General features: G+C 38.0%; 1 pseudogene; it reads left to right on the forward strand.

The window, feature by feature from the left end:
- The first annotated feature begins 7,620 nt into the window (after nt 1–7,620).
- LOC123249829 lies at nt 7,621–33,090 on the forward strand (annotated as a pseudogene).
- Nucleotides 33,091–72,089: the final 38,999 nt, after the last annotated feature.

Consider the following 72,089-nt stretch of genomic DNA (forward strand, 5'->3'; position numbering starts at 1 on the left):
CATTGATTTTTATCTCTGCCTGGAATGTTCTCCCTCTTTACCTCTAACTTACAGTCTTTTTGGCTTCTTTTAAGACTTGACTTGAAGTCTGCCTTCTATAGTAGACCTTTTGTGGTGCTCCCACCTGCTAGTGCTTTCTCTTCTGAGATCACCTCCCACCTATTCTGTATGTATCTTGCATGTACTTCTTTATGTATGTGTGGTTTCTCCACTAGAATGGAAGTGTCACTGGGGCAGGGACTAGATAGCCCATTCCTTTATTCCCATCACAGTGTTTGGCATACAGTACACTCTAAACGAAATGCTTATTGACTAAGATATAGCAAGAGATACACAAAACTCCTTTCTTTTGTAGGAGACGGGAACCTGAGGGATGGTGGGACTCTGGTGCAGTTGTTCAAGAAGGAGAAGTTCATGCCAACTGCCTACTGGCTGACGTGTGCTTAGACAGCTTTGGGGAGGAAACACCTAGATATCCTGTTCTTCTTGGTTGGTCAGTTTCCTTTGGTGGAGAGCATCTATTGGTAAGCGATTGGCTCTTTACTCATCTCCTGGCAAAGGGCAAACAAGAACTGAACTTCCAGTTTCTTGCCTACCTCACTGTTTTAGGGATGCAACAAGTCATTTAATTCTGTTTGCCTCAGTTTCTTACCTATAAAATGAACTGGAGAAGTTAATGGTAAACCACTCCAGGATCTTTGCCAAGAAAACCCTAAATAAGGTTACAGAGTTGATCACAACTCAAAACAACTCAATAACTACAAAACTCCTATACTTTGGAGGCTCTTATAAAAATTAGGGCAATAGTACTTGGTAGTGAAATGGGGAGGAAGGAAGTCAAAGGAGATAGAAACGGTGTCACAACTGTGCCATAGCTTTCAGATAGGGCTGAGGCTACTTCTTGGCAACAAAGCCCTTCTCCACCTATTTTATCCTCCTGTCCAAAAGTTATCCTTTTAGGGTTTCTTTTCCTTTTCTTGGTTACCCTTGATATTAATTTTAGACAGATTTCACTTGAATAAAAATGTCAAGTGGAGGACAGCTGGTGGTACCATAATTTGTCCCCAGTCCTATGTCTTCTAGTCATTAGTAGTGTCAACTTGGATGACCCTTCTACCTTTATTATGGGCCAAGTCTAAAATTCACCATCCTACTACTAACATAGCCTTGATTTCCTTTGGGAGTCTAATTAGATTAACAGGCTATAATATGATTAGACATGTGACAAATTTAGCAAGTAAGGATTCAGAAAACCAGTTCTGAATTTTAAAGGTTTTTAAAGTATCCTTTCCGAGATCTAGGTGTATTTTTATTTTGATTATCTCATATTTGGAAAGATAATTTCTTTTTTAGTCACAGCCACATAGGGACATATTTCACCACTTAGCCTTATTATCATAATTTTCCTCAGTTTTGATTGGTTATTTTGGTGTGATGCTTTGGGATCATCCCAACAGTCAATAGGATTCAGACAAAATGTATATTAGAGACATGATAGGTTTTGTTGTTTGAGCTGGGGTCATTGGTAAGCCTTTAGCTCACAGGATCATAGATTTCTGGAAGGAGCTCCAAAGGAAGATCTCTGGAAGAAATTTGGATTCCAAGATTTCTTCTGTTTTGTTTTATTTTTTTAGATGAATTTATTTGTTTGTTGGTTCCATTAAAATTCCAAGGTATCTCCCTTTCTCTCTCCCCTCTCCAGAGTAGAGGAGGCATCACTTGACCAAAAAAAACCCCCCAAACTGTATATACAAACTATGTCTTTCATGTTTCTATTTATCAGTTCTTTCTCTGGAGGTGACTATTCACAAGTTATTCTTCAAACATTATTGATGTAGCTGTATAGAATAACATCCTCTTGGTTCTATTCATTTCACTTTTCATAATTTTGTGTATATCTTTCATATATATTTTTAAATTAACTTGCTCATCATTTCTTATAGTACAGTAGTATTCCATCACAGTCATATGTCACAACTTGTTTAGCCATTCCCCTGTTGATGGACTTCTTCTCAACTTCCAATTCTTTGTCACTCCAAAGAGAGCTGCCATAATTACTTTAGAACATATAGGTTCTTTTCTTTTGTACCTGATCTCCTTGGGAAACAGACCCCAGAGTGGTATTGCTGCTCTAAAGGTATATGCAGTTTTATGATTCTGGGCATAACTCCAGATTGCTCTCCAAAATGGTTGGATTAGTTCATAGTTCCACTAAGAGGGCTCAGAGATTTTAAATGACTTGCCCCAAATCAAATAGGAAGTGAGTGTCAGAACCATAATCTGAATCCAGGTTTTCTGTCTCCAAACCCTGATCACTTTTTCACTGTTCCCTATTGTTCAGGAAGAAAAATCAACTCATGGTTCTCAGCCGAGTACCGAAATAGACACTCGTCTTTGCTCCCATAATAAGTCAGTGTGTAGGGCAAGTAGAAAATGGTATGGACCTTGTCCTTTCTTACTGTTAAAAAAAAAAACAAAAAACAAACAAGCTTGTGGTGAAGTTTGTTCTCATTTCCATGACTCCCTGCATGCTCATTTCTGCTTATTTCCTTTCCTTACTTCATGGTCTATTTGTTTTACACCTTTTAAAGGGAAGGCTGTAAAATACATTTAGCCACTTCCAAGGTCTCCTGTTCTCCAAATAAGTTCACTGTAAAGGACTCTGACTATGTGCTTGGACTGCCATAGGAGATCTGCCTCTCTCTGAATATGCATGCATCTGGGTCAGTCTATGTGCTTTAAATGCTGAGCATTGGGAGAGTGAGGGCGCTGTCTCCTGAGCCTTCATTAGTCTCTCTCTTTCTCTCTCCCTCTTCTTTTCTCTTCCTCCCTCTCCCTTTCCCTCTCTCCCCCCACCCCCAATCGGAACCACCCAAAGCTAACTTGGGAATTGTTTGTTTTTGTTTTTTTCCTCATCTCTTGGAGCAGCTCCCACTCCTCTCTGATTCATGCCAGCTCCCTTCAAAGCTAAATATTACACAGGATCTGTCTCTTGACAATTGACCCCAACTAGGGACATGCCTGGGTACTCACCCTGGAGGCAAGAAATGGAGCCAGGGAAAGGTATGGTGGAGACAGAATGGAGCCAGGGCATGTCACTGGGGAAACCCAAGAGATGAGTTTGCCTTTTCTTTGGCTAAACAGCCCATCCCTTCTGGGAGGCACCTCTTGTTGGAATCCTTTTTGCCAGAGGGTGGGAGAGGAGCTAATTGTTTTAGTCTTCTTTTCCGGTGGACTCAGGGAGGAGCATGCATAATGTCTTTATTCTTCCAGCAAAATGGTAACTTTCCAGTTAAAACTGTTGGCTGAACTTTTTTAGGCATCATCTGGTCCAGTCTTGCAAATTGGAAGGACCTGTGTACCACCCTTGTCCTTCCTCCAAGTAGCATATATAGCAATGGGGGTAGCAAGGTGGCGCAGTGAATACTGTGCTGGGTCAGAAGTTAGGAAGATCCAAGTTCAAATACAACCTTACACAGTGATCAGCTTTGTGTTCCTGGCCAAGTCACTTGACCTCTGTCCCCACTAAAGAATGAATGGAATCTAAACAACTTATCATTTTTCAGTATAAAATATTAACCATTTGGGACACACCAACTAGAGTTTTGGTGTAGTCATAGATCATCAAATTTTAGATTTGTAAAGAATAATAGAGATTATCCAGTCTAATCTCTTCATTTTATTAATAAGGAAACTCAGGCTCCAAGAAAGAAGAGACTTGCTGAAAGTCACATAGGTCATAATGGGCTGAGCCGGGACTTGGGTCCAGGTTTTTTGTCTCTGTCTAGTGAGAAAGCACCTGAAAAAGCATGAAAGAACCTTAAAAAGCATGGAGTTAAATGTTTTTATTTTAGATTAAAATTAATAAAGTCTAAACAAGAGAAGGAAATGGTTTAAAATCAAATAGGAAATGTGCAGCTGAGCTAGAATTCCAGCCTAGGTTTGTTTGCTTTTTACCTTTACTCAAATATTCTTCCCATTCTACCCCAAAGTTTTTGAATCTCCAACTTTGCCCCCTAATTCTCTAGAATCTTTCTGGAGATATTGGGGTGGGGGGGTGGGGTTGAGGGAGAGAAATATTCTATTCTCAAAGATCAAAGCTCTAGACAGAGAAGAGATTTTAGAGGCCATCTGATCCACCTACCTCATTTTGCAGAAGACCTTCAATGATTCACCCAGGGTCACACAGTGATAGGCACAATTTGAACCTAGGTCCTCTGATTCCAAAACCAACATACTTTCCACTATACTATGATTCCTTTCACAGATATCCAGGGCCAAGAGAGTTATCTACAATTGACTTTTAGTCATGTATACCTTGCTGCTTTTCCTAGGAAATGATCTGAAATCTCATGTCAAAACTTCTGAAATATATGAAAAAAAAAAAAGAAAAAAAAAAAGGAACAGCAAACAGGACCAAAGAAGAGCTTATGAGAGACTAGAAGGGATAAAGTCCATCTAGCAGCCAATGGAATAAGAAATCCACAGAGAACCTATAATTATCTTAACTTTCCATAATACTGAGGCAAATCACAGAAATGAACCATCTCTGAAAAAGTACCGTCAATATTCCACACAAGATGATGGAAAAAGTCATTTTCTCTTTAAGCATATTTGCTAACAGTTGTGCATGACAGTATTAGGCTGTCAGCTCTTCCCAACCAAGGCATGAGTCTTCCCAGGGTAAAAAGAATGGAAGCATTCTGCCTCCCCAAAGACACATGCTAATTTAGCATGGGCATCCCATACTTCTCAGGAGGCCTGGAGACAAAATTAAAAGTTGGCAGCTTCTTATGGACCATGACAAAACTGTGAGAAATCAAAGAATTTGGGTTCATAATGTCTTCTCAGGCCCCATAGTTTCACTTTCTCCAGTCCTATCTGCCTAATTTTTAGTTTTATTCAAATTATTTCAGCTGAAAACAAGAGGTTTTATAGGAAACTTGGTCAAAATCCTATAATCTTGGGCAGCCCCCATATCCCCCAACCAAAAATCTGATCCTGGCACCTAGAGGGCAGGAAGAAGATTGAGTTTTCCCCCTTCAACCCAGCTTGAGCCAAGACATAGTTCAAGGATTACAGAAAAACTGGCCAGCCAAAAAAGAATCTCTAGGTTGAAAAAGAGATTTATTACTAAATTCTTCCTGGATCTCAGTCACACCATAGAGTTTGGAGTGACACCATGGACCTTGGTAACATTCATTTAGTACTGGTGTAAATGTTATTACCATTATGGATCCCATTTTGGAGACAGGACCAGCAGCACGGTTACAACCAGTTGCAGATTGTCTGGCAAGGTTATTACCAAGAAAAAAAAAGAAAGAAAATATTTTCTGAGATAGCAGGGAAATTATTTTTCCCCTTCTAGTGCATTTTATTTCATTTCATTTCATTTCATTTTATTGCCAATCTAACACCATATTTGACATTAAAAAAAAAAAACAGAATGTCTTTGTAGAGTTTAGAAGCCATTGATTGGCTTTTGAGCAATGGCTCCCCCTCGTGGTATACCTGAGTCACTTTAGTCCAATGCTTCAGGTGAGTGTTTCCTCAGTTGTGGAACTTCCGTTATTCTTCCCAGCCACTTACTAGTCTCTCATCCTCTATGAGTAGACTGGGATGGGAATGCTGTGCAAAAGTTGCAGTAATACTGTCAAAACACTAGAGGCAGCATCAGATCAATCTCCTTGGCCAATGAATCCCCTAGTGGACAAAAGTGGTTACTGCCACTGAATGATGGTCTTGGACTCCTCCCATCTAAAATCTCATCACCAGTATAGTTGACTTTATTTATTTTTTTTTAACTCTTACCATCTGTCTTAGAATCAATACTGTGTATTGGTTCCAAGGTAGGAGAGCAGTAATGGATAAATCAATGGAGTGACTTGCCCAGGGTCTCCACAGCTAGGAAGAATTTGAACCCAGGTCCTCCTGCCTCTGGTTCTAGAGTTCTAGAATTCTAGAGTGCCTCTAGAGGCAGCCACCCAGGTGCCTCCTACCAATATAGCTTTGCATCATCGGGGATCCCCCAAGATATGGACAGGGTCTAGCAGGACAGGCAGGCACCAATGGGTCATGATCTGCATCACTGATGAGAGTGAGGATGATAAGTTATATTTATATAATACTTTATATGCCCAAGATGATCAAGGGAATAATGTATCTGAACCTGGAAAGAGAAATCCTCCACTTGTGGATGATTCAAACAACTGTGTGTCACTGGGAACGTATAGAAAGGTTGTTACGGTCCATTTCTTTCTGTCAGTCACCTGCTGGTGGCAAACACAAGAGAGAGTGCAAATATTTAGCAAGGCTGAAATAACATTTGCTCTTCCCTGCTTTTAGGCTGATATAATTTATTTACTTCATGATAAATTGCAGAGATACTCTGGGGTAGTGGAAAGAGCTGCAAAAATAAAGAGTTAGAAGATGCAGACTTAAGTCTTTACTCTTCCACACACTAGCTTCAGGATACCTAGTCTCTGGACCTCAGTTACATCTTCTCTAACATGGGAATAATATATATCTACTACTTAACTTTTCAGGCTTATAGTGAGGTGAGGCCCTCAGTAAACAATGAAATACTAATTTTTTTGTGTGAGCTTATTATTTTTGCTTGTTCAGACTTGTGATTTCAACAGCACTATCTAAACTAAGCCAAACTAACCTTGTTTTCTTCTTAAAAACCCTTACTTTCCATCTTAGAATCAATACCATGTCTTGGTTCTAAGGCAGAAGAGTGGTAAAGGCTAGGCAATGGAGGGTTAGGTGACTTGCCACAGCTAGGAAGTGTCTGAGGCCAGATTTGAGCCCAGGACCTCCTGTCCCAAGGCTTGGTTCTCAATCCACCCAGCTGATGCCCCCCCTCCCCCCAACCCAAGTAGCCTTTCCAAACTGTACAGAGATCAGGAGGAAAGTCACCAAATTTCTACCAATTCAACAAGAATTTAGTAATGTTGCTGATTGGCATTGTGTTAGCCACTTTGGACAATCCTTGAAGGATCTTGCACACTATTGGGGAGTTCCCATCCTCCAGCTCTAGAACCTCTGGGGTTCTAGAGGACTGTGTCAGTTGCTTAAAGAGACCTGAGATTTTTACCTCCCTCCCTGCCTAGGTTCATTCAGTAAGTGGTGCTGTGACCTAGCCAAATACCTGTAGGCACCATCGTGTTATAGGGGGTAATTACACAGATTTCAGGAGGCATCTATTCCCTGCCCCAGTTTAAGCACTGCTTAGTGTGAGGGGGACCCAGCCGTACAAGGACATGGTGGGACTTTGGGGCCGCATCCCAGCAGAGGAAGAAGCAGCTTCCTAGACTACCTAGAACCAACTTCTCTCTTTCGAAGGGTGGTAGAGGGCAAGGTGGCCTGGCTCAGCCAGTTCATGGAAAGAGCTTTAAAGTGGAGCAGAGAGGCTGGCTTGTTGTAATTGGATTTAAGCACTGATGAATATCCTATAAAAGTGACGCATTCTCCTAATAATTAGGGTTGTCATCCCCAGGTTTTATTCAAAGCTGCAGTCATGCTTGAACTCGTCGCTTTGCTCTAAAGCTTAGTTAGTTCATTTCAAAAGAGAAAATGATTGTGGGAACAGGACCAGGAATACAGAGGAATCTCGGAATGTTCCTGAAGAGGGTCCTGGTTTGCCTCAATGATGTAATTGTCATCTTGTGGACAGTCCAGTTCCTGCTGTTTAGACAATCGGACGATTTGGTCCTTGTCAGAAAAAGGGAGAGGATCCCAGGCGGTGGTGGGGCTGCCATCGGCAGGCAAGGATTCTTCTTTGTCTTCTGGCATACGTTTTGTGGAGTCAATGAGTTTCTGTCCCAAAGGGTTCTGTTAGTGACCTTTAATGGAGCTTTATCTTGGAATATGGGGTCTGTGACAACAGAACTCTGGATGGAGATCCGGATGTGAGTCCTAGAAGACCCCTCCAGCCTTGGGGGACTAACTTGGAAGCAAAGTGACCCAGAATTTCTGGGTCTCTTCTCAATGCTCAAAAGGGCCTCAGAGGAGAGTTATAACCTCTCTGGGGCATGGAGAGTGAGGAGGAAGCTTCGTGTTTGAATTGCAAATAACCTCTTTGCTGTTTCCCTTAAATTATGAAAATAAACAGGCAGAACCCAGGGGAAAATGAAACTGAAGATGAAAGGAAACCTCCCAATGGAAAAATGAGTTGGAGAGTGGGCGAGACTTCACAATGCTTTCCCCCATCCCTCTTTTATTTTCTGGAACTTCTCCTCCTTTCCCCCTTCTCTCCCTGGGACCAGGATGATTGATGGCAGGCCAGGCCATAGCCCAAGGCCACCAGGTGCCATGACTGTTCCTGTAGCTTTTCAACTCAAAGCATTTAACACCCATCGCCAATCTTAGACTTGCTTCAGGGATGGTTTCACTTTTGTCTCTGTTTCCCTAGCATCTCTCAGTCTGGCACATAACTGGTGCTTAATAGGTGTTCGTTGATTGATTGATTCCGGCCCTGAACCAATCCAGCTTTCACAGGCAGAGGAGTTAGGAGGCTTTGGTGAACCATGGCTCAGAGTTACCTCTGACCATCCTCATGTTCTAACCCTGTGCCCTGGTTGTAGTGATTGGGCTTTTTGTCTTGTCCATTGTGACTAAGTCCCCTGCTTGGGTTCTGGTCCTAAATTACACAGCTCACCCTGCTTCTCCTCTGTGCCTAAAATGTTGTACTGGTTTCTGCTTACTGCCTACTGTCAATGGCTCCATACTTTGCTGCTCCAGTTTCCCTGGGATTAAAGCCCTGCCTCTTGCACATTAGATTTCCTAGGAACTGAGGCTCTGGCTCTGAGCTGTGACATCTCTGGCTTAATCCCTGCTACTCACTGAAAGATCTCCCTATTGCCTATGGACCACCCTCATGCTATCTTCTCTATTACATGCATCCTTGCATCCTTTCATTTCTGACTTTTGGCCACCACCATGTTCCCTAGCCTCCTGCCTATTGCATGCAGCTCTACCTATTGGCTACCATATTATCTTGTCTATTGAATGCATAGCTGCCTCCTCATTATCTCTGCCTGTTGGCCACCACCATGTTACCTTGCCTATTGCATGCATGCCTTCATCCATGCATCTCTGCCTATTGGCCACCACAATATTATCACATTATTCTAGTGAATTTTCCAGATTTCCTCATCGCATCTGCAGTTGAGATATTTCTTATTCACTTATTCCACCCCAACAGAGCTTTTTCTGGGTCCTGGCTCTCCATGAATGATTCTGCCATTCCTTCCACTAAGCTTGGTTTTGACTTCTCGGGGAACTGGGGACAAGATGATTAACAAAGAATGAGGAGGACCATTAAGACAGAACCACATCTGCAGTTCTCTTCATCCCCATAGACATCCTTCCTCAGCGACTAGGAGAAGCGGCCCTGCCTCAGTGTTTGCCTGTCCCCCAGCCTCTATCTCCCATGATTTTTATTCTTCTGGGGCTAGAACTCTACTCAACTCTCAAGGAATGATGGCAAATTTCAGGTGATGTGTAGACCTAAGTATCCACACTATCTCTAAATTGAATCCCAATTCTCCTTGACCCAGTGTTCTACAGAGCCCCTCCCTGGTCTCTGTGGCCTATCCATGGCATGGAACATCAACCCTCCCTGTCTCTCGAGACAGTCTCTGTCCTGTTTACCAAATGAGGGCTTGAGATTCCAATTTCACAATCAACAAAAGCACCTAAAAATAGCAAAATGGTTTGTCCTGAAATCGTTCTTCTTAAAACAATAAGATCCACAAACAACCCTTTCTGCTAAATGCAAGTTCTGCACCCATGCCTGAAAGGGTCCCCTGGGCTGCTTCTCAGAGCAGGGAATGAGGGCATAGCCCCCAGAGATTAGCAATAGAATATGACAAGCTCATTGTGAATTTGAAGATGAAGTGCCCTCTCCCAAGATGACCAGGTGGCTTTCTTCAATCAACTCTCTCACGGATAAGACAAGGCAAAGGATGAAATGGGTTGGGCAAAACCACCAAGGCTATTTTCCATGAAGGCCAGAATACTTGTTGCCAAGCCCTTTTTCCTTTAATTTTTAAATCCCTGGGCAATTCCATGGAAATGTAATCCGGATGTTTCTGACTCATGTACACACAATTCATCTCATTATTGTTTTAGTAAAAGGCATTTGATGTCCATGGTAAGCCATTTTTCTTTGCACGAACAAGTATTCACAGGTACCAGGTTGGGCTAACCAAGTCTTGATGAGGGGTCTACTATAGATTGTCCAGCTTCATTCTCTCATCCTTAGTTCCCAGATGTAAGTGCTTTCTCCTCTTGGATGACCTTCTTTAATTTTTTTTTACCCTTACCTTCCATTTTAGAATCAATGCTATGTATTGGTTCTAAGCAGGAGAGCAGCAAGGGCTAGGCAGTGGAGGAGTTCAGTGACTTGCCCAGGGTCACACAGCTAGGAAGTATTTTAATCTAGAACCTGCTGTTTCTAGACCTGGATCTCAATCTACAGATCTACCTAGCTGCCCTATACCTAGTTATTTTCACATTATCTCACTCATTCAAACTTAAATTCCATGAGGGCATGAGATGCAGAAAGTTATTTCAAAGATCAGCTTTATAATACTCACTGGAGTTCCTTTATTTTGATGGAAAATAGTTATTTAGATCATTTGACATTTGTGACCAGTCAGCACTAGAAATCAAATGAAGAGGATTTGAGCCCAAAGAGATACTGCCCAAGTTCTTTTTAGAAGGTGGGATATGCTTTTCATCCCCAGCTTGTCTGGACTGTCAGGAGCCTGGAACCTATTTTTCAGATTGTTAAAGTAGAGAATGGTTTCCCTTGTCAAGTACAAGAGGTGACAGATGCAAGAACATGGTTAAATCTATCAATCCGACATCTTGAGTAGAAAGCCCTGTTTCCAAACTTTGCTGTTCTTTACAAAATCGTCATGAAAGCTAAAGCTAGAGAACTTTGTCTCTATTCTCCTTCTCCATGTACATTGGGTGGTTTGGGGCATTCATCTTACAAGAGACAGATTCCTTCAGACATATTCCAAATGGTGAGGATTTGGAGCCACGGTTTAGAAAATCGACCCTTGTCAACTGATGAAAGCCCCAGCCTGTCTGGACCATGTCAGTATCAAATCATGATTCTCTATTTCTCACAGGACCTCATTTCTAGAATATGAGATAGAGCTGCATGGTTAAGGCCAAATAGGATTCAGTATGCATCCAGGGAAAATATCTCAATAATTCTATTTCAGCCTTTGATAGAGCAAAAGAAAACTAAAGAATACAACTAGAATATGCTAAGTTAATTGTTTGTCTTTTTAAAATAGTTGTCTTTTCTATTTAAGGATTCCAATCAATGTCCTAATGCAAATATTAATAATATGGAAATAGGTCTTGATCAATGACATATGTGAAACCTAGTGGAATTGCTCATTGGCTATGGTGGGGGTAGGGAGGAGACGGAGGGAAAGAACATAATTCATGTAACATGGAAAAATATTCTAAATTAATTAAGTAAATGAAAATTTTCAAATAAAAAAAAATAAAAAGAATTCTTACCAGTGCAACGAGTGATCCAAATTCCAGAGGACTGATGATGATGAAGTATGCTCCTTGCCTAATGACAAAGGGATAATGGACTCACGGTGCAGAATGAAATATATAGCTTTTTACATGGCCAATGCAGGAATTTTTATTTGCTTGACTATGCATAATTTTTACAAAATTCCCATATTCATTTTTATACTAAGGAGTAGGGAAATGGAAGGAAGAGACACTGATTTTTGTAGAGTGAAAAATAATTAAGTTAAATGATGAAAAGAAATCTTTGGAGAAAATAGTTGTCTTTTTTCTGTTGTGCTTATCCATATTAAAAAAAAAAATTTAAACCCTTAACTTTTATCTTAGAACCAATACTGTGTATTGACTCCAAGGCAGAAAAACAATAAGAGCTAGGTAATGAGTGACTTGCCCAGGGTCACACAGCAAGGAAATGTCTGAGGCCAGATTTCAATTCTGGAATTCCCATCTCCAGGCCAGACTCTCAAACCACTGAGCCACATAACTGCATCCCCCCTCCATCTTCAAATTTGTTTAACCAGTGATGATACTGATGCTGACGCAGGTCCAATGTCTAATAGAAAATTCCTAGGTAGTTGCTTATAATAGAACAACTGTATGATGGGCATTTTGATGACTGTATAAGTCAGGGACAGGAGCATGCATTGTTCTGCTAGCAACACTAGCTAGCTTTTTATATTTTATTTATATTTATAATTTACATTTTAGTATAGCTTTTTAATAAGGCGGTTAGCTCTCATTCCCTCCCTTTCCTTGAGCAATCACTTTTGTGAGACTTAATCAGGCCCTTCTAATGTGCCTACATAAGGCTGGAACGTGCAGAAAAAATGGCAGCAAACTCTCTCTGCAGATGACGCCCCCTTTGAACTGCATTCATTTTCCTGTTTGTGACAAAGAGCAGATTTCCAAGGGCTTCAACAACATGGTATCTGGCTGTGCCCAAACGTCCTGATAACAAGCTGTTGTTTTGTCCTTGGCTGTTTTATCAGAAACTGACAAGCTCTCCATTTGTCTAATTTGGTGTCATTTGGATTTTTCAGATGTAGGGAAAATGTAGCTCCTTGGGCATCTCCCCTATCAATACCTCTTTTGAAGTAAAAGAGAACAGAGAGAATGATGCTAAGATGAGGAAATGTAGTTGAAAAAAAAAACAAATAAACAAAAAAACCTAAGAGCTATTGCAAATTGCACAGTACATTGGCTAGCCTTCCTAGGAGGAGGATGCTTTTGGAAAAGATGTGGTGGGAGCCAGGTAGCTTGCTCTACCAGAAGCAGAATCCCTTTTGATTCTACAGTTTCAGAATGAATAATACCATTTTTAAAGCTCAGACAGTCCTTTTCGCATAGTGGGTACTCTCTAAATCATTGTCAACAAGATGAATAAGTGGGTGATAATGAGTTAAGAAGACTATTATTCATTTGTCAAACTAGATTCATGATTGAGTTTCATATCTTCTTCAGGGCATGACTTACTCACTGTGGATGAAATGCGCAATTTTTTTTTAAGGACACTAATTACAGCTGAGGGTAGCCAAAGATGATCAGTGCCTAGAGAATGAATGAGTCTATGGGAATAAGTCATTTATTTAAATATTCATTGGTAAAAATTGGGAAGAAGAGGTTCCAGAGGCTCATTACTGAAATGGCTTGACTCATTTGGAGGTGTTAAAAAGTGATAATGCAAGAAGAGATTATTGTGCAGAATATACTCTACCAGTCACCACTCTCTGAATGTGTTATTATTATTATTATTATTATTATTATTATTATTGGCAGTGATTACAAAGTAGAAAACAAATTGTCCTAGACATATAAACAAAAGAATAAAAAGATATGCTCTGAAAGAAGACAGAACCCAACCAGGAAATCATAGACATTATTTTGATTTTGTACAATATTAAAATGTAGCAAATGTACATTCATCCCCCCCATCATAATACTAAGATTTACATTGTTGTTTTAGGCTTTGTCGATTGACTTTGTTGCACACTGATAGTCAGTAATGGAAAATTTGACCCACAGCTGCCCCACATCTAAACCCCCCTCCCTCTCCACCCATGACATCCCTCACTTGGTTTATACAAAGGTACACAGTGTGGGTTGATTTGTGGAAAGGAAATTTTCCCACAATGCCAATTAAGTTTAATTTGGATGACCCAACAGTTTTTTTTTCTTCCACCTTGGGCTTATAGTAGCTTGAGCCCAGAGTCCACTTCAGTCCCTACACTTGATGAGTCTCTCTTCCTAAACTGTAGTCTACCTAGATCTGTCTATGACATCCATTGGTGCTGAAATCACTGAAAAATCCCTTAACCACTTGTATATTTAGCATTTCCCTTTTCTGAGTCAACAATTTCAATCTTCTCCAGGAGAATGATTCTCATTATTTCCCTCCTAGGAGTAAAGGAGCCTAGACAGAAATAGATCCAGCCATAGGCTATAATAATCAAAAGAGGGGGGAGAAAATCCAGCTTCCATATTCAAATTAGCTGGCTCTGGATAATGGTGGCTCATACTATGACATTGTTGACTTCTGTGTTTGTAGCTGAGGCTCCAAGGCATACTCAGGCGGTATTGTTGTTATTCAGTTATTTTCTAGTCCTCTCTGATTTTTTTTGTGGGACTCCATTTGGGATTTCCTTGGCAGAGATGCTGGAGTAATTTGCTATTTTCTTCTCTAGCTCATTTTACAGATGAGGAAACTGAGGACAACAGAATGAAGTAATAGCTAGTAGGAATATAAGATCAGATTTGAACTCATGATGATGAATCTTTCTGATGCCCAACCCAGCATTCTGTTCCCTGATCCACCTAGAATGATGCTCATTATTTCCCTCCTAGAAGGAAAGGAGCCTGGACAGAAATAGATCTAGCCATAGGCTATAATAATCCAAAAAAAGAAAGCTGGCTTTCCTATTCACATCAGCCGGCTTTGCTTAATGGTGGCTCACTCTGTGACATTGTTGACTACTGTGTATGTAGTCGAGTCTCCAAATCATTCTAAATTACATAAACTCAGAAGGTAAACTACACTATTTCTGTTTTTTCTTTTCAAAAACAAAGCCAACCACCATGTAAATTTTGGGAAAGGGAGAGTCATAGAGAAGTCTTTCTTAGGAAATCCTGACTATATTCTGTCTGGCAAAATATACAGGGCATCCCAGAAGTCTCAGCGTAGTTTTTTAAGCTTCCTAAAAACTTCACAAAGGCTTTTGAGACACTCTGTATATGATACATATACATATATGAATTAACATATGTATACATATATACTCACTTACTATTGTAATATATAAATTATACTTACATATATGGAATAAAATGGCATGAATTATGTATATTTACATATCTTATTATCATCTTATTTCATTTTTAAATAAATATGAAATATTTTATTATGAAAAGAAGGTAAAATTATATTCATATATGGAATTAACATGTGCCTGTATAGAATTAATGTATATGTATGTATGGGTATATAATTAATGTGCATACATGCGCACAACATATATTTGTGCATATATCTACATTACATCTATATAATTTGTGCCATCTTATCTCATTGTTGTAGAGAACTTTTAGTGATGAAATTCTTTCTTCTAAACCAGATTAGGAACTACTTAGCAATTTATAGTCTTAGAGTGTCGCCTGAGAAATTGAGAGATTAAGCGGAATCATAGAATCCTAGGCATCAAGCTGGAAGAAATCTCAAAGGGTATTTATTCCAGCCCTCTCATTTTATAGCTGGAGGCCATGGAAGTTAAATAACTTGCCCAAGATCACACGGGAAGTAAATATCAAAGTACAAAAAAAAAAAAATACTGTGCTCCACTAAGACTTTTGGGACACCCTGCATATTTTGCCAGACAGAATATAGTCAGGATTTCCTAAGAAAGACTTCTCTATGACTCTCCCTTTCCCAAAATTTACATGGTGGTTGATTTTGTTTTTGAAAAGAAAAACAGAAATAGTGTAGTTTACTTTCTGAGTTTATGTAATTTGGAATGCTTTGGAGACTCAGCTACAAAAGTGTCAAAAGTGGGATTTGAACCCCGGTCTTCTCTGACACCTAGGCTAACTCAATCCTTTTTACCAAATATCTACTTTTCTCACTCATATGTAAATGAATATCTCCCTACGTGTATATGCATATATTTGGCAAAGAGACTGTATAGGGTTTTGAAAGTATAATCTAGAAGACTTGGGTTTAAATCCTACCTGTGACATTTGTTAACTGTGTGATTCTGGGAAAGTAACTTAATCTTTTTGTGCCTCAGACTCCTCATCTGTAAAATGAGGTTAAATTTAATGCCTTCTCATGACTTTCTTCCAATTCTAAATATACAACCCCTCAAGAGCCAACATCGGTCCTTGGAAGAACTGAATCATAAAGTGATTTGGTATTGAAAGAACTTTAGATGTCATATAGGTTAACCCCTTCATTTTACATATTAGGTCACTGAAGCTTAAAAAGACTTATCCAACATCACATAAGCGTCCTTATGAGCAGAAATGGAATTTGAACTTAGATCACCAGATTATTTAGACTTGGGAAGAACCTTTAAGGTCATCTTGTCCAACCCCCTCATCTTACAGGTGAGGAAACTGAGACTGAGAGAGATTTAAGTGACTTATCCATGGTTACACAGGTCATAAGTCACCAAATTAGGACTTAAACCTGGGTCTTCCAGACTTAATTCCAGGATTAATTTCTGCTGAACCATATTCATATCCTACCCCTGACACACAACCCACTATGGGATCATTGAGGAGTTACTAAACTTCTTAGCATCCCAAGCTACTCTCAATAATTGTGAGTGAAGGACAGATGCCATTGTCAATCTGCATGAGTGGAGGGAGTTTCTTCAACAGAAATTCCCCATACTGATGTCGTCACAAGTCTGGACTATTCCTTCCCACCTTTTCTAAAAAAAAATCTCTGGGCATGTGAATCCAAGATGAGTTTTATCCAAGCTGGTTTCAAGTGAAAAAATATCTCAGGACACTGCAATTTGTGGCTTCTCCTGGATCAGTGTTATTGCAAGATCGCACATCTGCTTTGTTAATGTGAAGAGACACCTCTGTAAATTTTACCCTGATCTCTCATGAACAAAGGAGTATGTGAACATGCAGAAAAAAACAAAGGGAGAGATAAGAGGCAGCAGGAAGATAATCTGGTATCTGGTTTAGTCAAAATGTGCTGGCAAATCTTCCCTCAGGGCCAGTTAAGGAACTGTTCCCAGGTTACCTACTAGAGGCAAACTCCTGGGACCCAGCCTCAGTATTTTCTCTATCCGATCCAAGGAAGGATGCCTGACATTGATATGTATGGCAGGTGGTGTTCTACTTTGGTGTTGGTGTGTTTAGGCCCATTTGAGATCCCGTAGTTGCATATCACTGCTAGTTACTAGTACTACAGGAAGAGAAGAAGACTCTTGTTGAAAGTGTTTATTCCTTGTTTGTGATTTATTGCTAACTAATAGAATCTTATCTGCCAGGAAGAAGGGGATCTAATAATAGGGGGAAAATGGACAACTAAAGTTATAAGAAAAATAATTATGAATAGCTTACATTTATATAGCATTTAAGATTCACCAAACATTTTATGGGTATTCATTCTCTCATTCGATATTCACTACAAACCTATGAGGTGGATGCTATTATTATTCTCATTTTATATGTAACTTCTCTAAGAAGCTTCCATGGATTAGTGAGATAGTTGCTTGACAGGAGGGTATAGGAGATCTTGCCTAGGGGAATTGAGAGTGGGATTTACTGACTACCAAAATATCATGCTTTTACCCTTCTTCCCCAAATGAACTATCTCATTAGTCTTCAGAAGCTTGAGGAAAGTGCTACATTAAGATGGACAATCTAGGCTCAGAGACATTAGGTGATTTATCCAGGATCACAGGCTAGTATGTGAAAGGATTCATGCCTGGGTCTTCCATTCTATCTACTCTGCCATCTCTATACTCTCAACTGACATGGCCATCCTCCTCTTGGAATTGGGACAGATCCTGTGTTAAAAAAAATGTTTCTGGGGCAGCTGGGTAGCTCAGTGGATTGAGAGCCAGGCCTAGAGACGGGAGGTCCTAGGTTCAAATCTGGCCTCAGACACTTCCCAGCTGTGTGACCCTGGGCAAGTCACTTGACCCCCATTGCCTACCCTTACCACTCTTCTGCCTTGGAGCCAATACACAGTATTGACTCCAAGACGGAAGGTAAGGGTTTTAAAAAAAAAAAAAAAAAAAAAATGTTTCTTTGGAGTCATATCAAAGAGATTGGAAATTGTCAGCATCCTAAGATTTTCATGTTGAAAAAATTTCATTTTGTCTTGAAGCGAATATAATTGAGGGTCAAGTCAAATCAACAAACATCCTACATAATGTGTCAGGCACTATGCTAAAAACTAGGGCTACAAATAGGAAAAAAAAAGACAGTCTCCGTGCTTTGGGAGTTTATAATCTAACAGCAAAAGATAACACACAAAAGGAACTGAAAAGGTATGAGGGGAGAGAAAGAGCTTAGTTCAGGGAGTCTTTTGACCCCAAATATCTCCCATAACAAAAATTTGTTTTTGGTTTTCTTAACCATTTCTGTTTTCATCAGATTAAAACATATGATAGAGTCAGATTATCAAAAATGTGCTTCTCACCAAAATTATCACTCAGTCACTGTTCATATAGATTTCATAAATGGAACCTACAGCCTCTTCCATTTATATTATATTGTAGCTATATTACAGAACTGTGCTCTCCAACTCAGTAACTACACTCTTTAAGTAATCTCTGGTGGGGTTGCCTTGCATAGGAAATTCCTAAAAAACATTCCTTTGGCTGAACCCAAATGGAAATTACATAATGATCCCAGTGAGATTGCATCACAGCTATGCTCTTTTGGAGCAGCTTCTAATACAATATCTCTACTTTCTATAAATTATCAGTAAACAGGGTCAACAGAATGTAAGAAATGCCTATTTTGAAATATTTTCAGACTAGTCCTGACATATTAGGTAATAGAAGTTTTTATAGCAATGCTCTGTTGGACATCCAAGAATACAGACTGTAGGTTCTGCAAAAGAAAAGTCCCTTCCGAGGTTCAAAATCCATTAGAATGAAGTCCAAGAACTGTCAGGGCCCCCAAAAAAATTTCACCTGGAACCAGGTGGTCTTGATTGTGTAGGCAACAGAGAAGCCCAGAAAGTGTATCATGTTCAAAAAGTCAATGGTAAGATGCTTCGGGATACTGCCATAACTGCAGCACCCAAATTGTCAGACGCTATTATTTCTGACAATGGGTCTGCATTTACCTCCCTGGTTTAAGGTGTTTGTGGACAGGAATCTAATCTGAGCTATTATACCTCATCACCCCCAAGCAAATAGGTAGGATGAAAGGCTGGAACAGTCTATTAAGAATGTCCTGAGGCGAATTGTTGGAGAAGATTGGCCCAGGAAACTTGCCAGCTCTTGCTGGCTAGCACTCCATATGTTACTTCATGTTCAATAATAGAAGAGTCAGTTCTGCTGGGTTACGGATGGGGTAATGCCTCAACACTCACCTTGACCGCTTCCACTCTGACTCATCAGAGAAGTTACAAGACACATAGGAACATAGCCTTGATTCTCCTCTGGCTGTATCCACTCTTTACTCATTTTTTATCACTGTGAGTCTGATTTTGCTAGGCACAATGGAGCTAGACCCAAATGGCTCCCATTTGCCATCATTGAGGAGATGTGGTCTGTGTCATGCAAGACCCAGAGCACAGAGGGGTCTGTGTGGCCTCATCATGTCAGTCAAGTGAGGCATCCTTCCAAAGGTAACCTGGCAACAAGAGAGCCTTTTGAGATATCTCCCTTGATGCCATCTGGAATTAATTTTTCAGCCACGTCTCCTGAGGACCCACCAAAGCCAAAGAGCCAAGGAAACAATAAATTTCCCCTGGCCACTGCAACTGCTGAAGTGGAGTCGTCCAATATTTCTAAACTCATTAGGATAACAAAACTTCACAAAAACATAGCTTCCTGTTAGTTAAAGGACTGAGCATTATGGATTCGAGGGGAGGAATCTTCTCAGGAGTCTTCCTTAATTTGGAAGTCTGGTCAGGTGAGCCCATCTTCATTTTTCATCAATAAATTTTGCATAAAAATGTTTGGTTGAAAGACTTCATTCTTTTCTTTTCCTACTCTCCAACAGAACACTTTAAGTTAGAATCCCACAGAACCTCTGGCTCCCCCACCTTTCTGTATGTGGTCATGGGTGTGAACAACTGGGTTGGAAGCTAACTTAAAGAGGTTTTTACCATGAGAAGCTAGTGACTCTCTGCTTTTCGTTGGCTGGGCTATTCCTTGGGAGCCAGCCTTTCCAGTTGGACCATTTAGCACTAGTGTTTCTGGTGCTTTGGATTGCAAAGGATAAAAAAGAAGCTGAACTAGGGGAGGAAGGGAGAAAGCTAACCAAACTTTCATGAAGCTCAAAAAATAAGAAATAAAAAAAGCAAGAAACCAACGATCTGGTTTTAGAGTGGGTGAAGGCTCAGAGAAAAGGGGAAGAGGTTGTGGGATTATTTAATGTAAACCAGTTTGTCCACCCTAAATTGCATGCTTAGGTAAACATTGAGTACTGGTGGGTGTCTAGAAGGCCTAGCAATTGTGTGGTAAGTAGCAACATTTTTTAAAGACCTCAGTGAAGCGAGATTAGAATCTAACCCTGAATATTAAAAAAAAAAAAAAAAAAAGACCAAAAAATCTTAGACAATGAATCATTATTTATAATGAAGGGTTTGGGGAAAAATGAAGAGAAAAGACTCAGAGGAATTTGTGGCATTGGTAGCCAATCAGAGATGGAACTGTGGAGAAAACATCCGGGATTGAGTATGGTCTTCAGAACATATTAAGTATGAGCAAACCTAAAGGAAAATGGTTAATCCCTAGAGCTTCCTGATAAATACACAAGGAAAGAGCAAGGTCTTCTCATTCCCTTGCCATTGTACATATGCATGTATGTGTGTGTGTGTGTGTGTGTGTGTGTGTGTGTGTGTGTATAGTGGTTTTGGGGATATTCTATTTTTCTCACTCCCCACAAACTACCAGTGCTATATCCTACATTGGAATTTGCCAATTTTGTAACCTATAGCATGTAGACAAATTGGGAGTTAAATGAAAAGAAAGAACTCTCAAAAACTTTATTAGGAAAACAACTGATACTAAAGCAAAAACATTGTTGTTTTTTTTTTAAAACACAACTCTTTGAAAGACAAGAACTTTAATTAAACAAGCAAGGACCAGTAGTGATTCCAAAGGACTGGTGATGGAGAGCACTTCCTACCACCTGAAAGAGAGGGAAAAGAATCCAGTTTCAGAATTAGATATATAGTTTTGGATAGAGCCAATGTGGGAATTTGTTTTTCTTGAATAGGCATATTTATTACAAAGGTTTCATTTTAATTTGGGAGTGTGAGAGAAGGGGATGTGAGAGGAAGAGAAATGCTTGTTAATTGGAAAAAAAATAGTTAAAAAGAAAAATAAAACCACCTTGTGTCTTGGGTAACCTGTGGCCTCAAGTCATACAAATTGGAGATTTCAGCCATACACGATGGTTTCTGTCCTCACCATGTATTAGACTGTTGGGCCATAGTCTTAAAATATGCCTTGATCATCTGAACCCCTCATAATCCATGAGTCTGAAATCTAGACAAAACGGCCTCTAAATGGTCTTTTCTGCCAAAAAAAATCAGTCCTTCCTACAATTCTGACTCCTTGCCACAAAGATATCATAACAAGCACTGTCACATGGAACCAAACATGGAGAAGGGACATGTAGAGGCTCAGTCTCCCCTAGTGTTTAGGACCTAGAGGACATGACACAGAGATGATGGACCCATATTGGAGAAATTTGTCCTTGGGAAATCCAGATTATGTCTACATATTCTTTTGTTGTCTAAAGGGCTCAACCTGATTTTTCCTCTCATTCTATGGATCATTCAAACTCCCTAGTCATAGAAGGTCACTAGCCTAGTTAAATCTGCCCATATTTGGGACAGCCTTTCTTCTCCCTGGTAATACCTACCCTTGGGATATTGGTAGTGGTATCCCAACACAGACCTCCTTCAGGGGTCATTAGCCTTCCCCAAATGAGTGCTGAATCAGCCAGGCTCTCCAGTTTTATCATTAACCCTGTTCATTCTATTATTATTCTGATAACAGGGATAAGATCAGAGAGCTAAAGCTGTCACTCCCATCTCACTTAATTCCAAGGGTTCTCCCTGGCCTCCTAGATCAAATAGAAACTCCTCTGTTTAGTTTTTAAAGCCTTTCCCAATGCTGTTCCAACTTATCTTTCCAAATCCACAGGACTTTCCTTCCTCACTGCCAAACATCTCTTGTACACAGTGATGCAAGGAAACCATCTTTGTCTTTGTTCTTCATGCACAGTGCCCCATCTTCCTTTTCTGAGGCTTTGCACTGGCTGATTCCATGCCTGGGATGCATTTCCTTCCTTCTCACCTGAACTTCATAAAATCCTTCTTTTCTTTCAAAATGCAGATCACCTCTCTGTTCTTCTCAAACGCTGGTGCTCTCCCTCTCAAATTACCTTTTCCTTAATTGTTTTGTATTGGCCCCATGGGGCAGCTAGATGGCCCAATGGATAGAGCCCAGACCTGCATGAGTTCAAATCTGGCGACAGACACTGACTAATTGTGTGACCCTGGGCAAGTAATTTCCCCCATTTGCCTTAGTTTTGTCATCTGTAAAATGAACTGGAGAAGGAAATGGCAAACCACTCCAGTATCTCTGCCAAGAAAATCCCAAATGGGGTCATGTAGAATCAGACATGACTGAAAAAAAGGACTGATTGGTTTGTATTTGTTCCCTTATTCTGCATATATTTATATGTGTACTTCCTGTCTCCTCCATTAGAAGGAAAACTCCTTGCATGTGGGGATTGTATTCAATGTATTTATATCCCTGATACTGGAGTAGGTGGATCTAGGAGGTGCTTAATCAATACCTGTTGGTTGATTGATTGATAATATGGTTCTTGGATGTAGATGGATTCTATGAACTTCGTTGGTTTGAGTTTCCAATGCATCCTCTATACCAGTGGTATCAAACTCAAATAAAAACAGAGACTACTACTTAACTGCACAGGGCCTCTGCCTGTTTGCATATTGACAACTTAAAAATATTTTAATCGTATTTTATTTATTATAAATTATATTTATATAAAATAGAATTTATTGTATTCTTATTTATTTTGTTAAGTATTTTTGATTACATGTTAATCTGGTTCTAGCCTCACTCAGGAGTGTTGGAGAATATATTTAGACAAGAGACCACTCAACATCTACCCTCAACCCAGAATTATATCTGTTATGTTATCCAGGAAATAATGGAATCTGTTCCTTAATCTCGTGATCAGAATATAATTTCTGATTTGTATATAATTTCATCCTACATATATACATCCTGTATATATATACATATATATATATATATTTATAATTTCATCCAATGAACTTTAAGATTTAAAAAGTAAATATTAGAGCATAATAAGAAAATCTACTATAGAAGGGAGCAAAATTGAAAGAAATACAAACAGCTGGGTATATTATAGTATCTTTCTCACTAAACTTTGAGTAGCATTAGTTATCACTTAATATATTAACCCTGACTTGATTTCACAGGTTGAATGCTGTAACAAATTAATCATGAACCTCTTCTTAAATGTCAGATGTTTTTGGTGGCACATGCCTCATTCGCAGCTCCCAGCTTTGGAATTCTAAGACTAAAAGCATTTGGGACCAGTGGCTTTCCATCAACCTCCCACTTTATACTTGCAGTTTAACAGAGAGAAGGTGTTAAGCACACTCTTTCATTTCTAATTAGTTCTGGAAGGTTTTAACTGCCAATTCAGTCACTCCAAAGGGAAATTTGACTCTCCACTAGTCATTTCTTTTTCACAGCTCTGTGTGTTAAAATTCCATTTTAAGCTATTTCCACAGCTCTTCTTCTGAAGGAAAAAGGAAAGCTGAAAAATGAGCAAATATAGGACTAAATTAATTACTATTTGTAGTAATTTACATTTATATAATGCTTTGCCATTTGCCATTAAAAGGGAAACTTTTTAAAAAATCAACATTGCAATATAGTTGGTGCATAAATTGATATGGGCGTTTTATAGATATGGAAATTGAGGCTCAGAATGCCAAATAACTGGTAAGTATCAGAATCAGCACTTTAATTCAGGTCTATCAGTGCTCCCTCCACTATTTCAGTGATGTCAAACTCAAATAGAAACAGGGTCACTGATCCATAGGTCGAAATACCTCCAGGCTACATATTGACTCAGTTTCTAGGTGTAACATTATCTATATCATTGTAGTTTTATTTATTTTATTAAATATTTCCCAATTATATTTTAATCTAGTTCTGGTGGCAGAGAGGAGTATCGTGACAAAATATGGTAGCCTTCAGGCTGCATATTTTATACCTCTTTCCAATACAAAAAAAGTTTCATTGGTAGCTATGCTCTGAAATCACTTTTTTGCAACTAAAAACCCTACTTTCCTTATCTCATTTTCAGTTTAGATGAAAAAAATGAAGTAAGTACTAAATTAAAGTAAAAACTCTATTTTTATAATAAATGTAATGAAATAATAACATTAATAAAATAAAATTAACAAAAATCATGGAAAAAGTGAATAAAGAAATCTTTCTGGAAGAAAGAATTTATTCTTCTATAAGACTTGGCCCTAGTCTCTGTCACAATTGGCTTCTTTATTAAGTCATCATTATTTTTCTTTGAATATTTCAATATATATATATGTTTAAATAGAGGAGTGGAAATTTAAAACAGTTAGATAGTAGTTTCCCCACTAATTCAGATTCTACTATTTGGGAATTTTTTTCTAATCATAGAATAAAAGGACCTTGAAGATCGATACTAATTTGCTTTAGTCTTTATGACTCCCAGCTCCTAGTACCATGCCTGGAGCATACAGGAATTTGATGTGTGCCTGTTGTTTGAATCCAGATTTGTCACTGAATTAGAGGCAGCCTATTATAAAGGACAGAACTGTGGACTGAGGATCAGATGGCTCTGAGTTTGAATCCTGCAGAAGGTACTTACTGGTTGTATGACCCAAGGCAAATCATTTAACCTTCTTGGCATCAGTTTTCCCATCTGTAAAGTAAGGATAGTAATAGCACTGACCTCACAGTGTATCAAATGAGATTATATTGTGCTGGGCACATAGTAGGCATTGATTGATTGATTAGTTGATTGCTATATCCATAGCATTTTGCAAATCTTAAAGTGCTATACAAATAGTAGCTATTATTGTTATTGTTACAAATAATATTTCCCCAGCTAGGTGTAAATAATTTAACTTGTCTGGAAAATGCATCACAGGTTGCATCTCAAGTTTCAACATTGAGGCTAAAACCAAAGGTCAAATTGAAAAGGAATATATTAGATAAATTTAACTAATATTTACTATATTGTAGTTTTATACTTTATACAAAGTTTACAACTTTATACAAAGTTAGGAGATATCTGACTGATGAGTCATGGAAGTTAACTTGTATAAGTTAAGTCCATATAAGTCAAACTTGTATAAGTGGGCCCAGATGGTCATTGGAATTAAGAAAATGATCATTCATTTAGCTTACAATCTGGTAATCATCTCAGTTCCTCAGAGGTATTTTGAACTTAGAGCTATTCCTTATGTATAACTAACACATAGAATTCATCAAAGCAATCTGGGTAGTAAATAATTGGATCAGAAATTCAATAAGATATCAGTCTGCTGAAATTACCAGAAGTGTTAGTAATGCTACTCATTCTCCAAGGAATGATGGTGGCTGATATTGGATTCCAAGGAGATAGAAGAAAAAAACTAAGGCAGAGTAGATGGAATTTCCCCCTGGATATTGCTATCCAAGGTGCACAGTTCCTTCCCTTAATGACCTGTGGTCATACCCAATGGTTTTTTGCAGTCTATACTCTTCCATAGAAATGAGGTTTAAAGGTCCAGACTCTGTCCCCCAAGGTTCTTGAAATACCATCTTTGTGAACAGCTCCATGGCTAATGCCATCTATGGAAGCTCCTCCTTTCTGGAGCAGCCGATGCCCTTTCTTTAGAAAATCCAGGACTGTGAATTCTCCCTGACCTCCATGCTGCCACCAACCCCGCACGTGGCTAAGGGGTAAAGATAGGGGCTCAGTTGTTTTTGCTCCATTTGAAAAAAATTCCTCTGCCTAGAGGAGAACTAGAAATTAGATGACCATGCCAGAAAATGAGAAGAAAATCAAACTTTTTCTAAAGGGTAAAGCCATTCCTAATCACTGATTTGTTCTTTGATTTTAAAGAAACCAGTCAGGGCAGAGAGAAAAAAGTCATATCTAAGTAAGGACCTCCAAGGAAGCTGGAGATACTGAGATCTCTAGTGATGGTGAAAGCTTACTCCTAGGTCAGTGCATACATGTCTGAAACCCAGGGAAGGAATCAAAGGAACCAAACAGGGTGATTTTTTCTCATCTATGAATCAGGAAGGCACCAATGACTTGCAGAAAGGATGGAGGTGGAGAAGGAGGGTAGGTATGGGCAAGGATGGTGGCTGTGAGCTTCTCAGAGAATAACCAGAAGTCCATTGATTGGAAGACTTAAAAAAAATAGTGTTTTCTTATAATAGAAGTCCTCTTATTGGAGTTCAGATAAGGAAGTAGATATAAAGGCTATAAAGGCAGAGAGAGGTTTATAATTGTGTTGGCCATATGACATCTTGGAGCCTGAGAGCTCAGTCTTGTCCCAAATCCAGTGAAGTTTTGGACTGATACCTCTGAGGATCAGGGAAAGAGACACTGAGGCCAGGCCAGCTCTCATGTACCAAGACCTTGGCCACAACTGACTCTCTAAGGGGTTAAGAAGACTTTACATTCTAAGACTTTCTCTTTTCGGTTTGTTATTTTAAATCCTAGTGTTTCCCTGTAGTCACAGTACAAGGAAGTGACAAGGAGAGAACAGAGAGAGAAAGAAAGCAGATCCAGGGAGGAGGGTTCTGCTTCTTTCAGAAACTTCAAGGTAGGGAAGAACTTTGTAAACTTCCATTTCCCCTTCTGCTGGAGAATTTGATGAGAGAGCTCTGAGCTAAAACATAACGAAACAAAAATGTCTGTCATTGCCACAAGCTGGAATGAAGACTGGGAGAATGGAGAGGTTTCTGGGACTTATAAGTTGTGTATGTAGGCGCATACATATACATGTAGTAGTCATGGGATGTGTGTGTATGTGATGGGGAACAGGAGATATAGGGGAGATTTCTAGAGGTTTAATAGCCTGCATCAGGCCTCACCACCTGACAGTCCCAAGTTTTAGTAGGTAACAGAATCAAAAGATTTTGGAAATGGAAGGAACCTGAGCCATCATCTAATACACCATCTCCCTCTCTAGATTTAGAGATGAGGAAACATGGGTCCAGACAAGGGAAGCAGCTTGTTCAATGTCTTACAGGCCTTAAATGGCAGAGAATCAAAGTGACACCTAGTGGGATATTGGATCAATATGGTGGAAGTATGTGGGGGAAAACCCAACAAACTGAACTAGGATCCAGAATACTAGGATTTGGATTCTGTCATCTGTGGGACCCTGGAAATTCATTTAACCTCTCAAGACCTCATTTTCTTTATCTATGTTAAAGGGTTGGAATAAAGGACCTATTAAGCCATTTCTAGCATGAGATTCCCATGAGAGTCTCCTTACTCCAGTCCAACCAGCACAGTGGAAAGCACACTGGGTCTAGAGTTAGGAAGACCTGAATTCAAATGTAAACTCAGATACTTGCTAGCTAGTCACTCAACCTTTGTACTCCTTAGTTCCTCTAACTATAAAAGAGGGATAATAAAGCACCTAACTAGCACTTATAGCATGTGTAGGAGCACTAGCATCTGCAGTTATGGGACAACAAGGATGCTGGTCACAATTCCAGGGCAGAGAAGAGACCTTGTGGTCACTAACAAGAGAAGAGAGGTCTTGGTCTCAGTTCCAAGGTGGAAAGGAAGACTAGTGCTTATTTAGTGCAGATCAAATTACTAAAAAATTATTTTATAGAGCTAGAAAAAACAACAACATTCCTCTGGAAGAACAGAAGATCAAGAATATCAAGGGAATCAAAGAAAACAAAAACATAAGGGAAGGTGGCCTAGCAATCCTGTATCTCCAAAGAAGTAATCATAAAAATAATCTGGTACTAGCTAAAAAATGGAGTGGTGAATCAGTGGAATAGATTAGAAAATGGCCATAATAACCCAAAGATCTAAGTTTTAGGGGCAAGAACTCACTATCTGATAAAAATTTCTAGGAAAACTGAAAAAGCAATTTGGCAGAAACTAGTTATAAATCAATATCCCATATTGTATACCAAAATAAGGTCAAAATAAGTACATGATTTAGATATACATGGTGATATAAGCATATTAGGGGAGCATGGAACATTTTGCCTGTTGGATCTATGGATAAGGGAAGAATTTAAGACCAAACAAGAGATAGAGAGGATCACAGGATGTAAAATGGATGATTTTGATTATATTAAATTAAAAACATTTTGGACAAAATCAATATAGCTAATATTAGACAAAAACAGCAGGGAATTTGGGAAAAATTAAAATTTTCTCTGATAAAGGTCTCATTTCTTAAGTGTATAAAGAACTTATTTAAATTTATAAAAATACAAGGCATTCCCCAGTTAATAAAGAGTCAAAGGATATGAACAGGCGAAGAAATTAAGGTTCTCAAGTCATATGAAAGATTGTTTCAAATCATTATTAATAAGAGAAATGTAAATTACAAAAACTCTCAAGTAGTACCTCACACCTATTAGATTGGCTAATATTACAGGAAAAGACAAATGTTGGAGGAGATGTGGAAAAATAGGGATACTAATGGGGTTGTGTGGAATTGTGAAATGTTCCAACAGTTCTGGAGAGGAATTTGGAGCTATATCCAAAAGTCTCTAAAACTAAATACCCTTTGACCCATCAATACTACTAAGTCTGCATCCCAAAGATCAAAGAAAAAGGAAAAGAATTTTATGAACAAAAATATTTATAGCAGCTCTGTGGTGGCAAAGAATTGGAAATTGAGGGGACATCCATCAGTTGGGGAATGGCTGAACAAATTGTGATATATAATTGTAAGAGTTTAAGAAAAGGTGAGCAAGATGGTTTCAGAAAACACTAAGAAGATTAATATGAACTGATAAAAGTAAAGTGAGCATTACCAGCTAGTTATATACAGTAACAACAATATTGTATGATGATTAACCGTGGATGTCTAAGCTGTTCTGAGCAATACAATGATCCAAGATGAACCTGAAGGACTTATGACGAAAAATGATACCCACCTCTGGAGAAAGAACCAATGGAGTCTGAATATAGATTGAAGTCTAATTTCTTCATTCTTTTTCTTGCTTTCTTACATCGTGGCTAATACAGAAATATGTTTTGCATGAGTTCACATATATGATTGATATCACATTTTTGCCTTTACAATGGGTGGGGAAAGGGTGAGAGGGAGAGAATTTGAAAGACAAAATTAAAGTTAAAAATAAATAAATAATGTTCTCAAAACCCCAAAACATTTTTGGAACCAAAGGCCAACTCAGGCTCCTGTTCTTGTGCTAGGTATAGCTGCTCAGACATTGAAATGTTAAATCTCCAAGAGAGAAAAAGAAGATAGAATTCCCTTTATCTTTCCAGCTCACTCACTTCCTAATTGTGAGGACCATGCATCAATACAGGAAGCTCAGATCTGGATTGTAGAGAGAGTTCCTTCCAGCTATAATCAAGAAGAAAAGAGTCTTTTCTTAAAAGTGGCAAAGGACTTGAGAGCCTCACTAAAACCCCATTTCCTTATTGGAAAACTCACAAAACCCCTAATTTAATGACAACCCTCCTTTGTCTATCACTGCATGAGGCACTTTGCTTAGAGAAACCTTGTAAGAGTAGATTGAGCAGAACCAGTAATATCATACCCTTTTTACAGATGCAGAAACTGAGTCCTCATTTAGACACTTGCTATGTCTTATAGCTTTTTATATTTTTAATCCTTGCCTTAGAATTGATTCTAAGTAATGGTTCCAGGTCAGAAGAGAGAAAGAAGGGCTAGGCAGTTGGGATTAAAGGATTAACCTAGGGTCATATAGCTAGGAAGTTTTGAACCCAGGATCTCCCATCTTTAGACTTGGCTCTCTATCCACTGAGCTACCTAGCTGCCCCTGACCTATAGCTCTTAAGTGTAAGAGTCAGGACTTGAATGAATCTACTGACTGCATGTTTGTGATATTTTCCAGTTTTCTTGTGAGTGCCCTTGAGGTAGAATCCTGGAATTGAGAATATAGTGAGCCAGAGGAGAAAAAAAGAGGTCACCTGGGCCCCCCATGGTGTCCTGAGGAAACACTTCTCTTAAGAAAACACCACTAGTAGTCTTACTGCCAATATCCTTATTTTCTCTCCAAGCATGGCCTTTGCTTCCCCAGTCTTTGCTGTCTCCATCCACACTGTCTTTGTTGTATCACTTAGGGGAAGCTTTCCAAACCAGGAAGTTCAGGGAAAGAAGGTAAAGAAGATTAATGCTTTCAGCACATTTCTCAGAAATATCTCCTGGGAGCAGGCAGGGAAAACTGTCTCTGCCACCTTAGCACTGACAAACAGAAGGGCTTAGTTGGGGATTCAAAATAGATTTGGAAATTTGGGTTTCATCACATCTAGCCTTTGAAAAGAGGCTTTTCTTTCCCTTCGAATGGAATAAAACAATCTAGAAAATTCTTATGGGAAAAAAAATCCCTATTCTCAGTCCAGCTAGGAGAAAAATTAGAGGTAATCCAATCCAGAGGGCAGAGCCCTGAATAGGGGAGTCAGAAGCCCTAGATCTGCCACTAACTACATGAATTAACTCCTTTGGGTGGGAAGAAAAACATACCTATCTCCTCCCCACATCCTGGGAATGGCATAAAAGTTAACCAGTTGTTTGGGAGGATGATTTATAAATACTCTAAAATGACAAAGGATGGAATATTTGGAGTATGTTGGTGTTAGAATAGGGAAAAAAAATGGAAAGAAGGGGGCCTTACAGCTTTCTATATCACACAACCCTAGGGCAGCTGGTCCTCCCTTTGAGTCAAAATGAGGAAGAACTGGCAAAATTTTGCAACAGCTAGGTGGCTCAGTGGATAGAGAGCAAGGCTTAGGGAGGGGAGATCCTGAGTCTAAATCTGGCCTCAGACACTTCCCCTCACTGCCTATCCCTTACAATTCTTCTGTCTTAGAGCTAATATTCAGTATTGATTCTAAATCAGAAGGAAAGAACCGATACACAATATTGATTCTAAGAAAGAAGGAAGGAACTGATACAGGATATTGATTCTAAGACAGAAGATCAGGATTTTTAAAAAATGAGGAAGAATATTCAAAAGAGGGTAGAGAATTATAGGATTATAATTTTTTTTGAGCTGGCAGTAACCTTAGAGGTCAATGGTATCACATCATTTCCCATTAGGCATTTTTCTTTCCTCTTGGAAACCCTTCCCCAAAGCAGGAATATCCTGATACCTTCCCTTCCTCCCTAGTCCTAGGCTAATTCTGTAGAAAAGGGTTGACTAGGAGAAAAAAATATTTAAAAAGTCAATCCATCAATAAGCATTTATTAAAAGCTTACTATGCTGAGGCAGCTAGATGACTCAGTGGATTAAGAGCCAAGCCTGGAGTCAGGAAGACCTGGGCTCAAAACTGGCCCCAGACACTTCCTAGCTATGTGACTCTGGGCAAGTCATTTAATCCCAATTGCCTAGTTCTTACTGCTCTTCTGCCTTAGAACAGATATTTATTGGCAATTCTAAGACAGAAGCTAAGGGTTTAAAAAATAAAATAAAAGCTTACTATGTTCTAGGAATTGTACTAAATATTGAGAACACACATAAAAAAAGAAAGGTAAAAGCAATCTGTGCCCTTATCTGTTTTCAGAAATGAGATTAATAAGCTCTGAGTCATTTTGATTAGAAGCTTCTCTAAAAGATTGTACATTTCTTTACAGGACATTTGTTTTAGCCTCAATGGCCACCCCATTCATTGATCATTGATTAATAAGTAACTGTTGAAACAATGAAATCTAATATTATCTTTTCAATAGTCCAAAAATTTGAACCTCATTTATGCCATATTGTTGTGGAGTAGAGAAACTTGGAAAACCAAGGAGATATTGGATAGATTTTATATGAGGATAGCTTAGAGGGACTGTAGAGATACTGTAAAAACCGAGCTTAAATGGATTGTTTGGGGAGGTTTTGGCTATTCTTGCAAATTAGAATTTCTTACTTGTGGGTTAGACGGAAATCTACCCCCATCTCCTTTTTTTTTGGTGGTTGTTGTAAGCCTTGCTGGAAATTATTTTACTTTCCATAAGTACTCTTCCCTGCCTTAGTAAGCATGATATACTGAAGAAAATGCATTAGTCTTTGTTCCATAATTCAAAATCTTGCAAGGTTTCAAGGTCATAAGCATGAATAGTGTATCATCTAGGACTGTTGCTATAGGAAGTATAGGATTTGGATAGAATCTGTACTAATGCCAGAATAGACCCTTGAATGAGCTTGTTTTGGTTTTTCATCCCTCCTTAATGAAAAAGGAATGCAGTAAACACAAAAGCCCTCTCCCAGTTAATTGAAGGTTCTAGTTATTTTAATTCTGGTAAAATCTAGCTTTTCCTATACATAGAGGAAATGAAAGCATGATAGGAATTTGAAGGGCCTCTGAGCTGGCATTTGAGTGGGTTAAGGCACAGTTTTGGTACATAGGGAATGTTATGATTAGAAGGGATGGGAAAGTATCGAATTAACCTTGTTTTAGAAACTCTAATAATGACAGGCACTCCAGGCTTCTGCCCTTGGACTTATTAAAACTGCTCTGGTTGGACCCTTCCCTTCAAATATATCTCCTAAAACATCAGCTCTTGCCCTGACTTGCTTCAGGGTCAGTCCTGCTGGCCCATAGGTGATGCCAGCTGCCCCTACCACACCTGGATCTCCACCTCCCAGCCAGAGCCACTTGTCTCCCCAAGCTTTTACTCAGATTTCCAAATTCCAAATCTGGAAACAGCCCAGTCAAGCACAATCATTTCCCCTGCTCCTCCTTTGTCCATGGATATGTTTATTCAAGATACTCCTGGCACTAGCCCTACTTCAAATAACCTTTTCTCCCAGAACAAGCCCAAGATCCATCAGGGAAAGGAAGATCAGACCCTGGTCCAAAGACCAAAGATGAGGATAAGGTTCTCTGAGGCTCAATTGAATTTACTGAAAAGTAGATTCTTAAAGCAAAAAATACCTTAGCCCATAGCAAATATTGAGGTCTTGAAAGTTACCTACAAATAGGACAAGATCTGATTTCAGAACCAGAGAATGAAATAAAAGATGGTAGAAAGATACCATATGGTCAAAAAAATGGCAACAGTTTGGTTCAAGATGAACCAACTGTTGAGGAGGACAAAAGTACCACTACTCTCCATTTCACATTATACAGATGAGGGAACTGAGACAAACAATGGTTAAGTGACTTGTCCAGGGTCACACAGCTGAGTAAGCATCTGAGGACAGACTTAAACTTAGGTTTCACTAACTACTGACCCAGTACTCTATTAACTGTACCACCTAGCTTCCTAGGTATTTTGTAGACTATTAGCCACTGGATAAGGATGAGTCAATTCTTATTATTCTCTTTGAATTCCTTGATGCTTAATGAGGAAGCTAGGTGGCACAGTAAATAGAGTGTTAGACTTGCAGTTAAGACAGACCAGGGTTCAAATCCTGCCTCAGATCTTTGTCAGCTATGTGACTTAAATCATTTAACATCTCCAAGCCTCAGTTTCCTCAATATAAATTGAGCATATTAATAATCATTAGATTATGGGTTATTGTGAATATCAAATGAGATCATATTACAGAATCCTTTGCAAACCCTAAAGTGTTTTATGTAAATGTTAGCTTCATTATTTATTTATTTATTATTAGCCTTGTTTCTAAGCCTGCCCTCCACTAGCAAAATGGAAAAGAAAACTGAGAATTGTTTGGTTATTAATTCCTCACTCATACAAAATTAGATTTTTATCCTAACACAATGATAAAAGCCACAATGACCCAAACTTTGTTTTCCTTAATTATTAGCACTATGTCTATTTGATCATGGAGAACAGTTGGCTAAAATCTTTTAGAGATTATACTCCATTGTCAAACAATACATCTTTTCTATGATATCTCTTCATTGCTAACAGATCAAATGCTCTCTTTAATGAAGCTACCTTCCCTTTCCTTGCCCTTCCTACCTTCTCCACATTCCTCCCACTTTATCTCTACTCTATCTTAGATTTACCTACCCTGCTTGTAGTTGATTCACCTGCCTGGGGCATGACACTAGTAGCTGCTGGTAGCTGCCAAGGCTCCTGTTTGGACCCTGGCCAGACCTAGGGGGAATCTCTGATGGAGTATATTTACATTGGTACAACAGGCAATGAGCCCAGCTTCAGAGGACCATGTCTATCTAGCTTTGGAAGGACTTCAGGAACATGACCAGGGCAAGTGGGAGGCAGCCAGAGAAGACAGAGGGAGAGGGAGATGCACATTTTCTGGCTGAGTTGAGTTGATTTTATATAGATAGATAGATAGATAGATAGATAGATAGATAGATAGATAGATAGATAGATAGATATAGATGCTCTCTCTAGTCTAAATCACTTCCAATATGAAAGTTGGGGAAATGCTCCTGCCAGAGAACTAAGTCTACTCTTCTCCTCTGATCAAATCAGGTATTTGAGTTTATTTGTTATCATGTGTAGACTTTTCAGCCAAGCTCTCTGAGGAATTGGTCCTTAGCAGGTCATTGAGGCTCCTATAGCTGTCTCAGCAATAGAATGTTTTCTTTGCTTTTGACATCCTAAGGTTATTCACCTATCTGCCTAGGACCTACTCTCCCAGTTTCTGTGAATCATTTGGGAATTGATGGTCTGCTCTCACATATTTCCCCTTCACCCCCACTCTTCCAATCTTGTAATGACCTTTCAACTTCTTCAGATTAACTATTTGCTGACTGTTTATATGGACTTTGGATATCTTGCCTTTTCTTGCCTTGTGCTATTTGCAATTTCTGTTTGCTTAGCTCACCTCCTGCTGTTCTAATCTTGCAAGGTCACCTATGCTGTTTCCCAGGTTCCCAAGTAACATGTGGCCATTCACAATATTATACAGTGCTGGAAATATGGGGCAATGGAATATATATCTATGAGTAGAGTATGGGGGGCAGAAGAGAGATAACCTGATTGTTACACAGCCAGAACCACCACATTGCTGTTTTACCAGCCCCTGAGGTCATGAGAAAAATGACCCCTTTCCTATCAGATCCATCAGTTTTCAAAACAGAGTAAGTCCATGTGGATGATGACTTGACTACCACAGAAGTGAAAGGCACAACTAATCAGATCAGTGAAAAGAGTGTTGGACTTAGAAAGAAGATGACTTGAGTTCAAACTCCATTTCAGCCACTCATTCTGTGTGTATAAGAGACAGACAGACAGAAAGAATAAGTAATCTACTATGTTCCTGGTACTGTGGTAAGCACTTTACAAATATCTCATTTGGTCCTGGGTAAATTACTTTATCTTACTGTGCCCCAGTTTTCTTATCTTTGAAATTAGGATTATAACAGTTCTCACCTCATTGATGAGGTTCAAATGAGATGATATTTATAAGACACTTTATAAACTTTCACATTCTATTTTGGTTAGTCATTACCATTATCATCATTGGAAGATCTCTCTCCTGCCTTCGGTACTGCACTCAAAAGACATTCTTACCCAGATGCTACACCAAGAAAAAGCAGCTGGTCTAGATTCGGGATTTCCTTGTTGTTGTTGTTGTTGTTGTTGTTTTTGTGAGATTAAGGGATGCTTGAATTAATATTGACTTTCTTAGTCTCTCTGGTTACTCTTTGAAAATTTCACCCTATGGCAAGAATTTGAATTGAGGGAATGCCCATCAATTGAGAAATAGCTAAATGAATTGTGGCATATGATTGTGATGCAATACTATTACATCATAAGAAAATTTAGACACTAATTTAGAAAAAAAACTTCAAAAGAACTATATGAGATAATGAATAAAGAAATGAGTGGAAACAGAAGAACATTCTATACAGTCAAAGAACTAATAATAGAAGAATAAACTGAGAATGTTACCTCCAGACAGTGAACAGAAAGATAAAACATGAAAGACTTAATTTATGTGAACATGTTGGCCTTCCTGATGACATCCTGTGTGATGTGGAGGTGGAAAAGGGTTGGGACCCTTGTGGAGAGGATCTGTTATGTAAATATGAAGAAAAGCAAGTTAAACATATAGGATATTTGTGATGTCATCTGTATAATATGTTCTTTACATATATATGGAAATGTTTGTTTTGTTTACATTTGTAAACATTTGGATTTATAATGAAAAAAAGAAATTGAGAAGCCTCTAAAATTAATATGGGTCAAAGAACAAACCAAAGAAACAATTACTGATTTCATCAAAGAAAATGACAATGAGGAAACAACATATCAAAATTTAAGGGATGCAGCCAAAGCAGTACTCAGGAGGAAGTTTATGTCCTTGAGTGCATATATATATACAAATCAGAGAGGGAAGAGATTAATGAATTGGGCATGTAACTTAAAAAACTAGAAAGAGAACACCTTAAAAATTCCCAGATAAAAACCAAATTGGAAATCCTAAAAATCAAAGAAGAAATTAATAAAACAGAAAGTAAAAGAACTATTGAACTAATAAATGAGAGTAAGAACTGATATTTTGAAAAAAAACAAATAAAATAGATAAAGTACTGGTTAATCTAATAAAAAAAAGAAAGAAGAAAACCAAATTAACAATATCAAAAATGAAAAGGGTGACCTCACTTCTAATGAAGAGGAAATTAATGTAATTATTAGGAAATATTTTGCTCAACTATATGACAATAATTATGAAAATCTGAGTGAAATGGGTGAATATTTACAAAAATAAAAACTGCCTAGATTAACAAAAGAGGAAATAGAATACTTGATCTCATCTTGGAAAAAGAAATTGGACAAGCCATCAAGGAACTCCCTAAGGAAAAAATCCCCAAGGCCAGATGAATTCACAAGTGAATTCTATCAAATATTTAAAGAACAACTAATTTCAATACTGTACAAACTTTGACAAAATAAGCAAAGAAGGAGTTTTGCTAAATTCCTTTTATGATACAAATATGGCATTGATTCAAAAGCCAGGTAGACCAAAATCAGAGAAAGAAACTACAGACCAATCTCCTTAATGAAGATAGATGCAAAAATCTTTTTTTTTTAAATAATTTTTTATTTTTAGAAAAAATTTCCCTGGTTACATAAGTCATGTTTTTACTTTACCCTTCAGACCCCCCCCCCCCGTAGCTAATTCGAATTGCCACTGGTGTGGTCAGTCAAGACTTATTTACACATTATTGATAGTTACATGGGTGTGGTCTTTTCAGGTCTACATCCCCAATCATGTTCTCATCAACCCAAGTGTCCACACAGTTGTTTTTCTTCTGTGTTTCTACTCCTACAGTTCTTCCTCTGAATGTGGATAGTGTTCCTTTCCATAAATCCCTCCGAATTGTCTTGGGTCATTGCATTGCTGCTAGTACAGATGTCCATTACATTCGATTTTACCATAATATATCAGTCTCTGTGTACAATGTTCTTCTGGCTCTGCTCCTTTCACTCTGCATCAATTCCTGGAGGTCTTTCCAGTTCACTTGGAATTCCTCCAGTTTATTATTCCTTTGAGCACAATAGTATTCCGTCACCAACAACTATAAGGAACCACCTCACGCCTAGCAGATTGACTAAAATGATAGCAGGGGAAAGTAATGAATGTTGGAGGGGATGTGGCAAAATTGGGACATTAATGCATTGCTGGTGGAGTTGTGAACTGATCCAACCATTCTAGAGGGCAATTTGGAACTATGCCCAAAGAGCGATAAAAGAATACTTGCCCTTTGATCCAGCCATACCATTGCTGGGTTTGTACCCCAAAGAGATCATAGATAAACAGACTTGCACAAAAATATTTATAGCAGCACTCTTTGTGGTGGCAAAAAACTGGAAAGCAAGGGTATGCCCTTTAATTGGAGAATGGCTGAACAAATTGTGGTATATGTAGATGCAAAAATCTTAACTAGAACACTAGCAAAAAGACTACAGCAAGTTATCATGAGGATTATAAACTATGGCCAGGTGGGATTTATACCAGGAATGCAAGGATGGCCTAATATTAGGAAAACCAACCATATAATTGACAATATCAATAACCAAACCAACAGAAAGCACATGATTATCTCAATAGATGCAAAAAAGCCTTTGACAAAATATAACACCCATTCCTATTGAAAACACTAGAAAGTATAGAAATAGATAGGCCTTTCTTTGAAATAATAAACAATATATATTTAAAACCATCAGCAAGCATCATCTGCAAAGGGGATAAGTTAGAAGCCTTCCCAATAAGATCAGAAATGAAGTAAAGATGCCCATTATCACCTCTATTATTTAACATTACAGTAGAAATGCTAGTGGTAGCAGAAAGAATAATAGAAATTAGAGAAGAAAAAGAAATTGAAGGGATCAAAGTAGCAGATGATATGAAAGTCTATTGGAGAATCTTTGAAAATTAACTAAAAAACTAGTGAAAATAATCAACAACTTTAGCAAAGTTGCTGGATACAAAATAAACCCACAAAAATCATTAGCATTTCTATATATTTCTATATTTCTACATATATTCTATATATATGCATAAATATGTATATATATATATATATATATATATCAAGAGTTAGAAAGAGAAATTCCATTTAAAATCATCCTAGACAATATAAAATACCTACCAATCTATTTACCAAGTCAAACACAGGAATTATATGAACACAACTATGAAACACTTTCCACACAATTAAAACTAGATCTAAATAATTGGAAAAACATTTATTGCTCATGGGTAGGATGAACTAACATAATAAAAATGACAATCCTACCCAAATTAATTTACTTATTCAGTGCCATACCTATCAAACTACCAAGAAACTTTTTTACTGAATTAGAAAAAAATTATAACAAAGTTCATNTTCCAATATGAAAGTTGGGGAAATGCTCCTGCCAGAGAACTAAGTCTACTCCTCTCCTCTGATCAAATCAGGTATTTGAGTTTATTTGTTATCATGTGTAGACTTTTCAGCCAAGCTCTCTGAGGAATTGGTCCTTAGCAGGTCATTGAGGCTCCTATAGCTGTCTCAGCAATAGAATGTTTTCTTTGCTTTTGACATCCTAAGGTTATTCACCTATCTGCCTAGGACCTACTCTCCCAGTTTCTGTGAATCATTTGGGAATTGATGGTCTGCTCTCACATATTTCCCCTTCACCCCCACTCTTCCAATCTTGCAATGACCTTTCAACTTCTTCAGATTAACTATTTGCTGACTGTTTATATGGACTTTGGATATCTTGCCTTTTCTTGCCTTGTGCTATTTGCAATTTCTGTTTGCTTAGCTCACCTCCTGCTGTTCTAATCTTGCAAGGTCACCTATGCTGTTTCCCAGGTTCCCAAGTAACATGTGGCCATTCACAATATTATACAGTGCTGGAAATATGGGGCAATGGAATATATATCTATGAGTAGAGTATGGGGGGCAGAAGAGAGATAACCTGATTGTTACACAGCCAGAACCACCACATTGCTGTTTTACCAGCCCCTGAGGTCATGAGAAAAATGACCCCTTTCCTATCAGATCCATCAGTTTTCAAAACAGAGTAAGTCCATGTGGATGATGACTTGACTACCACAGAAGTGAAAGGCACAACTAATCAGATCAGTGAAAAGAGTGTTGGACTTAGAAAGAAGATGACTTGAGTTCAAACTCCATTTCAGCCACTCATTCTGTGTGTATAAGAGACAGACAGACAGAAAGAATAAGTAATCTACTATGTTCCTGGTACTGTGGTAAGCACTTTACAAATATCTCATTTGGTCCTGGGTAAATTACTTTATCTTACTGTGCCCCAGTTTTCTCATCTTTGAAATTAGGATTATAACAGTTCTCACCTCATTGATGAGGTTCAAATGAGATGATATTTATAAGACACTTTATAAACTTTCACATTCTATTTTGGTTAGTCATTACCATTATCATCATTGGAAGATCTCTCTCCTGCCTTCTGTACTGCACTCAAAAGACATTCTTACCCAGATGCTAGACCAAGAAAAAGCAGCTGGTCTAGATTCGGGATTTCCTTGTTGTTGTTGTTGTTGTTGTTGTTGTTGTTGTTGTTGTTGTTGTTTTTGTGAGATTAAGGGATGCTTGAATTAATATTGACTTTCTTAGTCTCTCTGGTTACTCTTTGAAAATTTCACCCTATGGCAAGACTTGGAATTGAGGGAATGCCCATCAATTGAGAAATAGCTAAATGAATTGTGGCATATGATTGTGATGCAATACTATTACATCATAAGAAAATTTAGACACTAATTTAGAAAAAAAACTTCAAAAGAACTATATGAGATAAAGAATAAAGAAATGAGTGGAAACAGAAGAACATTCCATACAGTCAAAGAACTAATAATAGAAGAATAAACTGAGAATGTTACCTCCAGACAGTGAACAGAAAGATAAAACATGAAAGACTTAATTTATGTGAACATGTTGGCCTTCCTGATGACATCCTGTGTGATGTGGAGGTGGAAAAGGGTTGGGACACTTGTAGAGAGGATCTGTTATGTAAATATGAAGAAAAGCAAGTTAAACATATAGGATATTTGTGATGTCATCTGTATAATATGTTCTTTACATATATATGGAAATGTTTGTTTTGTTTACATTTGTAAACATTTGGATTTATAATGAAAAAAAGAAATTGAGAAGCCTCTAAAATTAATATGGGTCAAAGAACAAACCAAAGAAACAATTACTGATTTCATCAAAGAAAATGACAATGAGGAAACAACATATCAAAATTTAAGGGATGCAGCCAAAGCAGTACTCAGGAGGAAGTTTATGTCCTTGAGTGCATATATATATACAAATCAGAGAGGGAAGAGATTAATGAATTGGGCATGTAACTTAAAAAACTAGAAAGAGAACACCTTAAAAATTCCCAGATAAAAACCAAATTGGAAATCCTAAAAATCAAAGAAGAAATTAATAAAACAGAAAGTAAAAGAACTATTGAACTAATAAATGAGAGTAAGAACTGATATTTTGAAAAAAAACAAATAAAATAGATAAAGTACTGGTTAATCTAATAAAAAAAAGAAAGAAGAAAACCAAATTAACAATATCAAAAATGAAAAGGGTGACCTCACTTCTAATGAAGAGGAAATTAATGTAATTATTAGGAAATATTTTGCTCAACTATATGACAATAATTATGAAAATCTGAGTGAAATGGGTGAATATTTACAAAAATAAAAACTGCCTAGATTAACAAAAGAGGAAATAGAATACTTGATCTCATCTTGGAAAAAGAAATTGGACAAGCCATCAAGGAACTCCCTAAGGAAAAAATCCCCAAGGCCAGATGAATTCACAAGTGAATTCTATCAAATATTTAAAGAACAACTAATTTCAATACTGTACAAACTTTGACAAAATAAGCAAAGAAGGAGTTTTGCTAAATTCCTTTTATGATACAAATATGGCATTGATTCAAAAGCCAGGTAGACCAAAATCAGAGAAAGAAACTACAGACCAATCTCCTTAATGAAGATAGATGCAAAAATCTTTTTTTTTTAAATAATTTTTTATTTTTAGAAAAAATTTCCCTGGTTACATAAGTCATGTTTTTACTTTACCCTTCAGACCCCCCCCCCCCGTAGCTAATTCGAATTGCCACTGGTGTGGTCAGTCAAGACTTATTTACACATTATTGATAGTTACATGGGTGTGGTCTTTTCAGGTCTACATCCCCAATCATGTTCTCATCAACCCAAGTGTCCACGCAGTTGTTTTTCTTCTGTGTTTCTACTCCTACAGTTCTTCCTCTGAATGTGGATAGTGTTCCTTTCCATAAATCCCTCCGAATTGTCTTGGGTCATTGCATTGCTGCTAGTACAGATGTCCATTACATTCGATTTTACCATAATATATCAGTCTCTGTGTACAATGTTCTTCTGGCTCTGCTCCTTTCACTCTGCATCAATTCCTGGAGGTCTTTCCAGTTCACTTGGAATTCCTCCAGTTTATTATTCCTTTGAGCACAATAGTATTCCGTCACCAACAACTATAAGGAACCACCTCACGCCTAGCAGATTGACTAAAATGATAGCAGGGGAAAGTAATGAATGTTGGAGGGGATGTGGCAAAATTGGGACATTAATGCATTGCTGGTGGAGTTGTGAACTGATCCAACCATTCTGGAGGGCAATTTGGAACTATGCCCAAAGAGCGATAAAAGAATGCTTGCCCTTTGATCCAGCCATACCATTGCTGGGTTTGTACCCCAAAGAGATCATAGATAAACAGACTTGCACAAAAATATTTATAGCAGCACTCTTTGTGGTGGCAAAAAACTGGAAAGCAAGGGTATGCCCTTTAATTGGGGAATGGCTGAACAAATTGTGGTATATGTAGATGCAAAAATCTTAACTAGAACACTAGCAAAAAGACTACAGCAAGTTATCATGAGGATTATAAACTATGACCAGGTGGGATTTATACCAGGAATGCAAGGATGGCCTAATATTAGGAAAACCAACCATATAATTGACAATATCAATAACCAAACCAACAGAAAGCACATGATTATCTCAATAGATGCAAAAAAGCCTTTGACAAAATATAACACCCATTCCTATTGAAAACACTAGAAAGTATAGAAATAGATAGGCCTTTCTTTGAAATAATAAACAATATATATTTAAAACCATCAGCAAGCATCATCTGCAAAGGGGATAAGTTAGAAGCCTTCCCAATAAGATCAGAAATGAAGTAAGGATGCCCATTATCACCTCTATTATTTAACATTACAGTAGAAATGCTAGTGGTAGCAGAAAGAATAATAGAAATTAGAGAAGAAAAAGAAATTGAAGGGATCAAAGTAGCAGATGATATGAAAGTCTATTGGAGAATCTTTGAAAATTAACTAAAAACTAGTGAAAATAATCAACAACTTTAGCAAAGTTGCTGGATATAAAATAAACCCACAAAAATCATTAGCATTTCTATATATTTCTATATTTCTATATATATTCTATATATATGCATAAATATGTATGTATATATATATATATATCAAGAGTTAGAAAGAGAAATTCCATTTAAAATCATCCTAGGCAATATAAAATACCTACCAATATATTTTCCAAGTCAAACACAGGAATTATATGAACACAACTATGAAACACTTTCCACACAATTAAAACTAGATCTAAATAATTGGAAAAACATTTATTGCTCATGGGTAGGATGAACTAACATAATAAAAATGACAATCCTACCCAAATTAATTTACTTATTCAGTGCCATACCTATCAAACTACCAAGAAACTTTTTTACTGAATTAGAAAAAAATTATAACAAAGTTCATTTGGAAGAACAAAAGATCAATAATATCTAAGGAAATAATGAAAAAAAATGTGAAAGATGGAAGCCTAGCAGTACCAGCTCTTAAACTGTACTATAAAGGGGTGATCATCTAAACAATATGGTACCAGCTAATAGACAGAAGGGTTGATCAATGGAATAGATTTGGAGGGAAATGACCTCAGCAAGATAGTGTATGACAAATCCAAAGATCCTAGCTTTTGGAACAAAACACCACTATTTGACAAAAACTTCTGTGAAAATGGTAAAACAGTATGAGAGAGATTAGGCTTAGATCAACATCTCACACCCAATGCCAAGATAAATTCAGAATGGGTAAATGACTTAAATATAAAGGGGGAAATTATAAATAAATTAGGTGAACATAGAATAGTATACCTGCCCAATCTATGGGAAAGGAAAGATTTTAAGACCAAGCAAGAGATAGAGAATATTATAAAATGTAAAATGAATAATTTTGATTATATTAAGTTAAAAAGTTTTTGTACAAACAAAACCAATGCAAACAAAATTAGAAGGGAAGCAACAAGTTGGGAAAAAAATCTTTATAACGAAAACCTCTAACAAAGGTCTAATTTCTCAAATTTATAAGGCACTAAGTCAGTTGTACAAAAAATCAAGCCATTCCCCAATAGATAAATGGTCAAGGGACACTTTTCAGATAAAGAAATCAAAACTGTCAATAACCACATGAAAAAATGTTCTAAATCTCTCATAATTAGAGAAATGCAAATCAAAACAACTCTGAGGTACCAATTTACACCTAGCAGATTGGCTATTATGACAGTAAAGGAAAATAATAAATGTCATAGGGGATGTAGCAAAATTGGGACACTTAATACACTGCTAGTGGAGATGTGAATTGATTCAACCATTCTGGAAGGCAATGTGGAACTATGCTCAAAGGGCTTTAAAAGACTGCCTGCCCTTTGATTCAGCCATACCACTGCTGGGTTTGTACCCCAAAGAGATAATAAGGAAAAAAAAACTTGTATAAAAATATCTATAGCTGCACTCTTTGTAGTGACAAAAAAATGGAAAATGAGGAGATGTCCATTAATTGGGGAATGACTGAATAAATTGTGATATCTGATGGTGATGGAATACTGTTGTGCTGAAAGGAATAATGAACTGGAGGAATTCCATGTGAACTGAAAAGACCACCAGGAATTGATACAGAGTGAAAGGAGCAGATCCAGGAGATCATTGTCCACAGAGACTGATACACTCTGTCACAATCGAACATAATAGACTTCTCTACTAGCATCAATGCAATGATCCAGGACAATTATGAAGGACTTATGAGAAAGAATGCTATCCATAGCCAGAGAAAGAACTGTAGGAGTAGAAACACAGAAGAAAAACATGTAATTGATCATGTGGTTCAGTGGGGATGTGATTGGGGATGTTGACTTTAAATGATCACTCTACTGCAAATATTAATAATATGAAAATGGGTTTTGAGCAGTGATACATTTTTAACACAGTGGAATTGTTCATCAGCTCAGGGAATTGGGGAGGGAAGAGAAGAGGGAAAGAATATGAATCATGTAACCATGGAAAAATATTCTAAATAAATTAATTAATACAAATATTAAATTAAATTAATAAAATTAATACAACCAAAATATATTAAAAGAAAAAAGAAAATTCCACCCTGAATGAGAACTAATTATCTAAGATTCATTCATTTGTCATTTCACTCATCATTCAAAGAAATGTCTTTCTCTCTGACAATTCAAAGTCCTTCTATGGTTCTTAAATGAAGTGGAAAGAATATTAGATCTGAAGTCCAGTATTATTTCGACCAAAGTGGAATCTATTGAGGGATGCTGGAGAGTTTGAGGGGACTGATTTTTACTTCTTGGGTTAAATAGACTATAGTGTTATTTGTGGCACAAAATAGTTTGCTTTTTAAAGGAAATCAGTGATTGAACCATTCATAGATTCATATGATTGTGTGTTTGAATACTCAAGACCCAAAGCAGTCATTGACACTCACTCACTAAATAAACATTTATTAAGTACCTACTATGTTCCTGGCACTGTGTGAAATGCTGGAGATACAAAAAGAGGCAAATGCTAGCATTTGCCCTCAAGGAGTTTACAGTCTAATGGGGGAGACAACATGCAAACCAATCTAGAGGAAGTAAGCTATATATAGGATAAGTAGGACATTATTTAACAGAGGAAAGGCTTTGGAATAAAGATAGGCTGGGAAAGGCTTCTGGTAGAAGGTAGGATTTTAGTTTAGAAGAAGTTCTTCAGGGAGTGCTTTAGGGATCAATCCCTTGATGGTTTGAAACCATATTTGACAGTGAAACAAAGATAGGAAAGCAAACAAGCACCCTGGCTGGCAGAGAGAAGACAAGGAAAGAAATTGTCAGTCTAGAACACAGGGTCAAATATAAGAAAATCCAATTTAATAGGAATAAATGTGAAAGTTTATGTTTGTTTTCCTTTCTCCTCCTCTCCTCTCCCCTATCAACCTTAAAAGTACAAGAGGAGGAAGATGTGTCTACACAGCAGATTGTCTAAAAAATATGAGTTTTAGTCAACTTAATGTCAATATGAATCAATGAACAGTGTGATATAGCAGCCAAAATAAAAAATAAATTCCAAACTTAATACGATCTTAGGATGAGAGAGAGTATATGGTACTAGGGAAGTCACATTCCCTCTGCATTCTAACCCTGTTCCGATATCATTTTTAGTATTGTATTCAATTTTGGGTACCACATTTTTGGAAAGACATCTGGATTTAGTAGGGTATAGTAAAAAAAAAACTAGATTCCAAGTCAGAGGACCAGATTTGTCAGTCAAAAGCATGTGACCATGGTCAAATCACTTAACTTCTCATTCTCAGTTCCTCATCTCTATAACGTAGAGGTAATGCTAAACAACTAGGAAGGTCCCTATCAGTTTTAAGTCTAAGTTCCTATAAAGATGATCAGGGTGGTGAGGGGTCCTGAAATCAAGCCATATAATGATGATGGATTGGAGGAACTTTTGATATCTAGCCTAAAGAACAGAAAAATTGGGGAGGACCTAATAGGTGTCTTTGACTATCTGAAGTCAAAAGTTTAGGACCTTTGACCTACAGATGAAAATTGGAAAATGCACATATAGGCTTGATTTAAGGAAAAACTTTCTAAGAATTACTATTTTTATATATACTATACTAATTCAAAGAATCAAATTAGAATAGGTTGCCTTAACTGGTAGTCATTTCTAGAGGTATAATTAGTAATATTCTAATTTTAGAAATAAATTGCCAGGGGTTAAAAGCGAGATCTCAGATCTTGGGACACAAAGCACCATGGAAAATCGAGGGCTCAGGATGCAACTCCCTTGAAAAGATATCGAGACTCCAGGACTGTTTCCAAGAAGTGGAGATGCCAGGTGCTAAGACAAGGGAGTGGAATAGATAGGGCCAGACAGTACCTCACTTAGGGAATGGGTAGGTCTTGGGATCTCATCTTAACTTGGAGGTAACATTAAACATAGTAACCGAAATAGTGTGGAATGATCAACTGTGAAAGGCAGCTACTCTCAACAATAATGAAGGACTTATGACAAAGAATGATCTCCACATCTAAAGAAACAACTGTTGGGGTTGGAATGCAGATCAATGCATACTATTCTTCACTTTAATCTATTTGTGTTTTTATTTGGGGGTTTTGGTTTTATATGAATATTCTCTTATAACAATATTTTGCATGATAATACTAGCATAATAGATCAAATTACATACCATCTCTGGGAGTGGGGAGAAAAAAAGGAGGGAAAGAGACAATTTGTATTTTCAAATTTCAAATTTATTTCAAAAAACATATTGAAAATTGTTATTACATGTAATAATTGGGAAAAATATCTTTTAAAAAAAGAAATGATAGTTAAACCTATTGGAGTTGGTGGAGAGAGAGAGAGATGGAGGGGCAGGGGAGAGAGAGAGAGAAGATTCAGGGAAGAACCTTAGGGAATCCTCATAGTAAGGGTGTGTTATGTGAATGATGAATCAACAAAGGAGACTGAGGAGAGGTCAGACAGTCAGGATATGTCAAATGTAGTATATACTTAGAGAAGAATGAGGACTGAGAAAAGACTGGCGATGACCAATAACTTTGGAGGGAGAAGTTTCAGTTGGGTGATGATGTTGGAAGACAAATTGCAAAAGGTTGAGCAGGGAATGATAAAAAAAAAAAAAGTGGAGAGAGAAAATATATCACTTTTTAAAGGAACTTGTCTGAGAAAAAGAGAAACATAACAACATAGTTTGGGGTTGGGGTAGCAGCTAGATGGTGCAGTAGATGGAAAGCCAGGATTAGAGATGAGAGGCATTGGATTTAAATGTGACCTAAGACACTTCCTAGCTGTGTGATCCTGAGCAAGTCACTTAACCTCTATTGCCTAGCCTTTACCACTCTTCTGCCTTGGAACCAATGCATAGAATTGATTCTGAGACAGAAAGTAAGGATTTAAAAAAAAACACCATAGTTTGAAGGAATGGTAAGGTCTAGAGATGGTTTTTAAGGATGGGGGGAAATTAGGAAGGATTGAAGGCTGTGGGGAAAGAAACCAGTTGGCAAAAAAAAGTTAAAGATTATGAGGAGGAGATTATTGCGAATGCAGTTTCAGGAAAACATGTGAGATGATGTGATTAAGTAAGCATGTAAAATGGTTGGCCTTGTCAAGGAGAAGGACCACCTCTTTGACAGGGTCTAGAGCAGGGGTCGGCAACCTTTTTAGCTGTGAGAGCCATAAATGCCACATTTTTTAAAACGTAATTTTGTGAGAGCCATACAGTGCTCACAGTGCACGCTTGCTCCTGTAACAGCACCTGAAAAAAAATTGACTTAATGGCTCCTGCAGAAAGAGCCATATCTGGCCCTCAAAAAGAGCCAGATATGGCTCGAGAGCCATACATTGCTGACCCCTGGTCTAGAGGAAAGGAAGCAAGAAAGAGAAATGCTATTAAGGGTTTTTCATAGAAAAGAAAGGAAGCCTAGTACACTCACCTCAAAAGATTTCAGTTTTTTTCTGTAGAATAAGAGGCAAGGTCCTTAGTTAAGAGAAAGAGGGGAGAGGGAGATGTGAGAAAGTTGAGGAGGGCAAAGAGAAGGTTGAGAATATGTTTTGTGGGAAATGAGGTTGGTAATCATTTTCTTGACTTAATGAGAATTGGATAACATGGATTTTTAATGTTCTTGGTCAGCATAATTCCGATGTGTTCCCCTGCTTCATTTAGCAGACTGTTCATAGGAATGGAGTATGTCAATGGTGGCTATAATCTAGGGCTGAGATTTGCAGAAAAAAAAGGAGCTATAGGAAAGGGACATGAACAATACAAGACCAGAAGACAATATGGAGTGGACATAGTAACTATTAGGTTGATCTTGGAGAGGAAATAAAGTAGAGTCAGAGCAGGGGCAAGAGACTTGAGAAAGTCATAAAAGGCGGAGTGATTGGAAGTCTCCATTAAAGTGAAAAACAGATTTAGGAGGGATGGAATGACGGAACTCCTGGTCAGATGAAGGATTGAAAACTTATGAGTAATGTGGCGATTAAGAGTGTGATCAGTCCTATATGTGACTTAAATATAGTGAAGATCCTGGGACTTAAGGTGACTGAGGAAATGAGAGATTAGGGAGATTGAGGGAGCATGTACATGGATATTAAAGTTTGCTAATATAAAGACAAGAGCTAGGAAGGGGATGAATATGGAGAGCCGGGGGTTGCACTCTAAGAAAAGGAAAAAAAATGATCTGGAGGTCAGTATAGCTACCACAGTTTTAGGCTTCATTTTGATTTGTTTTGATTTACATTTTAATAGAGCAAAAGTGACTGTGTCAAGGAGATAAAGGGGGAGCCTGGAAATAAAAATGGGAACCAAGGATATTTTACCTTCTCTTTTAAGACCAGCGGGGAGAAAGGAGAGCTAGATACGTAGCAGCACCTTCTTGGAGGAGTCAGGCTGCAGTGAGGGCTAAAAGAAAAACTATGAGAAAAAGGGATGAAGGGAGAGTTTTTTTTTTTTGACTATGGAGTAGAATTCCAGAGATTACAATTGGCAAAGACCTCAGAGTTGGATTGGGATATGGTGTGAGATCAGGTTGAAGAATAGCAAGCAATGGAAGGTGTATATGGCAACAGATCCTTTATGTGTGATAACTTAGGTGACCACAAGGGAACAGAATGGTCTATAGTTACATTGTGTTATAGATAGAGACCATCCACGAGGCTGATGGAGAAATGTAAGTGGCCGGAATGGTTTTCTTCATCAAAGGCAGTAAGAATTCTCCTACCTAAAAAAAAAAAAATCAAAAAAAAATCCAGGTTGAGTTGCTCAGAATTCACCCATTTTGTGCTATTCTTCTTTCTTTCTATAATTTCTCCTTTGTATATATACTTAACATATAGAGGGCTTCCTCTTGTTCTTTAAGACATATTGCAAAGAGAGGTTGGTTGGACCCAAACATGGGTCCATACACTGTACTGTATATGTACACATACATGTACACAAACATACTTATGTATGTGTATATATCATATGTATATGTGAATATATACATACCAACAGGATTAATAGTGTTTTTATTTTTCATTCAAAGATCATTTTATTTTCCCAATTACTAATAATAGCTACCAAAATTATAAGATCCAAACCATCTTCCTCTCTTCCTTCCCTTATTGCCTCTCAGCGATGGTAAGCAATTTGATCTGGATTATACATGAATTACCATGCAAAACATTTCCATATTGGTCATTGTTGTAAGAGTACACTCAGAAGGAATCGAGAAAGGTCACCCGGCAATTCAATTCAGCATTGTCAGATAGCTACTAATGCCAAAAACTGTAGACAAAATAAGATGCAAAAACACGTTCCTCCTTATTTTCAAGTTCCTCCTTATTTTCAAGTCTAGTGAGCCAGAAAAGCTGTTCTATAGAATAAAGAGGACTATATTTGGAATTAATGGACCTAGATTTCACTCTGAAGCTGATACGACACAACCAATAAAGCCTTAAACAAGCTTTAAAAAAAAAGAGTACACTTAAACCCCATCATAAAACTGTAAATAAACTGATGTGAAAGTATGCTTTGATCTGCAAAAGATTCACTGTAGCGATTGTCTTCTTTCTCAGTTCTCTTCGAAAGCATCATCCGTATTTGTCTCTCCTCTTTTCTGGGCCCTTTTTTATCGCCCAATTTCAAGCCTTCGTCTTCTCTTGGATTGACCTGCCTGGGGAAGCTTCTCTCTACTGTACCATCATTTGGCGTATATCACTTCAGAGTTCAGGACTTCACTTCCAGATAGGGATCTGGATTCCAGGATGCCTCACTTCTCATCTCATTTTTCTCTTTCGTATTCCCAGGAGTCTAGATCAAAGAATCATTTCCTGCTGTCACTGTTGGGTGATTTTACTATTATGGCATGATTATAAAAAAAAGAAATATATATAAAAAAGAAAATATTTCTATTCCTTTGCCTTTGTGTTTGCCCCATGGAATGATGTGCGACCCCTCCTGGCGGTAAGGCGAGTTAATAATATTGCCATTATAATATCAAGGATAGTCCCATCCCGCTAAGCTAAGGATGGGCATAAAGAGGACATCTTGGGATTGCCTTGCTTGGGGCAGCTTTAAAGGAGTCCTGGCATTCGTGGTGGATGGGGTGTCTTCCAGCAGAACACAAAGCAAAACAGCCTTGGCGAGGTTAATGGGGTCACTGGCCGATGTCGCCGCCAGCAGAGAAACAACTTGGCAATGAGCGAGAAGGAGAAAATAGCAATACCAAAAAAAGAAACGGGCTTTTATCTGCGTGGATTTTGAAAAGATTATAACGTGCCGGCTCCTGGCCCTGGCTTGTGGAAGTGCCCTCCACCACGTAACCTCTGTAGACCCAACTATCTCTCTCCGGCGTCTTGGCGTGGCCCGGCGACGTGGCGTTGAGGTGCCCCCAACACGCCGCGGCCGAGGATGACTTCTGAATGTGTCGTTCAGCCCCAGATCCCCGAGGAAACCCTGGACGTATCACGTACCCGCAGCTCCTGAGGGAGGCGACTGTCCCGACTTCATCGAAGCGTGAGCCTGGGTTAAACTTGGTAGGGCAGCCATCAAGGAACCCTGCAAAGCAGCCTCAGCAAGCAGCTGCTGCTTTAGTCCGGGAGAACTCTTTGGTCATTTAAAAAAAGAGAATTAAGGCTCTGCTCCACAGCTCCGGGCACAGAAGGGCTGCTGCCATTGTTTGGACCAGGAGTAGCCTCTGGGCATGGAACACTGGAGGAGGGTCCGTGCTCTTTATGGGGTTCCTTGAACACTGGGGCACAAAGCAAAGAGAGAAGGAGGCTGGACCCAAGCACGGGAAGGAACCATTTAGAGCCTGAGCCTAGGTCAATATTACAGTTATTATGGACTCCAATTCATCTTGGCAAGACACTTTCTCAGGATAAGCAGTGTCCTTGTTCTGCGCCTTAGCCTACCTAGTGGCTGATCATGTCCAGTTTTCAACATTCAATAATAGTTAGCAAGCATTTATTAAGTATATATGTAGGGGACTGGGGCAGCTGGGTGGCTCAGTGGATGGAGAGCCAGGCCTAGAGATGGGAGGTCCTGGGTTCAAATTTGACCTCAGCCGCTTCCTAGCTGTGTGACCCTGGGCAAGTCACTTAACCCCTCATTGCCTAACCTTTACTGCTCTTCTGTCTTAGAACCAACACACAGTATGGATTCTAAGGCAGAAGGGAAAGATTTCTTTAAAAAAAAAGTATATATGATACTAAATACTGAGGAATCAAAGAAATGCTGCTCTTCTTACCCCCGAAAAATCCTTACCGTCAAGGAGACAAAGTGTAAATAATTAGTTACATAAAAGATATATAAGTAGTAGATGGAAGGTAGGCAGAGGAAAGAAGTCTAGATGAGACAGGAAAGGTCTTCTGGGGACTGAGCTGAAGGGACCCAGGTGAGGGGGCGATGCCTTCCTGGTGTGGGGAATAGCCCATAGGGAAAGATGAGGAGCAGCAAGTCAGCCAGGGAACTGAGTCTCCCCTAAATACCACAAAACTCTCGATTCTCTGAAACTGCTGGGTCTGAAAAAGCTCCTCCATCTCTTGTTCCAAGAGCTGTTTTTGGTCTTCTCAACAAACCCAGCCAACTTCCAGAGAGAAAACTTTTCTTCCAAACACCGACTTTCTCCCACTGATGTGACATGACTCCAAATCATGGAAGATTAAAGACTCAAACAACCAAAATTCTGGTAACTCAAAGGGCAGTAAAGAGATGTATAGTTGGGAGAGGGGGTCAGCTAAGTAGTGCAGCGGATAGAGCAGGGAACCTGTAGTTGGGACACTCTGGGGTCAAATCCAGCCACAGACACTTGCTAGATGTGGGACCCTGGGCAAGTCACTTAACCCCTATTTGGCTCAGTTCCTTAATCTGACTCACTACCATCACCACTATCACTACTATTACTATTACAATCACCACCACCATCACCATCACTACTACTAACACCAACACTTCTATTACTACTACTACTATTTTACTACTACTACTACTACCACCACCACCATCACCACCACCACCACCACTACTACTACTACTACTAATTACTACCAGTATAAGAAGCAGCTAGCTAGAAGTTAGCCCTGTAAGGTTTGCAGAGTGCGCTGCATTTGTCATTTCATTTGGTCCTCATGATAACCCTGTGAGGGAAGTGCTATTGTGATTCCCATTTCACACATGAGAAAACTGAGGTGAGGACAAGGTTAAATAACTTCCCAGCATGACACAACTAGTAAGTGTTTGAAGTAGGATTCAAACTCCTGCCTTCTTAACTCCAAAAGCACTATTCTATCCACTAAAACAATCACTTGTAAGCAATGCATAAAACATTGTGATCTGCACCTTTTTACCCTATTTGAATCATGCCTCTCCTTTCCTCTGAGGTTAATGGAAAGCCGATAGGCAGAGAGAAAGACAGACAACAGGAGAGCTGTGGATATGGCATAAATTCCCCACAAAAAAGCCATTGCTTTGGGTGAACAGGGGATTAATACAAGCCTTTCTGTCACTTAATGAATGGCGGACTGGGACACTCCTGGACAACAGCCCAATCAGCCCATGGCAGCCTCCACAACAGAATTATTCATTGGTTTTGGGAAAAACCAGGAGTGGTCCATGACCTCTCCCTGGAGTTCTGTTATCTGATAGAAAAAGTCGAATTAGATTACAACTTGTGGCGATCGAGGGGGTTCTGCTGAGCTGTAGATGTTCAGCATGAACGCTTTGGCAACCTGAATTATTATCCGCTGTCATAAGCATGCCAATTTATGTAGGTGCTGGACAATGGCTACACTATAGGATGGCTGTTCTTTAGGGCTATTAAGAGGAAATGCATAATATTTATTGCAAAGTTAATAGCAGTGGCTGAAACATTAGAACAAACCCCTGCCAGCAAGGAGCTGGGAAAGGCAAGGAAGGATGGAGGGGAAACTTCCACTCCAAGGGGACCGCTTCAGAAACAGAGCCTGTTACAGGAAGTTGTTGTGTTTAAAAACCTAAACTATTCCTCTTGGAGAGGTCCGTCTATAAAGGACAGTCTTAACATGCTGAGCACATCCCCCTGCCCCACTCAGTACTAGATTCATGAGAATAACTAGTTAAAATCTTCAAGTTAGACTGCCAATGTCCCAAAGTCTCTTTCTCGGGAGCTGGAAAATAAAGGATGGAGCTACTGTCTATGGTATGATCCCCCTTTCTCCCTTGGGGAGTATTGAACTATTCTCTTGGTTTTTAAATGGTAATAACTGACCTGGACTTGTAGGTAGCTAGTTTAATATAGTGAGAATTATAATGAATATACAATATCTCCAAATATGATATTTAATAAGGTTTCTTAAAATTAACTCGAAACTAAAAGGGAAACTAAAAGGCTAGAGACAAGAGGGAGCTCACCCATGCCATGTGCGTAGAAGAGAAAACGAGAGGGAGGAGTGCCAAAACTTATAACCAAACAACATGAGGACAAATGTAAATGAAAAGAGAAAAGGAATTTCGGGACAGGGAAAGAATTCTGGGAGATGGAGTCTAAAGGTACAAAATTTCTAATTAATACAACATGAAGGGTAACTTGATGGTGGTTCAGTGGGTAGAGTGCCAGGTCCAAAGTCAGGAAGACTCCTCTTCCTGAATTCAAATTTGACTTCAGACTTTGTGATCCTGGGCAAATCACTTAACCCACTTAACCCTCATCAATAAAATGAGCTGGGGAAGGAAATGGCAAACCAGTGGAGTATCTTTGCCAAGATCTGTGCCTCTTAAGGAACCACAAAAAATCAAACAAAATTGGAAAATGCCTAAACAAAAACAATTTTAACATGAAAGATGATTTTTCAGTATGAGATAGGGTATGCTCCCTAAGGAGAAATATAGCCAATCAGCAATTACCCTAAAAAAATATTTTAAAGACCAATGGGTGACTCTCACATAGCCCCACAATGTTCAAGAAGACATTTCTGCCAGTGCTTTACTGCAACAAAAGGCAGGGTACCTCTTGGAGCCTCAGTTTTCTCATCTGTTAAATAAAGGTATTGCAGAAGTCTTTTCTTAAAAAAAATATTGTTATCTTTTGTCTTTATATCCCATTCATTTCTGAGGAGAAAAGACTTGTACAACTGAACAAAGGAAAGCAAACAAAATTAATGAAAAACAATTAAACATTTTCATAAAAACTCACACACAATGCAATTAGGCAAAAGCACTGGATTTAGTGACCATGCCTGACAATGCATACAACAAACTATTGAAGTAATCCCTTGCCTTTCTGTCTCTCTCTGCTTACCTCTGCCTCCCACTGCCCCATCTTGCCTCTTGCCACCCCTCCCTGCCCTAGATCCCTCCCTCTCCTTGCCTTTCTGCCCGTCTGCCCCTTTACCTCAGTTGGAAGTGGATAGGTATGTTCTGTTTTGTGTTCTTTAAGACCTTCACTGGTTTTTCACTTTCTTAGAATTAGGCCTTTTTTATTGATCTTTTCATTTATATTTTTAGAATCATTTGTGTTAAACCAAGGGGTTTAGTTTATTTCGCTCCAAACCATTGGGTACAAATCTTTCCATATTTCTTAGAATGTCTTAAAATTGTTATTTCTTGCCAGAATGTAATATTCCATTAAACAGATCATAGTTGTTCCCTCCTTCCTTTTGAAATCCTTCCCATCCTTCTAGACCCATTTCAGGCATTACCCCCTTCCATAATGATCCCTTCTCAGATGGCTGAATTATAAATGATGTCTTCCTCCTTTGAAATTCTTAAAAATTTTGGTTTTACTTCTATCATATGTGACTTAATTCAGCCTCAGACACTTACTAGACTATATTTAAGACCTTTTGTGTATTTTTTTTTTGGTTTGCTTGCTTGCTTAGGCAATTTATGTAACCTTTATCTACCTCAGTTTCCTCAGCTATAAAATGAGGAAAATAATAGTACCTCTCTTCCAAAGGTGTTGTAAGAAACAAAAGAGATAATATTTAGGGAAACATTTAGTGCAATGCCTCACACACAGTAGACCAGTGATTCCCAAAGTGGGCGTTGCCGCCCCCTAGTGGGTGCTGCAGCCATCCAGCGTGGTGGTGATGGCCACACTTTTTTTATATTACATTCTATTCTGAGTTCAAGAAATAGTTTCATAATTTCCAGGGGGCGCTAAGTAATATTTTTTCTGAAAAGGGGGCTGTAGGCCAAAAAAGTTTGGGAACCACTGCAGTAGACACTATATAAGTGCTAGTTGTTATTATTTTGTTTTCTGATAATTTATGTATGCCTCTTTTTTGGCTACTAGATTCTAAGCTCCATGAGAGCAAGAACTATCTTATTGATCCTCAAATAGTGTTTTGAAGCTCATTAGGTAGTCAGTAAGTCAGTTGAGCTCTGAGGTGACTAGTACTGGATTTGGAGTCTAATGCCCTGGATTTAAATTCCTAAATTGCCACTGATTTTTTCGGTCACCTTCAGAAAGTCATGTGTTTCCTCTGTCTGTTGACTCATTTGTAAAACGAGGCAGTAGAACCTCTAAATGCCTCCTCTTGGTCTATACTAGTTGGGGCTAGTTTATTGGGGTTCATCAAAGAAGGAGATTTCTGGGAAGAATGTAAGGACCTTTGGTGAATAAGGACACTCAGGCAAGACTGAGCAAAAGCAGGCAGCAGAGACTAATTTTCTTGAGAGGCAATCAAATTGTTTGGCAATAGAGAAGGAGGAAAGGCTAAATCTGCCCAACCCATCCCATAGGGCTTGCAAAGTGGAAAAGGCCTCACATGGTGTTCCAAGTCTCCAAAGTTATCCCCATTGCATCTCTGTCCAAAATTCTGGAGGCCTTTACAATAATAGCACTCAAGTGCCCCTTCTTTGAAAGGCAGCACTAACTCGGTTTCTTCCCAAGAGTGGGCAGGAAGTGGGGGATGGAGGGGGGAATGCTATAAGGATGTCTTTAGAAAATATAACATAGAACCTTTTATTAGAGAATGCATAGAAGGCTTCAGTCCACAGCGCTTACATTCATCAGAAGCACTTTAGGGAAAGAAAATTAATGATAATCCTAAGTACATAATGACTTGCTGGAGACCAGCAGACTCCCTGCTTGATGGGTTTGACTGCAGGCTTGCTTCACATTAATGAAAGCAGCCACCTATATGCCTGACCTTGGCCTTGGGCTTCAAGCTTTATTGCAAAAAGCTGCAAGATGCTAGGATCTGTTAATGTTTTCCCTGCTAACTAAGCTCCAAGCCATTGAGAGAAACAGATAAAGATCATTGATGACGATGATATAGTCCTTGATTAAAAAGAAGGTTTTTAAAAGAGAGAAAGGAAGTCCTTCCCCTTCTGTTCTATTTCAATATTTCCATGCAAAACCCTTGGGAGAGTCTGGTAGGAGATCTCGTGACAGTGCCGTGCCCTACATAAAGTGCTCAGACAAGGGTGGGCTTCCTCCTCGGTGCAAAATGGCCTTTTTTTTTTTACATGCCTGCAGTCGGAAACCCATTATCCTGAGCCAGAGTCAAAGGGTTAAAGTGTAATTTGATGCTTTCCATGTTCTAAAACTTATAGAGCTTTACTAGTATTATCCAGAGCCCGTTTTAAAATGATTTTTGTCATGAATTTCCTCAGGCTTTTCTGATAATGTCTACTGAGTTCTGATAATACCCACTTGCCCACTTGGTAACTATGGGGTATAAGAACTGTTTAGTTCCAAGTATACTTTGAGATCTGTGAAAGAAGAGAGTTGTGGAAAGAGGCATTTCTTTGATGATGTTGCTCATGCTGTTGACCAATCTCTCTGGCATGAGGACGTATTTCCAAGACAACCGCTGAATTTCCAAAGCCTGTTCTAGTTTGTTTCGGTATTCCAGAACATCTCCTCTGCCCTGAGGAGAGTTCACTGGGTACCAATGACACACAAAGATGGAATTCAAGCTCCCTAGGGCAAGAGCTCTTTCATTTTTGCCTTTGTATGTCCAAAGGTATGGTGTTTAATAAGTGCTTATCTTCTGAATGATGTAGCTGAAAAGGATCCTAGAGCCTGCTCTCCTTTGAAGGGGACACTGAAGCCCAGAGAGTTTATAACATTCCCACAGAGGTACAATGAGTAAAGGGTGCACCTGGAATTTGAATCCAAGCCCTCTCGCTCTGAATCCAAAATTCTTTCCATTACACTGCCCAAACCCTAGAGAGGTACTTTTGTGAAAATCAAAAACCTACCTAGTGATGATGGGGAATGTACTTCTAATTCCCTTTGGGGATGGGAGAAAGGGGCAATGTGGTGGAGTACAATGGGCAAGGCATCCAAGGATATGTAGAAAGCATTTGTCAAAAATTTTCCCCTTCCATTGAGTTGCTCTCATGGTCTTTCTAGTTTTCCCCTTTGGAAGAGGAACAAAAAAGTCATATTTCCTGTCCTGAAATTGTTTTCCATTTGGAAAGAGTGGGTCTCAGCTCAGGTACATGGTGTCACCAGATCTCAAAGGGAATATGAGAGCAGAGATTGAATAGCCCTCTAAGAGGAGCAAGCATCTGCCTCTGGCCAGGCCCTGAAGGACTTGCCTGCCTGCCTGCACAGATGTGAGTTTATGATAGGAAGTCATGTTCTTCCCACTGAGTTTAGAGGGGAGTAGTTGGTCCTTATGATCTGTGTGATCTTTGGTAAAATGGCAACTACCATGAGTCTCAGTTTTCTATCAATAAAATGAGGCAGTTGAACTTTTAGATGGCCTCTCAGGTCCCTTCTGGCTCTAGAATGATCCTACTATCCTTGTTTTTGATCTTTGAAAATTTTATTTAAATTAATAAATTTAGGATATTTTCCCATGGTTACAAAATTCATGTTCTTTCCCTCTCCTCCCCCCCACCACCTTTCCATAGCCAACACGCAATTTCACTAGGTTTTACATGTGTCATTGATCAATACTATTTCCATACTATTGATATTTGCACTAAGATAATCGTTTAGAGTCAATATCCCCAATCATTTCCCCATCAACTCGTGTGATAAAGCAATTGGTTGGTTTTTTTTTTCTGTGTTTCCACTCCCAGAGTTCTTCCTCTGAATCTAAATAGCATTCTTTTTCATAAACCCCTCCAAGTCGTCCTGGATCATTGCATTGCTGCTAGTAGAGAAGTCCTTTACATTGCATTGTACCACAGTGTATCATCCTCTGTGTATATGGTTTACCTGGTTCTGCTCCTTTCTCTCTGCATCAGTTCCTGGAGGTTGTTCCAGTTCACATGGGATTCCTCCAGTTCATTATTCCTTTGAACACAATAGTATTCCATCACCAACAGATACCACAATTTGTTCAGCCATTCCCCAATTGAAGGGCATCCCCTCATTTTCCAATTTTTTGCCACCACAAAGAGTGTGGCTATAAATATTTTTGTAAAAGTCTTTTTCCCTGTGATCTCTTTGGGGTACAAAACCAGCAGTGTACAAACCAGGCTGGGTCAAAAGGTAGACAGTCTTTTAAAGCCCTTTAAGCATAGTTCCAAATTGCCATCCAGAATGGTTGGATCAATTCGTAACTCTACCAACAATGCATTAAAGTCCCAATTTTGCCACATCACCTCCAACATTCATTACTTTCCTCTGCTGTCATTTTAGCCACTCTGCTAGGTGTAAGGTGGTACCTCAGCATTGTTTTGATTTGCGTTTCTCTAATTACAAAGAGATTTAGAACACTTTTTCATGTGCTTATTGATAGTTTTGATTTCTTTATCTGAAAATTGCCTATTCATGTCCCTTGCCCATTTATCAATTGGGGAATGGCTTGATTTTTTTGTACAATTGTTTTAATTCCTTATATATTTGAGTAATTAGACCTTTGTCATAGTTTTTGGTTTTAAAGATTTTTTTCCCAATTCATTGCTTCCCTTCTAATTTTGGTTGTATTGGTTTTGTTTGTACAAAACCTTTTTAATTTAATGTAATCAAAATTATTTGTTTTACATTTTGTAATTTTTTCTAACTCTTGCTTGGTTTTAAAATCATTCCTTTCCCAAAGATCTGACAAGTATACTATTCTGTGTTCATCTAATTTATTTAGTTTCCTTCTTTATATTCAAGTCATTTACCCATTCTGAGTTTATCTTGGTGTAGGATGTGAGATGTTGTTCTAAACCTGATCTCTCCCATACTGCTTTCCAGCAGTTTTTGTCAAATAGTGGATTTTTGTCTCAAAAGATGGGTTTATCATACACTGTCTTGCTTAGGTCACTTACCCCAAGTCTATTCCACTGATTTTCCCTTCTGCCTCTTAGACAGTACCATATTTTGTTTTGTTGACCACTGCTTTATAGTGCAGTATAAGATCTTGTACTGCTAAGTCACCTTCCTTCACATTTTTTTCATTATTTCCCTTGATATTTTTGATCTTTTGTTCTTCCAAATGAACTTTGTTATAGTTTTTTTTTTCTAATTCAGTAAAAAAGTTTCTTGGTAGTTTGATAGGTATGGCACTAAATAAATAGATTAATTGGAGTAGAATGGTCATTTTTATTATGTTACCTCATCCTACCCATGAGCAATAAATGTGTTTCCAATTGTTTAGATCTAGTTTTAATTGAGTGGAAAGTGTTTCATAGTTGTGCTCATATAATTCCTGTGTATGTCTTGGCAGATAGATTCCTAAGTATTTTATTTTGTCTAGGGTTATTTTAAATGGCATTTCTCTTTCTCACTCTTGCTGCTGGGATGTGTTGGAAATATATAGAAATGCCAATGATTTATGTGGGTTATTTTGTATCCTGCTACTTTGCTAAAGTTGTTGATTATTTCCACTAGCTTTTTAGCTGATTCTTTGGGATTCTTTAAGTAGACCATCATATCATCTGCAAAGAGTGATAGTTTGGTCTCCTCACTGCCCATTTCAATACCTTCAATTTATTTTTCTTCTCTAATTGCTACTGCTAGTGTTTCTAGTACAATGTTAAATAATAGAGGTGATAATGGGCATCCTTACTTCATTCCTAATTTTATTGGGAAGGCTTCTAATTTATCCTCATTACAGATGATGCTTGCTAATAGTTTTAGATATAAACTGTTTATTATTTTTAGGAAAGTCCCTTCTATTCCTATACTTTCAAGTGTTTTCAATAAGAATGGGTGTTGTATTTTGTCAAAGGCTTTTTCCACAGCTATTGAGATAATCATGTGATTTTTGTTGGTTTGCTTGTTGATATGATCAATTATGTGGATGGTTTTCCTAATGTTGAACCATCCTTGCATTCCTGGTATAAATCCCACCTGATCATATGAATAACCCTTGTAATCACTTTCTGGAGTCTTTTTGCTAGTATTCTATTTAAGATTTTTTGCATTTATGTTCATTAATGAGATTGATCTGTAGTTTTCTTTCTCTGTTTTTGACCCACCTGGCTTTGGGATCAGTACCATATTTGTGTCAGAAAAGTAATTTAGTAGAATTCTTTCTTTGCTTATTATGTCAAATAGTTTGTATCACATTGGGATTAGTTGTTCTTTGAATGTTTAATAGAATTCACTTGTGAATCCATCAGGCCATGTCAATTTTTTCATAGGCAGTTCTTTGATGGCTTGCTCAATTTCTTTTTTTGAAATGGGACTATTTAAGTATTCTATTTCTTCTGTTGTTAATCTAGGCAATTTATATTTATGTAAATATTCATCCATATCACCTAGATTGCCATATTTATTGCCATATAATTGGGCAAAATAGTTTTTAATGATTGCCTTAATTTCCTCTTCATTAGAGGTGAGGTCTCCCTTTTCATCTTTGGTACTGTTAATTTGGTTTTCTTCTTTCCTTTTTTTATTAGGTTGACCAGTACTTTGTAAATTTTACTTGTTTTTTCAAAGTACCAGCTTCTAGTCTTATTTATCAATTCAATAGTTCTTTTGCTTTCAATTTTATTAATTTCTCCTTTAATTTTTAGGACCTTTAATTTAGTTTTCATCTGAGGACTTTTAATTTGTTTGCGTTCTGGTTTTTTAAGTTACATGCCCATTTCATTGACCTCTGCCCTTCCTAGTTTGTTCATATATGCACTCAAGAATATAAATTTCCCCAAGTACTGCTTTGGCTGCATCCCACAGATTTTGGTAGGATGTCTCATCATTGTCATTCTCTTCAATGAAATTATTGTTTCTATGATTTGTTTTTTAATTGATTTATTTTGGAGAATCACATTATTTCATTTCCAGTTAATTTTTGGTTTGCCTATCCATATACATTTAATAATTATTATTTTGATTGCATTGCAATCTGAAAAGGTTGAATTTATTATTTCTGCTCTTTTGCATTTGTTTGCCATATGTCTACGCCCTAGTACATGGTCAATCTTTATGAATGTACCATGTGCTGCTGAAAAGAAGGTGTATTCCTTTTTGTCCCTATTTATTTTCTCCACATATCTGTTAACTCTTATTTTTCTAAGATTTCATTCACATCTCTTACCTCTTTCTTATTTATTTTTTGGTTTGATTTATCTAGATGTGATAGAGGAAGGTTTAGGTCTTCTAGTAGTATACTTCTGTTATACTTTCTCCTTGAGCACCAATTTCTCCTTTAGAAATTTGGATGATATACTATTTGGCGCATGTATATTGATTATTGATATTTCCCCATTATCTATACTGCCTTTTATCGGTCTTTCTCTATTAATCAGATCTATTTTTACTTTGGCTTTGTCAGATATCATGATCACAACTCCCACCTTCTTTTTCTCAGTTGAAGCCCAATAGATTTTGCTCCAGCCTTCTACTTTTACCTTGTATGTGGCTATCTGCCTCATGTGTATTTCTTGGAAACAACATATGGTAGGATTTTGGTCTTTTATCCACTCTGCTATTTGCTTCTGTTTTATGGGTGGATTCATCACATTCACATTCAGAGTTATGATTGTCATCTGTGTATTCCCCAACATTTTGAATTCCTCTCCTTGTTCTGCCCTTTCTTTTTTCACTACTTCCTTTTAAACCAGTGGTTTGCTTTTAATCAGACCCCCTATCCCCACCCTCAGTTTACTTCCCCTTCTACTCCCTTCCCTTCCCATACGCCTCTTATTATTTTTAGGGTATTTTAAATTCCCTCCCCCTCTCTTTTCCTCCCTTTTTGAACTCCCCATCCCACTACGCCCCCAGCCTTGGTTTTTCCTTTCTGACTTTCCTTGTAGGGTAAGATAGAATTTGATATCCGAATGAATCTATCTGCTCTTCCTGCTGAGAGTTGATTCTACTGAGAGTAAGGTTTAAGTGTCACCTATTAACACTCTCTTCCTCTCCTTATAATAGTATTCATCCCCTCCCCTTCCCATACCCTCTTTGTGTGGTATAGATTATCTTGTTTTTCTTAATCCTTCAAGTTTCTCATTGCTATCTTCTATTCCCCTTTTTCTTTTTTTGCATATCGTCTTTGACCATTTAGCATCCCAACCTCTCCCTATAATTCTTTTAATTACTATAATAATGAGTACAATTTTTGAGAGTTACACATGCCATTTTCCCATATAGGCATACAAGTAGTTTGATCTCATTGAAGCCCTCAATGTAGCAAATTAAAATAATTTTTTCTTTCCCCTCTCTTTCTTATTTACCTTTTCATGTTTCTTTTGGTTTTTGTGGTTGGATATCAAACTTTCCACTTAGTTCTGGTCTTTTCTTCACAAATAGTTGGAAATCTTCTATTTGGTTGAATGCCCATACTTTCCCCTGAAAGTATATAGTCAGTTTTGATTGGTAGGTGATCCTTTGTTGTAGACCCAATTCTTTTGCCTTTCTGAATATAATATTCCAAGTCTTATAGTCTTTTAGTGTGGAGGCTGCTAGATCATGTGTAATCCTGATTGGTGCTCCTTGATATTTGAATTGTCTCTTTCTGGCTTCTTGTAGAATTTTCTCCTTAGCTTGGAAGCTTTTGAATTTGGCAATTATATTCCTGGGGGTTGTCTTTTGAGAATTTGGTATAGAAGGTGATCTATGGATTCTTTCAATGTCTGTTTTGCCCTCTTGTTTAAGAACGTCAGGGCAGTTTTCTTGGATAATTTCTTGTAGTATGATATCAAAGTTTCTGTTTATTTCTGGGTTTTTTGGGAGACCAGTGATTCTCACATTGTCTCTTCTAGACCTGTTTTCAAGGTGATTAATTTTCTCAGTGTGATGTTTCATGTTTCCTTCTCTTTCGTCAGTTTTTTGAATTTGCTTTATTAATTCTTGCTGTCTTGCAAGATCATTGACTTCTACTTGCCCAATTCTGGTCTTTAAAGACTTTTTCTGCTATAATCTTTTGATTTTCCTTTTCTATTTGGACTATCCTGATTTTCATGGCTTCCAGCAGGTCATTTCTGATCTTCAATTTGCTTATTATTTCATTTGACTTCTGGACCTCAATTTCCAAGAGTGAAATTTTGTCTTTTAAACTGTTATTTTCTTCTTGAACTATTTCCTACTTTTCTTGCCAAATCTCTTCCATCTTTCTCGTGATCTCAGATTTGAACTCTTCAAGAGCTTGTGACCAATTTCTTTTTTTTTTTATTTTAAACCCTTAACTTCTGTGTATTGACTTATAGGTGGAAGAGTGGTAAGGGTAGGCAATGGGGGTCAAGTGACTTGCCCAGGGTCACACAGCTGGGAAGTGTCTGAGGCTGGATTTGAACCTAGGACCTCCTGTCTCTAGGCCTGGCTCTCAATTCACTGAGCTACCCAGCTGCCCCCTCCAATTTCCTTTTTTGAGGGAAAGTTTGGGTGTTTTTACTTGTTTGTCCTCCTCTGTTGACCCCTCTATGTTCTGGATTTTTTTTTTGTTGTAAAAATTATCCAGGGTTAGTTCCTTTTTCTTGTTCTTTCTGGTGGTTATTTTCTGAGTATTGCTTGCCATCATTATGCTGATTTTCCTTCTCAGCCAGAAGTCTGAGGGAGGAGGGCAAGCTCTCTGTGTATGGAGTTACAGAGCAGTTTTTGCCTGAGGCTATTTTTCAAATAGTCTCTGTGCTGCCTCTGTCTGCTGCCCCACCCCACTCTTATCTCCGTGCTCAAGGTCCATGCTCTTTAGCCTCCTGGAGTCTCAGGTCTAGCTGCTTTAAGGGGTAGGTTCCTGCTGCTCTTAGTCAGCTTCCAAGACCCTAGATATTGCCACATGCTCACTGTAATTCTGGCATTCTGGCTCTGGCTCTGGCACTGTGGTGGGGTGGAGGAGGTTTGATCAACTCTTGATTTGGTGGGAGTTCTTTCACCACCTTATAGCATTGAAATGCCCAAATCCCACATACCTTCAATGCTGCACTCTATTGTGGAGTCTCTTCATTCATCTGGATTTGGTTTTTTTTGTCCTTTTGGGGTGTCATCTATTGGTTAGTGATGACTGAAACAGTTTAGTAGGCAGCAAATGAGTTTTGCAGCACCCTGACTGCCCTTTCTTCCCATTTCACATACCCCTGCTATCTATCTAACATTTTTGTCTTTCTTCTCCTTCCCCAATCTATCTTATTCTCAGCTAACAAGCAAGTAATTCTTTAATAGCCTAGCTTTTTAAAAGGCCTAGGATAATTGAACTAAAATAGAAGTCTCTTGAAGACCTAAAGATGTTCAAGACCCAATAGAATAAATCTCCAATATAGAATTTCAAACACTGAAAATTAACAAGATCAATATTGAGGGATCCATCCAAGACCTTGCTATTCCTACCAGTCATCTAAAGTTACTTTGTCTTTTCTTTCTATGTATCTGTATATGCCTATATACATAACTCTATGCATTCTCCTCCATTTGGGTTCTGAGTCTGTTTTTTCTTTAATCTTAGTATGCTTAGCATGGTGCTTGGCACACAGCTAGAACTTAATAAATACTTGCTGATTTTTTAATTGTGTCTCCCACCCACTCCCATCCTGATGTTTACTTTCATTCAAGCCATGACTAAGATACTTTTGGCTAAAGCAGCGGCATAGAACTGATATAAAAATGAGGTTCTCTAATCTGGGTATGAGGATGCCTACAGGCCATATATTGACTTCATTTTAAAATGTAATATTTTCTTTTTTTCTTGTATTATTATTTATTTTATTATTTTTATATAATTTGTCAATTACTTTGTCAATTATATTTTAATCCATGGGGCCCCATGTTTGATATCCCTGCACTAAAGAACCAGCTTTACTCATAGTAGACAGATCCTCCTTCAAATAAGTATATCATTAGTATTGGGATTGGATAATGTTGACTGGAGACTTAGAGGTGAACTTGTGTCATTGCCCAAGTGGCCAAGGAGGAACTCTCACTAGGGGCAGACCAAAGAATGGTGTTTCTAGAAGTGGAAAACTGGAACAAAGAGTAAGGGTAGCTTTTTGACAAAAATATGAATTAGGGATCCAAAATTTAAACTCAACACTATTGAGTTCTAGCATTTTGTTTTGCCCATTGATCTAGTCAGAGAGATAGCCTACTCTTGAGGGTGGATAGAATTCTGGTTTTAGAGTCAAGAAGACACAATTTTGAATCCTGACTCAAGCACTTACTAGTTGTGTGATCTTGGGCATGTCACTTAAACTGCTCAAGGATCTCAATCTTCATATCTGTAAAATCAAGGTATGCGACTTGATGATTGATATATAGGGTCCCTTCCAGCTCTAAATTCACAATGATCTATGAACACCATTCACTTCTAGGACATCTCTGAGCAGAGGGAGGGCTTAGAGGGAGTTGAGGATTGAGATTATGGACCAGCCTTAAAATGCAGACAAAGTAGGCAGCTGGTGATAATATTAGAATTTCATTTGCCTTGAGAATAGTTCCCTGATTCCCAGATCTCTCCATATATCTGAAATTATTTCTATAGAAGACAAAGCTTTTCATGCTGAGAAACAGGTTTAGAATGCAAATATCCCTAGCAGGAGGAATATGCTGACTCTGGTTCATACATACATCATCATCACAGCTAACTTTTATAAATTAATTATTATGTGCCAGGCACCATACAAAGCACTTTATAATTATAATCTCATTTGGTTCCCCAACTCTGGAAGGCAAGTACTTTTATTGTCCCCATTTTATAGATGAGGAAACTATGGTAAACAGAAATTAACTGATTTGTCTAGAGGCACTCATCTAGTAGGTGTCTGAGATTAGATCTGAACTCAGATTTTCTGAATCCAAGCTGGCTCTATCAGTCTAGCTGCTTTTTGAAATTCCTATAAATTTAATACTTTGATACCTAAATGGTTCTAGGTCAACATTAGTAAAGTTGGTTCCCCCCTAAGACCAGCTTATAACACTTCCATCTCTTTCCACTTTGTGCTATTCTTTCTGTCTTCCCATAATCCATCCACTGAAGATATACTCAATGCATAGATGACTTCCTCTGGTTCTTTAAGATTTTATGTATGCTTAGAGATAAAGCCAAAATGGTGGAATAGAGGAAGCAGCCAAGTTCTTCCAATAATACCTTCAAAACAACTTTAAAATAATGCCTTGAATCAGATGCTAGAGCAGTAAGAGCACACTATTGGGGCCTGGCCTAGATTTCATGTGGTGGCAACATCAGCTGTAGGTCTTGGAGTTAGTAAGAACTACAGCAGCAACTTTGGGAGCTCTCAAGCCAGAGACAGTGATGGGAATTGGCAATTAGCCAGAAAGAGATTATAGGGACACTCAATGCTAGCATTGGGCACAGGACAGGTTATTGTTTGGTAATTCCATTGTTTATACCAAGTCAGGGTGATGAGATATACTTGCTATCCCATGGGAGCAGGAGCTCCAAGGAAAAATATCACTTCTGGCTAGAAGGGAGATCAGAGGCCATTTTTGATTAGGGACCAGAGTGAAGACCATGACAACAGTGACTATAGTTCTCCATGGATCACATCACTTTGGAAGTAGTGAAAACTTTCAAACCCTAGAACTAGTTCTGAAAATAGCACTGTGAAAAAGCCTACAACTTTGGATAGTGTCACCCCACCCTCTATCCTGGTAATAGAGCTCAACTTTAGTGTAAAGTTTAAAGTTAAGAAAGGTTAGAAAAATGAGCAAACTACAAGAACAAAAAATAACATGATCATAAAAATCCTCTATGGTAACTAGGAAGCTCAAGATACAATTTCAGAAGGAGACTACAATGTCAAAAGCAAAGTCTCAAAAGAAAAAAGCGAATTGAACACCAATCTAACAAGAATTCCTAGAAGATCTAAAAACAAAAAGATTTTAAAAGTCAAATAAGAGTGGTCAAGGATAAACTGGAGAAAAAAATGAGAATGTGGAAAGAAACTTTACTTATGAAAATAACTCTTTAAAAAGCAGAATTTGCCAAAGTGGGTGGGTGGGGGAAGAAGAATGATATAAAAGTTCATTGAAGAAAACAATTCCTTAAAAATCAAAATTGGAAAAGGTGGATATTAATGACTCTATGAGACATCAAGATACAAAACAAAATGAAAAGAATGAAATTAATCAAAGAAAATGTGAAATATTTCATAAGAAAACCAACATGGAAAATAGATTGAGGAAAGATTACTGGGCTACTAGAAAGCCATGGTTTAAAAAAAGGAATCTAGTTATGTTTCAAAAAATTATAAAGGAAAACTGCCCCAATATCCTAGAATCAGAAGATAAAATAGAAATGGAAAGAATGCACTGATCACCACCTAAAAGTGTTCACAAAAATGAAAACTCCCCAGAATACTTCAGCCAAATTCCAGAGTTCTCAGATGAAAGAGAAAATACTACAAGCAGCCCGAAAGAAAGTATTAGAACATTGTGGAGCTATAGTCAGGATCACATAAGATTTAGTAGCTACCACAAAAAAGGAATGGAAGACATGGAATATGATATTCTAGAAGGTGAAAGAGCTGGGATTACAGGAGCTAGGATGTTCAAATACTAGACTCAAGAGAAATATAAAAAGGTAGACATGAAAGAGAAATCATAAGAGTCTCAATAAGGTTAAATTGTTGATATTACTATATAGGAATGTGACTTCTAAGAACTTTATTAGAATAGTTAGAAGGCATCTACAGAGACAGAGAATATGGTAGTGAACTGATTATGTGGGATAATGTGAAAAAAAGTAGGGATGAGAAAGGATACCCTGGGAGAAGAAGGAAGGGAGAGGAAGATTTGGGGAAATTATCTTATATAAAAGAGGTATGCAAGGAAGAACTTTGTAAATAAAGGGGGAAAAGGTTGGGGGAGGGTAAATGTTTGAACTTCACTCTCATCTGAATTGGTTCAAACACAGAATTTATTTATATTTATTTATTTGTTTGTTTGTTGGTTGGTTTGTTTATTTAATTGGATATAGAAATCTGTCTTGTCCAGCAGAGAAGTAGGAGGGAAAGGGGATATGAGGAAGAGGTAGTAAAAGGAAGGATGTATAAAGGAAGGCAGTCATCAGAAGTAAAACAGTTTTTAGAGGAGGATCAAGAGAAAAAGAGAAAGAAGGGTAAACAGAAGAAAATAGGATAGAGGGGAATGCATCATTAATAATCATAAATGTAAAATGAATGGGATGAACTTATACATAAACCAGAAACAGATAACAGAATGGATTAGAAAACAAAAATTATGTTGTTTATTAAAATATATATGTATATATATATATATACATATATATATATATTAAACAGAAAGACACAGAATTAAAATAAAGGACTGGAGCAGAATCTGTTATGCTTTGACTAAATTTTTTTTTTAAATCATGATCTCAAACAAAGCAAAATCAAAAGTAGACCTAATTAAAGGAGATAAGCAGGAAAAACTATATCTTGCTAAAAGACACCATAGACAATGTAATAATATCAATATTAGACATATTTGTACCTAATGGTATAGCATCCAATTCTTAAAGGAAACATTAAATAAGTTGTAGGAGATAGTAGTTAGTAAAACTATACTAGTAGGATACCTCAACTTTCCCCTCTTAAAGCTAGATAAATTTAACCATTAAGTAAATAAGAAGGGAATTAAAGAGATGAATAGAATTTTAGAAAAATTAGATAGATCTCCGGAGAAAACTGAAAGGGAATAGAAAGGAGCATACTGTTTTCTTGTCTATATATTGCACCTTCACAAAAATTGATCATGTATTGGGGCACAAAGACCTCATGAACAATGCAGAAAAGTTAAAACATCAAGTGCATCTTTTTCAAACCATAATGCAACAAAAATTATATTCATTAAGGTCTGTGGAAAGATTAAAATTAATTAGAAACTAAATAATCTAATCCTAAAGAATAAGTGGATCAAAGAACAAGCCATAGAAAGAAATCAATAATTTCATTAAAGAAAATGTCAGCAATAAGACAGCATAACAAAATTTGTGGAATGTAGCCAAAACAATATTTAGGGAAATTTTTATAACCCTACATGCATGTATCAATAAAAGAGAAAGAACAAATCATTGGGCATACAATTTAAAAAAGCTTTAAAAAAAGAACAAATTAAAAGTTCCCACTTTAGCACCAAAATGGAAATCTCAAAAATCAAAGGAGATATTAGTAAAAATAAGAGAGAAACCAAAGTACGAGCTAAAGGACAGACCCAGAGGTGACTATGGACTATTTAATTCACAGGTAAGTCTATCTATACTTTGTGTGTTCTTAGTTGTTCACATGTGTTTCCTCCATTAGAATGTGAGTTCCTTGAGAGAAGGACTAGTGATTTTGCCATTCTTTGTATTCCCCAAGACTTAGCACAGTACCTGGCACATAAATTTTCACATAATAAATGCTTATTGACTAAATGCTCCTTTTCCTTTTCTTCTGTCAACTTTTTCTTTTCCTCCTCATCACATTTTCCCCTCTTCCTTTTTGTCTTTTTCTTGCATTTCTATTTCTTCTAATTCTTCATCTCCTTCACAAGACACTCAACAACCATAGGCAGTTTCAAGCATAATCTTTGGTAAAATTACGGGACCCAAGGAACTGTGCTGAACACTTTGGGAAGACTCCGTTGCTATGTAATCATGTAGTAGAGCCAATAACACACCCTTATCATGGAATTAATTACACGGAGCAGTTCCAGGACGTGCTAATTTGTGCCTTGTAAAAGGGTGAAATCACATGTTTGCCATTAGTACCCACTGCTGCTCTTAGGAAACCACGAAGATAATCTTGGGCAACTACACTAAGTGTGTCACATTTTCATTTGGCCAACGAGATGACAAGCGATTCTGGGTTTATGGGTCCTGTTTTCTAGGTGATTAAAAGTTATTACCACGAAGGTGCTTGGTGGTTACCATGAACATTTGTTCCTCCAGTCTTTTGTTGCCCTGGGGCTAGACAGCAAATGAAATAATTACTTTAAGTATTTAAAAAGAAACTCCAAACATCTCAGTTGGTCATCTAGGTAAGGCAGACAAACCTGAATTCAGATCAGAGATGGTCAGATTACTTTAGACAAAACAGCAACTGGCCCAACCTGCTAGCACAAAGTGTATTAAACTCAAGCAAAATGGAAACAAAGATTATGGAACATTTCACAGCCCAGACCATTGGAGGAGATGAGCACTCAGCAAACTAGGAGTGGTTATTTTTGCAGCCAAATGTTTGACTATTCACACCCCAAATAGAAAGTCCTAGGAGATTTCCTAACTAATTGTAGTGACCCTTCTCATGTTTAGGTTCCAGGAAGAGATGAGAATGATGCTAGGGTTGTATAAACTGAACCGGAGCCCTTTGAACCTCATTTATTTGAGGGAGAAGGGGCATCTTCTTCATGGGCAGCGCCTAGGTACTTAGTGATTCCTCTGATTCTTTGGGATGAGGTGATATGTGAGGTGAAGATATTGGGAAGGAAGACTTGATCTGGGATCAAGATGGGTATAAGAAATCTCCTTGTGAATAGAGATTGCATTAGTGCCTGGAACATAGTTGGCTCTTAATAAATATATGTTTATTGATTAATTGATAGGTAAGCTACCAACCCAGTTTATCTCCCCATTGGGAATTCTGGCAGACCTCAGAAAGCAAATGGGGTGGGTGGGGGGTGCAGGGAGAGGTCTGTATTATTGGCTCTGCCATTTACAACTTAACCTACAGGGATAAAGATCCCTACACATTTCCATTAGGCTGGAACCAACAACCACATTGAACATAATTATCACTTTGAATAGCACAAATTCAAATAGCGATGACTATTTCAGAGGATTCATTATTCACACTGCTTGGGACCTAAGGGGCATAATTTTTAATGTGCTGACTATCAAAACAAAGCCACTTACCTTGGTAAAGCACAGGCATTAGGCTCTTCTCCAACAAGGTATCTCCCACACATTTTAGGGTTGAACCTGATTCTTTGAGACAGACAACTCCAGAGAGAATT

This window comes from Gracilinanus agilis, chromosome 5, assembly GCF_016433145.1.
Source record: "Gracilinanus agilis isolate LMUSP501 chromosome 5, AgileGrace, whole genome shotgun sequence".
Taxonomy (NCBI): Eukaryota; Metazoa; Chordata; class Mammalia; order Didelphimorphia; family Didelphidae; genus Gracilinanus; species Gracilinanus agilis.